The following is a 66,139-nucleotide window of genomic DNA, read 5'->3' as shown; positions in this document are numbered from 1 at the left end:
CATAAAAGGCATGGAGGGTTACAAGCTTAACAAGCTAAGAGACATAACACTTCCTCACATCCTCCTCACAGGAAGGTGGCCTTAATCATAAATCTGCTGTTATGGTATGCCCCTTCTTTAACTCTACAGCTCACCCGTATATGGCTTCACTTTAATGGTACACCGTATAAAAGCATAGGCATGCCCCTAAATGGCTGGAAGTAAACATTCTTTATCAAATAAGGAAACCAGAGTCTTCACATGGAATGTGCCTGCAGTAAACACTATAGCTATAACCTCCCCCACCATCTGATATGTAGGGGAGGAGTATAGAAACAGAAGAATATCTTTAATCATGCACTTTACAAGTTTGCAATCTTAAGCTTAAGTTTAGTGTGTTACTGTTATTCAGGGCTGGACTGGGACAAAAAATCGGCCCGGGCATTTTGACTAGAGACCGGCCCACCAGGATAAAGATTGAAAATGTGACGTCATTCAGGGGTAAAACCGCAAAGGATTCTGGGAACTTGTGGCAAGAGGTACTAGCGATAAAAAGAAACCCAAAAAATGCCAAGAAGCTGTTGTATTATTAACTGCAATAGCTGGTCGCATGACAGCCACGGGAAGCCGACGGGTAAAGAGATCGTTTTTTGTTTTTTTATCGGATTACGTTGTTGAAGAGAAATTTTTTAAGCCATGTTTCCGAAGTAAGAGCCGACAGATGGTCTGGATATACCAAATATAACGTCTCAGAACACTCCAGCTCACAGGTTAGTCTGCTCCAAGCATTCCCACAAACGTCAGAGTTTTGTAGTAGTTAATACGTCATTTTTCTTAACATAATTGGTGATATAGGTTACAAGCAAGTCTGGCGCTGAACAGAAATTGTCGCGCTATGCTCCTTTATTTATTGTGTTTATTGTGCATAAATAGTGAATTGTCCTGACACAATATTGCGTTTCGCTTCTGTTATTGCCATGGTACATTGACAAAAACATATACTTTTATTCACAGGATAAAACAGTTGTTTTGTATCACTAATTGTCCAGTGCGATTACAACATACAATATTATTGTCATTGCTACATTTCTGTAATGCTACCAGAAATTATTTCCACTACTAATTAATTACCGTTGAGCTCAAAGGTTATATTAATAAACGGTTAACGAATGTGTATCTATGACGACGATTTGTAAGACTGGTAAACTTACCTTTGTTCGTACGATAGTCTGTCGTTCTACACGGTGCATTTCAAGGTCCTGCACCCATCCGTCGGTAAACTGTACCTGGGCTTATTGCAGTGACCTGAAGTTACTAAACTTCATGAGTGTATGCACTCACTCCAAGAACCGTATAATTATAAATATGAGCGTGGTGAAAGTTGGGCAGCACGCTGACGTCTTTTGTCCCTCTGTGTGCTCGTAAGGGTCTGACCCTTTCACTCCTTTGATTTTTCCTGGTATCTTTTCTTTGTCTTTTCGTCGAGTCTGTCTTTGTACGGACCGGCATTGTTCTCCTTTTGTTTTGTACATTCCTTTTTTGTGCGGCAAAGAAAAAACAAGGTGGTATTGGAACCGGAGAATGAACGTTTTGCGGTGCTGCAAATGCTTGCATTTGATGCGGTACTTGGATTGTTTTGCCACGAGTTCCCGGCATGCAATGCGCGAAAATCACGTGATTGCTAAACAAGGGGGAGGGTGCATCCAGCCTCCTCGGCTGTAATTGGTCCAGCCCAGAGTCGATCATGACCAATTGGCCAATCCAACACCTTTCATTATATACACCCTTCCTAAAAAAAAAAAAAAAAAATCCATCGGCCCATAAAAACAAAAAATCGCCAGCGGCCTACCGGGCAAATGCCCGGTATGCCCGATGGCCAGTCCAGCTATGCTGTTATTCCTTGGAGCAACTGTAACCCACATGATTAAAGTATTCTGATTGTGATTCTGACTTTGATAGTTCACACAAATGTTCAATAACATAAAACACTTGTGACTTTTTTGACTCAAAGCTTTTTGTCAAGTACTTATTGACACTAAAGCAGGGTTTTGTGATTATGGGCAAATATGGCTGTAAGTTACAGCTTGACCGGTTGCTTGTTTGCTTGACTGAAAGGTTTTTTAATGTGGTTTTAAGGTTTTAAAGCTTTTGTGTGTGTATGTTTCATCAACCATTTCCCTTGTAAAAATGTAAGATGGTAGGGTTAACTTAAAAGTAACACTTCCTCTATGTGTTGAATATACTTCTGTATTTTATGTTTAGTCAGCCAGTTAAGAATATGATACTGATCTCATCTCACTGCTACTGTGTCTTGTGCAAAAATACGACAAACATTTTAACTGCATTTTCCTTCCTTTTTGCATTCAAAGATAACCATAGCTTTTAATGAGCATTAGTGGACAGAAAAAACAACACTGCACCACACCAGATTACACAAGTTTCTGATATGTTTATTTGTGGAACTGTAAGGATATCAGAAGTTCCTGGTAATGTAATGGTAATGAGGGTTTTATATTTAATTGAAATAAAAGCTGGAGAGTCAGAAGAGCTGATGAACATTTTACCAAGAGAAGAATATGTGCCTAAAGTTTATTTAAAAAAAAAAAAGGAAGTTCAGAGGACGGTCAGAGTAGCTATAGCAAGAAACAGCCTTTAAAACAGAAACTGATTCACAGTAATGTCAAATCCCCAGCCTCAAAACATATGAGCCAAGGCCTGGTCTCGTCTGGTTGTGCTAACTTATTTAACTGACAAACGCTGAAACTTAAATACACCTCATGTATATGTTTCAATTTTCACAAACCAAAATCAACAGTGTACAAATTAAAAATAAATTGGCTGAGGACATAGTGACCACAAACATTTGCATGCGTACGTCTAACAGCAAATATACCGTTTCCTGTTACACTTCTTTCTTTAATAAACAGGAAGAAAGGGAACTCAAAGTTACACAATTCTGTTTCGAGGATACAAATAAAAAAATCCCTCAGTTTTTCTTACAAGTGGGAGTGGTCATACAGTCAAAAACACAAGTACAAACCAAGTAGCTCCAAAATCCAAATATTAGACAGCTAGTTAGAAGTGCTCATCAATCAGATGTTTCTTTCATAGATTAAATATTAGAAATGTGGAATCAGCATTTGTTATTGAAATCTGTGTGATTATTATTTCAATAATGGACCAAAAAGAAAACTAAATTCATAATTAGCACTAACACCAACCAAAGTCACTGAATTTAGAAATGTATCTTAACTCATCATGAAATTTTAATAATCAGTATAGCAACAAGCAAAGTTTGTCACAGAATCATTGGTCTGACTGTGGAAAGCTATTCTACCACAATACTGAAATTCCTTGCAGGACTGCAGGGTATATTGCTTGCTCTCTGCTGTTCATATTTCTGAAAATGAACAGGGAGACATTGGTTTCCAACCTTGTTGCATGCCACAATCACAACCCTTTTCTTTGCACCAACTGTAATTTTACAATCCTTGTTGCTTTTTGTGGATATGACTTCATATATCAGCATTTCTGAGTTGCTGATGCACAAGTTCCCTGCATAGTTATCCGTCTTGCTTAAGCGTCGACCGTCTCTGCTGCAGATTCTGATCACGTTCTCCAGATCATTTTTATTGAGGAACGATTGCACTGTAGTTCTGCACCAGAGGTGTTCTTTTTTCAAATACCTGCGTTAATAGATCAATAATTCAGTACATATTATCACATCATGGATAGTACGCCAGTTTTCAGCTTGCTAAACAACTTCTGCTTAGTTTTCAATATTTTCTAATGTTCCCAGTGTTACAATTCCTCTAATAGGTAACAATATGCACTCATAAACACTAAGCCTCGATGTGGAGCAGGATACAGAAATCTGTTCGCTTATTTGTAACACAATTCCTCCACAACATTATTACTTTAAACCTTCTAGTTTCTAGACACATAAAATGCTGAGTTTAATGACATCACATGAAGATGCTCATAAAGCAGCACCGTGTGGTGTAGCAGCATGTAACCCTCTGGAGCCTGTAAGCTGTTACTTTAAAGGTTGTTTCCTACTGCACACAATAAAACTAAACTTTTTTGAATGATGTACTTTTAATTTACCTTTTCCAAGCATCTAGGGAATTTCTGTCAAATTCCTCTTGAAGGATGTGTCTGCTGAGAAATTCTTTATAATGACTTTTGGGGCTTTTGTCCTGACACGGTGATGAAGGCTCTGCAATCATACTGCTGCCTCCACCAATAAGGGCTACAGTGACAATGATGGTGATCAAGACAATGAATCTCATTTTATCTGCAGTGAAAAGAGAGAAGGCGACAATCTAATGAGGCTGAAAAGAAGGCAACAGGACTTGGAAGATGTTTCACCTCACTGAAGAGGCTTCTTCAGTTACATGTTTGTTCCATGATAGGGTGAGACAAGGTCTCACAGTGGCTCATTTAGTGATGCACATGATTAAAAGTGGGTCAACAACCCTCTGAAATGCACACCCCTTTACTTTTGTAATAGTCTTTATTTAAGTGTCAGTCTGTCATCGGTTAGCTGACTGCAGCTGGTCCAAAACACTGCAGCATGGTTACTAACTGAACACATGCAAGTGATTACATATGTTCCAAACTAACATCCTTACACTGACTGCCAGTCAGTTTTCGCATTAACTTTATGATTTTATGATATTATTATTATTATTATTATTATTATTATTATTATTATTATTATTATTATTATATTAGCACACTCATACCTTTTGAACTGGTCCTGCAAGATCAATGAGGTCTGTGGACCAAATGCTCCTCGCTTTCCCAAGGTCCAGATTAGTGAAGAGAGGAGTGAAGAAGCCTTTTCTGTGACTGCTCCTAAACTGTGGAACAAACTTCGCGTTCAAATCATGACTTCCTTAACATTAGACAGCTTCACAACCAACCAAATCACAACCAAATCAAGAAAAAAGTATCAAGAAAGTATGAGCCAGGAGACATTAGTCATCTTACCTTTCTTTGTTGTTGTGCTGTGGAGAACTGATAATCCTGTTGCTCTACTGTGTTAGAATTACTGCAGACGTCTTTACCCACTTCCTCTTTTTATCTTTTAGTCAACAGGAATCAAAATAGTCGAAAGGCAAAGAAAAGGAAGCAAAAACAGTGCATCATCAAAAAGTACTGCAGTGCAAATGGAGTGATTTCAGGTTATGAGTATATGAAACTGAACCTGTTTAATTTTCTCACATTACTACTGTACCAGACCTCGAGGAGACTAACTAACTGTATTATAGGCATACCAATGTGGGTGTACATATGTAGTTCACCAGTACTGGGATGCGATGTCTCTTCATGCTGGTTCTGCTGGTTTATCAAAACTCTGAAACATATCATTAGTCTGGCTGTGGAAAGCTATTCTACCACAATACTGAAAATATTTACAGGACTGTAGGGTATATTGCTTGGGGTTTGGTTCTCATATTTTTGAAAATGAACAGGGAGTTAGAGAGACAGAGACCGATGAACAGGTACAGGTGCTCTAGTCTGTTAGAATTTCTGCACTAAGATTTTCTGTCTTCCTCAGTTAGTATTTTAATTAAGACTAATAATCTTCTCCCAGATGAAAAAACACAATAAAGCTAGTCCAAAATCAAGGCAAGATTTTCTGGGTCAACAATGATGCACATTCCTGAGGTATGGAAGTCTGGTCACAGAGCACAGCATTACCAACACTGTGAGGCAAGGGCTTGGGTGTGTAGTTGGTAGAATGAAAAGTGGGATTCAGAGGAGAAGGTGATGATTTTGACTTTTTTTCTTGGTATTCGTTCGATTGAAAATTTTGTATATCATATTGTAGTGATTGATATAAAGATAATCTAAGTCATTTCTTAACATAAGGCTTGTTTTGCTAAACAAGTCTAACAAAGACGTCAAGGTGACTTCAAGAGAAATATCAAGCTGACATCGAGGTCACATCTCATGCTTGGGACAACTTTCATTTTGGAACAATTTTTCAGACATAACAAAACCTCTTCACAAATCAATATGTTATCTTGGTGGAGGGGTTTGTACAATGGTTTGCAAAAGTATTCGGCCCCCTTGAACTTTCCCACATTTTGTCACATTACAGCCACAAACATGAATCAATTTATTGGAATTCCACGTGAAAGACAAATACAAAGTGGTGTACACGTGAGAAGTGGAACGAAAATCATACATGATTCCAAACATTTTTTACAAATAAATAACTGCAAAGTGGGGTGTGCGTAAGTATTCAGGCCCTTTTGGTCTGAGTGCAGTCAGTTGCCCATAGATATTGCCTGATGAGTGCTAATGACTAAACAGAGTGCACCTGTGTGTAATCTAATATCAGGACAAATACAGCTGCTCTGTGACGGCCTCAGAGGTTGTCTAAGAGAATATTGGGAGCAACAACACCATGAAGTCCAAAGAACACACCAGACAGGTCAGGGATAAAGTTATTGAGAAATGTAAAGCAGGCTTAGGCTACAAAAAGATTTCCCAAGCCTTGAACATCCCACGGAGCACTGTTCAAGCAATCATTCAGAAATGGAAGGAGTAGTCAAGTCAAGTCAAGTCAAGTTGGCTTTATTGTCACTTCAACCATATACAGTTTAACAGTACACAGTGAGGCGAAACAACGTTCCTCCAGGAACCAAGGTGCTACATGCAACATAAATTTACAACATAAATTAACAGAAAACACTAAACTAGCTAACTAAGAGGCCTAGTTAGCTGGCTAGCAGAGACAAGACAGACTGACCTAACATAAATGACAACATAAATTAACCCTTTACAGCCGATCGGAGCGGGCACGCTCTGTTTTGCGTAACTATTTTTAAATCCCGGTAGCACTGCAACCACGTAAGCTAGCGCAAAAATTTTTTTTGCATATGAAACCGGAGGAGTTGTACTTACATCTTATGCCATCAGCTTGTCCTAGGTCACGGTTTCCTTCCACATAAAGCTTTGCAAAAACTGCATAAAAAGCGCTTGCAGGAACAAAAACATAATATTCCAGAAACACGCTTTACCGATCTGATCAGCTGTTCATAACACTTCCTATGTTAGAATAGACGTCAGCGCGAACTTTTGCATTTCCGCCATTACCTGCCCGAAACCGGAAGTGACGTCATTTTCGCGGAAATGTAGTCTTTTTTTACTATCAGGGCCTCAGGGCCTATACTCGTCTTTTTAAAAGTTATCTTTGACTTTATGACTTTCTGTGTCGTTTCTGGGATGCTTAGGACTCATATTGCACTGCTGGAAATAGTTTATTTTGATGCATATGCTGCTTTTTTGCAAATTTGCAGTATAATATTTATTTTCGTTTTTCCTGCAGTGTATAAAAATTGGTGTATTTCAAAAATAAAACTATGAAGACACTTAAAATAAATTTCCTGTGGTGGGAAACTATTTTGTGCAACTTTTTTGTATTTACAGTTTTGAGGGATAAGCCTCTTAAATTTCTCTAACTACAAATATATGTTAAAAAAGCAAAAACGATTTTCAATTTTTTTGTAGTTTATTGCACTTTTTTGCAATTTATGTAATTACTATGCACTTAATGAATACATATTATTAAAATCTGGGCTATAATGGTTGTATTGATGTATAGCAACTTGAAATGCTCCCAAAAATGGCACCACAGCAGGTAAAAATATAATATAAGCTCTGGTGGACTTGGTTCTATGGTAGGTCTTAAAGGGTTAACAAAAAAAAAAAAAAAAAAAACCTAACTGTGTATGGCACAACTGTAAACCTACCAAGACAAGGCCGTCCACCTAAACTCACAGGCCGAACAAGGAGAGCGCTGATCACACTGTAAAAAATCAAACTTGCAGTTGTTGAGCTTACAGTCATTTCTTTCACAATTCAACAATAAAAGTTCAGTTGGCCCATAAACTCAAATACATTAAGGGTTTCAACTAATCATTTAACGTTTTGGAGCAAAAGTTGGTCTCAGATGAAATTTATTGCTGGCAAAATGAATGAATTCAAGTTTTACATGAGTTGAAGCTATTGGCGCCTTTCTGTGCCTGAGTACGCATGCGCATCTCATATTTTTGGATGCTACGGGGTCTACTTTGCGCTTTTGCAAGGACTGAAAGCCACCTGGCCGTCTGCCGTAATGAGAACGTGAGGCTTTTTATACCAGGAGCTGGATAGATCGTTCATCTCAAGTTTCTAAAGGCAAGTAATGTTTCTTTTATTATATCAGACAGTATATGTTTGAACAGTCTCAATTTGTCTTTTAGAAATATCACAACTGAAGTTTTTCGTATTTTTCCGAAACTTAGCATAGCATTACTTTCTTGGCTAAGAGGCCTTGTGGCTTATGGGTATGTGTTTACTATATCATTTAAGATTCCATGTCACAAACTACGTGCCATGTCACAAAACAATGAAAATCCGACAAACTTCGCTACTAAAGAGGCGCGCTCATATCTGACAAGCCTCCGCGACACCCCCTAAGCGTATTTCATGAAGTGCAGTCTGTGGCCGCCATACCACCGAACGAAACAAAATAGGCTGGCTCACTCATGACCAACGGCAGCAACCCCCCGCCGCTATTTAAATAAAATAAAATAAAATAAAATCCGGGGCGCCTGCTGCTATGTCTTAATTTGTTCGAATCACATTTAGCCAATAAAATGTGTGCTTTAGTTTCTGTGTGAACGGGGTGGTGGAGTCCTCATGGCCAGCGAGCTCCACTAAATGAACTAAATGAAATATGAGATGTGACAATATCGTTTATATTGATATAGTCTATGTTACATTATAATTATACTCGTGGAGCCGCAAGTTTGCCTCTCTTTCGTCCACTTTTGTCTCTACGCTGTGTTACTCCGCCTCTCTCCTTCACTGAACACAACTCCCCCTCCCCCATCGCTTCACCTGCAGGCAACGACAAGATGGACACGGCAGCTATCAAAGAGGAGCTGGTCGGTAAAAAGAAAACATTTGAAGATTACTATTTTAGTGCTGTCAGCGTAAAGTTAATGCCATAACTGCATTAACGGGGCAAATCTCCGTTAACTAGTTACTGCGGATCACCGCGTGCGTGGGGCTGGGTGGCGTTAGTGAGCTAACCGGGCTAACGCGTTGACGCACGGCCTAAAATCCTTTCATCTCAAAAATCGACAGTCTGCCTTATGTATGAATTCTTGTTGTGCTTACTGACCTCGAACCAATTTTATGTGGTACACAGCTTAAAAAAATATGTCAAATGTTTTGGTACGACTTTGGTAAGCTATGAAGCTGCACTGCTTGATGGATTGTTGGAGCATTACGGCTACCGAGGAGCCTCGCAGAGTGATACGTACTCTGCTTCAACGTAATATTACCATATTATGTGTGTAAGGACCATAAATGGCACCTGTAAGAGACACGGTTACAAAGAGGATTTCAAACTCCAGGCTGTCAGTTGCGCAGTAGAACTTGGAAACAGAGCAGCTGCAAAATCTGTCTTTGTTATTATGCTCAGCATCTTTTATTTTACATTTTGACTGCACAATTGTGAGCTTTTTGTTATGCACAAAACAACATTGTTTTGGTTTATTTATGGAGCACCATTAATAAATGCACTGATAATTTAAACAGATGCTTCAGGAGTTTTATCCCACTCATACTCTCAATCCAATGTTTGTCATTCTAAGTTGTAAAACCAATCACACAAAATTATCCTTTGCTTACATAATACATCCCAGTATACTGTTGGTGCATTCCATGTAGAATACAATTTGTTAATAATAAATTAAATAAATTAAACATTTGATGTAATGTATGTTTTGTAAATTATTTGTTTTACTGTGTTTCACATGGCATTTTACAAGGCAGAATCAGCTCACTTTAGTGAGCCAAAAAAATTAGGACAGGAGAAAAAAATTCTTAAGTAATGTCAGGAAGCTGGCATTTTATTTTAAAACTAATTGCTATTTTTATTTATTTAGAGAATTAAAAGCCAACTCCAGACCACTGCTTGTCCTGATTTATGAGGGACTGATGAGGAGTTGGTAAGGAGAGGAATCAGAACAGGAGTGCCTGCCCCCCCGCCCCAAACACATTATCAGGTAATGTAACTTTGGTAATTTGAGATTAATTCAGGTTTCTTTTGAATTGTTGACACTGTCCTCTCCTCTCTTCTCATTATAGCTTTTGTATGCAGTGCCAGTTCTGCTCTTTTGTCTGTTCAAGCCAAGAAGTACTCTTAAGACATCACCAGCTACGACATAGAAGAGGATTTCATTTGCCCTGTGTTTACAGTGACTGCGTCTGTTCGTTCAGGACACGAGGGGCATTGAAGTCTCACCTCAGCAGATCACACAACAGGGCTAAGAAACCAGATAGAAGTTGTTCACATCCTGCCATCTGATGTTTTGAATCTGTTTGTTAGTGACTATCTATCAAGATAGGTTTGATATTCTGTCTGACAACACCACCTTTAAAATTGGATGAGTAACATTTGTTACAAAAATTTTTTTGTGTTTTTGGAAGGACTTTATTTGTGGCTGAATGTTGTCAGTATGTTAAAAATGGCTGATCTCAAAAGTCAACATTGTCAGTGGTGCAGTTGTGTTTGAACACAAAGTTATTTGAAAATCAACTGTGTAAACATTCATTGGTACAACAGGGAGCACCTCATGAAAACTATGAAAGATACTTTTTCTAAACTTTAGGAAATTGATTGGCAAAACAAAAAAATATGTTGTGTAAACTTTAGGAAATACGTTGCCGAAACTAAAACTAATACCTTGTGTAAACTTTAGGAAATACGTTGCAAAAACAATAAAATATGAGTTGAGAAAAAGGACAATTATTAATTTTGTCAACACAAAAACATTAGCTAAAGCAACTTATCTCCTAAACTTGAAATTATAAGTTATCCATCAGAACCTAAAAACGTAAATGCAGTCGGTTGCCTTGAGTTTTTAAGTTTTAGCAACGTTTTTTTTTTTACAGTGCAGAAATGCAGCCAAGAGGCCCATGGTGACTCTGGACAAGCTGCAGAGATCTACAGCTCAGGTGGGGGAATCTGTCCATAGGACAACTACTAGTCGTGCACTGCATAAAGTTGGCCTTTATGGAAGAGTGGCAAGAAGAAAGCCATTGCTAACAGAAAACCATAAGAAGTCCCGTTTGCAGTTTGCCACAAGCCACGTGGGGGACACAGCAAACATGTGGAAGAAGGTGCTCTGGTCAGATGAGACCAAAATGGAACTTTTTGGCCAAAATGCAAAACGCTATGTGTGGCAGAAAACTAACACTGCACATCACTCTGAACACACCATCCCCACTGTCAAATATGGTGGTGGCAGCATCATGCTCTGGGGGTGCTTCTCTTCAGCAGGGACAGGAAGCTGGTCAGAGTTGATGGGAAGATGGATGGAGCCAAATACAGGGCAATCTTGGAAGGAAACCTCTTGGAGTCTGCAAAAGACTTGAGACTGGGGCGGAGGTTCACCTTCCAGCAGCACAACGACCCTAAACATAAAGCCAGGGCAACAATGGGATGGTTTAAAACAAAACATATCCATGTGTTAGACTGGCCCAGTCAAAGTCCAGATCTAAATCCAATCGAGAATCTGTGGCAAGATCTGAAAACTGCTGTTCACAAACGCTGTCCATCTAATCTGACTGAGCTCGAGCTGTTTTGCAAAGAAGAATGGGAAAGGATTTCAGTCTCTAAATGTGCAAAGCTGGTAGAGACATACCCTAAAAGACTGGCAGCTGTAATTGCAGCAAAAGGTGATTCTACAAAGTATTGACTCAGGGGGCTGAATAACTACGCACACCCCACTTTGCAGTTATTTATTTGTAAAAAATATTTGGAATCATGTATGATTTTCGTTCCACTTCTCACGTGTACACCACTTTGTGTTGGTCTTTCACGTGGAATTCCAATAAAATTGATTTATGTTTGTGGCTGTAATGTGACAAAATGTGGAAAAGTTCAAGGGGGCCGAATACTTTTGCTGTCCACTGTATGTCCCAGGGATCCTAGAAGCAATGTTGTCTGTGGGCTTTTGCCTGGGATAGGGTTACCAGGGCTCCGCCCTGGAGCCAGGCCCAGGGAGGGTGCCCGAGAGCGAGCGTCTGGTGGACGGGCCTTAGTCCATGGGGCCCAGCTGGGCACAGCCTGAAATAGGGACATGGGGCCATCTTCCTGCAAGCCCACCACCCGGAGGAGGCACCTTAGGGGTCCGGTGCATTGCGAGCTGGGCGGCGGCCAGGTGCGGAGGTCCTGGCAGACCAATCCCCAGCTACCAAGACTGGCAATTGTGACATGGAATGTCACCTCTCTGGTGGGGAAGGAGCCTGAGTTAATGCGTGAGGTTGAGGTGAAAGGTACCGGCTTGATATAGTCAGGCTCACCTCAACGCACGCCTTGGGCTCTTGAAACAGTCTCCTGGAGAGGGGCTGGACTCTGTCTCAGTCTGGAGTTGAGGCGGCGGGCTGGGTATTCTGGTATCCCCTTGGCTTGCTGCCTGTATGTTAGGGTTTCTCCGGATCGGGGAGCGGGTCCTGACCGTCGTCTGTGCTTATGCGCTTAGTGGCAGTTCAGAGTACCCAGCCTCAAAGAGATTCTGCCTCGAAGAGATTCTGGCAAACCACCAGGCAACTCAGGAGGGGATTGAAGGTTTTTCAGGGAGTTTTCAGTACAGTAACAGTAACAGCCTCGAGAGGGCAACAAAAAACAAAACAAAACAACTTTCTTAGTCATTCATTACCAGTAAATTAGTGTGAAGGGAAACATATGACCATTTCCTAACACAAGTTGACTGCGGCCAACATCCCAAGTGTTATTTGTGTATTTGAAGAAGTACACTCTTGTACTATATGTGTACTATATGTGTGTGACATTTAAAATCTGGGTCACTGTGGCTGAAGCATAATGCAGAAAAATAGGAAGCACAGCAGACATCAGCTGGTCTTTTGCTTACCATGAAGTAGTCCACACAAATGCCCAATAACATAAAACACTTTATAACTTTTATGACTTAAACATACAAGAGAAGATTGTAACTATGTTTTTTTTTCAAGTACTTATTGCCACTAAAGTAGAGTTTTGTGATTATAAACAAATATGGATGTAAATTAAGTTTAATTAAGCAAACCAAAATCAAGACTGTGTTGCTGTGCTACACTACTTTATCTAATAAACAGGAACAAAGTTACACCATTCTGTTTTTGTGGATACAAATAAAAAAAACATCAGTTTTTATTTTGAATGATACAAGTGGGAGTGGTCTTACTATCAAAAACACAACTACAAACTAAGTAGTTCTAAAATCCAAATATTATACAGCTAGTTAGAAGTACTCATTAAACAGATGTTTCTTACACAGATTAAATACTAGAAATTTGGATGCTGCATTTGTTTTCAAACTCTCTATGATTCTTTTTTCAATAATGTATCAAAAGAAAACTAAAGAAAAATTCATTAACCCTTTATTCACCATTAGCCAGCTGACAGGCCCATTTTCCAAGCTCTGTTTAAATGACTGTAACTATCTCGTCGTTTATGCTAGGGAAAAATGTGAATGGTTTCAAAAAAAGACAAGCTGATGCTAATGCTAATGCTATCTGAACACAGAAAGAAAACTCAACTCTGCCTAGAATTTATCACGTGAGCTTTGTACTACTATAACTCATCAACTCTTTGAGCTTGAGGGAAGTGATCTAGGTGTAAACACTTTTTTATACATTATATTTAGTACAGTTCATATTTAAACTTGATGTTGTGTTACATTTTGTTCGTGTTGAATATCACTTAACTCGAAATCTGATCCTTTTTTAATTTATTTTTTCCCCACGTAAACTGTTGTTGCATTGCCATAACAATACAGTGATGTAGAATGACTGCCAGATATTGAAAGTTGAGGTTATTCTGAAAAAAAAGAATGGCAAAAGCATTCACATATAGTATGATTTAAGACCCCTTTACAGACAAAATTACCAAATAAGTTACTACTTGGTAAATAAAGGGTTAAAGCACTAACACGATGCAAAGTTGCTGAATTTAGAAATTAATCAGTGGAAAGCTATTCTACCACAATACCGAAATTCCTTGCAGGACTGCAGGGTATATTGCTTGCTCTCTGGTGTTCATATTTCTGAAAATGAACAGGGAGACATTGGTTTCCAACCTTGTCGCATGCCACAATCACAACCCTTTTCTTTGCACCAATTTTAATTTTACAATCCTTGTTCCTTTTCCTGGATGCGATGTCATATATCAGCATTTCTGAGTTGCTGATGCACAAGTTCCCTGCATAGTTATCCGTCTTGCTTAAGCGTCGCCCGTCTTTGCTGCAGATTCTGTTCACGGTCTCCAGATCACTTTTATTGAGGAACGATTGCACTGTAGTTCTGCACCAGAGGTGTTCTTTTTTCAAATACCTGCATTAATAGATCAATATTTCAGTACATAGAGATAATAATATAATAATAATAGTATTATTTGTTCTCTTATTTGTAAAACAATTCCACACACATAAAATGCTGAGTTTAATGACATCACATGAAGATGCTCATAAAGCAGCACCGTGTGGTGTAGCAGCACGTAACCCTCTGAAGCCTGTAAGCTTTTACTTTAAAGGTTGTTTCCTATTGCACACAATAAAACTAACCGTTTTTGAATTATTTACTTTTAATTTACCTTTTCCAAGCATCTAGGGAATTTCTGTCAAATTCCTCTTGAAGGATGTGTCTGCTTACAAATTCTTCATAATGACTTTTGGGACTTTTGTCCTGACACGGTGATGAAGGCCCCGCGGTCATGCTGCTGCCCCCATCAATAAGGGCTACAGTGACGATGATGGTGATCAAGACAATGAATCTCATTTTATCTGCAGTTAAAAGGAGAGAAGGCAACAGTCTTATGAGGTTGAAAAGAAGGCAACGGGACTTGGACTTGGAAGATATGTCACCCTCAGAGGCTTCTTAAGTTACAAGTTTGTCCCAAAATGCACTGTAAAATAAATCTGAAAAAATACAGTATAGTTTTTATTTTTAACATGACTTAATATTTGCATTTTATTTAATATTACAATTATTTTCTGCTATGATATCACTAGTTTAACCCTCCTATGCTTTCAACTTTTTTGATTATTTTAAATTTATGGCACCTGTAAACAGTTGTTTTTTTTATATATGTGCTTTATAAATACATTTGACTTTGACTTCAAGAAACTTAAAGACGTCCAGTTGCCTTTAATTGAAGGTACTTCCGCTGCACTGACCTGGATGACTCCGAACCTACACAGACAGAGAAGGCAATACTGATTAGCTAACATATTTTAAAAAGGATACACTCAACAAATCATTTAAAATAATGAATATGCTGTGCATTCAAATAAAAAAAAAAAACAGCATCCAGAAACAAAATCAACATATCATATACGTTTTAACATCACATTGCAATATTGTACATTAGTGTTTGGTAACTCTTATATTACTGTAGGGTAGGATCATGTGCAGAGTGCCACTAATCTGTGTTATTCCTTTAACATCTCAATACGACTCTTATATCAAGAAAAAACGTGAGTACACAAGATTGCAAAATTACACAATTTCATCTGATAAATGAAATTTCAATATCATTAACTGTATAGGAAAATACGAGCCAGGAGACAGAAAAGTCATCTTACCTTTCCTTGTTGCTGTGGAGGACTGATATCACCTGGTGCTCTGGTGGGTTAGAAGCACTGCAACATCCTTTACTTGCTTCCTCTTTTTATCTTTTAGTTATAACCAATCATCTTTCTCCAAATAACAGGAATCAAAACAGTCAAAGGCAAAGAAAAGGGAAGCATAAAAAAAGTGCATCATCAAAAAGAAGTGCAGTGCAGATGGAGTGATTTCAGGTTATGAATAAATGAACCTGAACCTGTTTGATTTTTCTCAGATTACTACTGCACCAGACCTCGAGGAGACTAACTAATAGTATTGTAGACATACCAGTGCTGACATATTTAACCAAACTAACTAAGAATAATAATAATTCATGTTTATCTTTATTAAAAAATGCACAAAAAGAGTGTAAAAAATAATCCAAACTTTCTGAGGACTATAAACATTTACAAGCATTAAATGACAAATCAGCTGGCTGGTCCCTTTTACACGAAATATGTAAACACATTTCAAGAAACTGTGGTTCAGTTTTTCAAAACTCTACAAAACACAACTGAAAAGAGTAAACCACTTTATCAAAAAAAGCACAAAAAACACTCAACAACACTCAAAATCTCATTTTCTCATCTCAAAACTGATTCCATGTCACAAATTCCAGTGTGTGCAAATATCCCATTTCTCCGTTTAGTGTAGAGTTGTTTACCTGCATAGCATTTGCAGTACTACATGTAAGTGCAACACAAATCATTCTTTAGTAAAACTCAGTAATTTCACCTGAAGTGTAGGTGTAAGTGTAAGTCTACAAAGTAAATGTTTGCTCAGATACAAAAAAATGAAACAATATTTATTTGGGAAAGGGAAATTACATCTAAACCTCATCTTATTCTCTCACTCTCTCTCTTCTTCTTTGTTGGTGTTGCTTCATCTTCTTGCCTAACACCTGCAAAAGTTATTCTTGGTCTCTTTTATATTCTGACACATGACTGTATTCTCTTTCCAACTGAGTTTGCACATGTTTGCATGTTATATGCTTTGTCTCTTTGCTTAGTTACTTTTGTGTTATTTTGGTAGTCTTTAGTCTTGCTTCCTTTGTCTCGCTTTGCCACCTGTTGCCTCTCAACCAGCTGCCTCCACTTCCTCTCATTAGTCTCGGTGTGTGCAAATGCCTCGCCTTTACGTTGTAAATATATTACATTTATACAATACAATTATATTTTGTCTACACTCTGCTCCCGTTGCTCTTGTGGACTTTTGTGATGTCTTCAGATTTTTGGATTTCCAGTCAACATTCAAAGCTCACCTTGAGTTAAGACTCTATCTTAGTGTCCTTTCACTCACTGGTCATTAAATAAAAACCACTACTGTAAATAGAAATGACCTAAAGGCTCCAAATGTAAATCCACCTCTTGTTACTTGTGGTTTTCTGGTTGTCTTGCCATTTTTAAGGAGATACTTCAAAGTTTCCCTTCAGGCATATCCTTCACTAATAACAGTTTTTATAATAATTATTAATGTAATGAGTCTTTGCTAATAATGTAAGATATGCTTACATAACCACTTCTAACACTAAGCATACGGTGCACTCTGAGGTGTAGTTAAAACAAACAAACAAACAAACCTTGTGATCTATTGATTCTGTGGTCAAATCACAAATGTCTCCGAAACACTGAGGAAAGCCACCGACTGAAACATCAGTTTCTTCCTGCTGGTATAAAAAGTATAACTGTGGATTCTGATCTCTAAATCTGAGGTGCCAACAACTGTTATGCTTCATGATTTATGTGGTTTAGGTCAGCTTTTTTAATCATACTGGCCCTGTCATTAACCCAATTTCTGCTTTGAAAATGTGTAAGAGGAGCGCTCAACTGCCATGCTGAGAGAGGAGAGTTTGGAGGGGTGAGTTACCCAGGCATGAGCAGGACACACAGCAGACCTGCTAAAACTTTTTATTTTAATTTCAATATAGTGGATGCTGATGTTGCACACATCTGAGGCAAAATGATTATAATAACACAGAGCTCAGCAGCAGCTTCTGTATTGGTCTCACAGCACTACAGTGACTAAGAACGTGGAGCTAATGTCACTGTAAGGCAGAGCTTCACGGAAAAATATAGCATTAATGTTACTAGTCTAAAATTTTCTCTTAACATTAGTGAGTGCTAAAAAGTGTCTGGCCAATTCACTTTCACAGGAAGTGTTTTCTAAACTTTGCTTGCATGGGTGAAATGAAGAAATGAAACAGATTGTAGGGTTCCTCACTGTTATTCTAAGAAAGAGTCAAGCTCCAAAAAAAAATCTGAAAAATCAGGTGGCTTTTAAAGCCTTTTGAATTCAGACATAGCTAAACCACAGTGTGCTGTAGCTTATTAACTTTTATTGCACTTAAAAATGTAGCTAATGTAAAATGTAATTTTTTTTTTTTTTTTTTGCTAATGTCAGCTGCAAACTTGCTTCTCTAAAATCCCTGCACTCCTAGGGCTGAAGGAAGAGTAAAGGAGACAATATACAGCTGGTTTCATTAAGGTTTGGATTTATTCAAACTACAAAATAAATAAAACTAAAATCTTAAACATATTTCATTCTTTTTTCATTGCAAACACAGTTAAAATATTAAAAAATATTCCCTAGATAGAAGTTTGTTTGTTTCTTGTGTGTATCTGTGTAAAACATATTTCTTATGCTGTAAATGGATTATTTAAAGTGACTCATGTAGACTACAGTTGAAAAATGTAGACATCAGTTTACAGTATCTAAACTGCCCAGTTAGACAAATTGTTTAACAGATGTGTGGAGTAACAAGGAGGGTCTGTAGAAATAAGCATCTTGTAGACTAAATGCTTGAGGTAGTGGTTAAAATCAGCTTTTCCCAAACACGGAATATAAGTATGCCATTAGAAATCATTGAGTATGCCGTGGAAGATTATCCAATTTCACCTGATTGATACTCTTAGCAAGTGGCGTGTTGTGACAGGCACAACAGTTACATTCTCATCCACCAGATCCACTTAATTGTACTGCCCTTACCACCAGCAAGATGAAGATGAAGAAGAAATACAAAAGTACAAAGTCGAGCTGCGAATATGACAACACTGCAGGGAATAGCGATTACTAAATAACTGAAAACAAAAAGCATCAATCTGGCCTGGGTCCTAGAGAGATTTCCAACCCAGATGGCCCTGGCTTTAATAGTGGAAGAAAGCAAAATAAAAAGTAAACACATGACAATACAGTTAACATTATCTTGCCTTTGGATTGTCATACACTGGAGAACCAAACTGAGCCCATTCTGCTACGCCTGGTGCGCAGGGAAGTCAAACAGTGCCACGGTTCCAAGAAAACTTAAACACCATCTCCAGACAAAACACCCATCACTTCAAGCATGAACATACTGAGACGCAGGCAGCTTTAATGAGGAAAACCACCAATAAGAGCAATAAAGCACTTAAAGCTAACAAGTTGCTGAATTGCAAAAATGCATACATGTTTGCACCAATGGAGCAGCTGCCATGCTCGGGCACACTAAAGGATTTGTAAACGGAGTGAAAGAGGAACATCTAGATGTCATTGCCATGCATTGTTTTCTGCACCCGGAAGTACTTGTTGCCAAGACTGCAGGAGGAACTTAAAGTGTTTTTCACAAATCAGAAGGACGTCAAGTTACTCTCAAGGGACCAGTGGTGTATAGAGATTGAAAATGTGACGTCACTCAGGGGTAAAACCGCAAAGAATTCCGGGAACTCGTGGCAAGAGGTACTAGCGCACGCAGGCTTTCAATTGAAATCAGTTATGCAGCGATAAAAAGAAACACAAAAAATGGCAAGAAGCTGTTGTATTATTAACTGCAATAGCCGGTCGCATGACAGCCACGGAAAGCCGACGGGTAAAGAGATCGGTTGTTATCGGATTACGTCGTTGAAGAGAAATTGTTCGAGCCATGTTTCCGAAGTAACAAAGAGGCAACTGGATTGCAGCCATTCAAAGATCAAATATAACGTCCCAGAACACTCCAGCTCACAGGTTAGTCTGCTCCAAGCATTTCCACACAGGTCAGTCTGCTGTTGTAGTTAATGCGTCACTTTTCTTAACATAATTGGTGATATAGGTTACAAGCAAGTCTGGCGCTGAACAGAAATTGTCGCGCTATGCTTGTTTGTTTATTGTGCATAAATAGTGAATTGTCCTGACACAATATTACGTTTCGCTTCTGTTATTGCCATGGTACATTGACAAAAACATATACTTTTATTCACAGGATAAAACAGTTGTTTTGTATCACTAATTGCCCAGTACGATTACAGCATACAGTATTATTGTCACTGCTACATTTCTGTGATGCTACCAGAAATTATTTCCACTACTAATTAATTACCGTTGAGCTCAAAGGTCCTATTAATAAACGGTTAACGAATGTGTATTTATGAAGACGATTTGTGAGACTGGTAAACTTATGATATGTACGATGGTCTTTACTTTCTACACGGTGCATTTCAAGGTCCTGCACCCATCCGTCGGTGAACTGTACCTGGGCTTGTTGCAGTGACCTGAAGTTACTAAACTTCACGAGTGTATGCACTCACTCCAAGAACCGTATAATTATAAATATGAGCGTGGTGAAAGTTGGGCAGCACGCTAATGTATTTTGTCCCTCTGTGTGCTCGTAAGGGTCTGACCCTTTCACTGGTTTGATTTTTTTCCCCGTATCTTTTCTTTGACTTTTCATCAAGTCTGTCTTTGTACGGACCAGCATTGTTCTCCTTCATTTTGTACATTCCTTTTTGGGGGGCAAAGAAAAAGCAAGAATTTATTGGAACCGAAGAATGAACGTTTTGCGGTGCTGCAAATGCTTGCATTTGATGCGGTACTTGGATTGTTTTGCCACGAGTTCCCGGCATGCAATGCGCGAAAGTCACGTGGTGTGTCAATCTCTATAAGACTGCTGTACCTGGCAGATATATTTGAACATCTGATTGACCTGAACACACAAATATAAGGCATAAATAACAAATTGCTCACAAGTAAAATATACGGGATTTGGTTGAAAGGTGCAGCTCTGGAAACAACATGCTTAACGTGCCAACCTGAACATGTTGACACACACCTAGATATGGTAGGGTGTCAATAGTGGTGGATTTTGTGATTTTTCTAATGTGAAATATGTGCTGTGGTTCCAAAAGGTTGGGAAACTCTGGTTTATGTGAACACAACCAATAACAAGAGAAGAATCCTTATTAAATCATCCCTTTGCACATAATCATAATTAACAGTATTTAGAGTGCATCCCCATAATATGTATACATTTGCATTGCTAGCATTGCTATATAGTGCATAAAAGAAAATTCTAAAACCCATGCCTTTATTGAACCTTCATTGATTCATGTTGTCATTATAAGAAAAGAATATGGAAACCCAGGCAATCAAATTCCCACTTTAATATATATAATGCCTATAACTGATGCATTCACTGCTCCAAAACCAGTGCATGTGATTACTACTGCTTTTCCATAGCAGATATAATCAAAGGATCGCTGTTTTTCTCATCTGGTTTCAGATGGAGACTGAAGTACGGGAGGATCTCACCACCAAACGAACACTCAGTAAATGAGTAGATGTGAGACTGAGACATCACATCATAAAAGGACACGAGACCTTCTTCATAATCTACAAACACCCCGACTTTCCGAGGTTTCACTTTAAATGAAAGGTACACGGGCGGTATTGTCCGGGTTGTGTATTTTTTGTCTCCACAATGTGCAGTAACCCAGTAACCTTTGTCAGGGGTCACTAAAAATTTCCCCTTGCGGTAAGCATCACATCTGGCCACACCCAGATCCCACCCGGTCTTGTTGCTGACTTCCACCTCCCAGTATGATTTCCCTGATTTCAGCCTGTTGAGCCCCAGGACACTTCCAAATATACCAGACCTCTGGGGAGAATTAGGATCTTTTGCTGTTTTTCCACCTTTTCTCACTTCTTTACCATTATCAGAAATTACAAGACGTGAGTGTGCAGAAGTCGGGTCCAGCTTCACGTCCACTACAGTCAAAAGAATACACTTAATTAAAAAAACTGAACCATGTGGTAAGTAGATCTATAAACATCACACATAGGTCAACACATAAAAATCACTCTTTATTCCTTTTTTTAATCAGTATTTTTGTTGAAGGGCTCCATCACACCAAAATATGGCACTAAGTATTGATGGAGTCCAATCAGACTGACCTTTCCAGACCTCACCGTAACAGAGAAGACTTACTAAATAAAGCAGGTTGCTTAGCCAGCTAGGGCTTTAATTTGTTTTATTGTTAATGTTTTTTAATGTTATTTGTCTAATATCTGTGCTAGATTTCAATTCTCACAATATTCAAATGCAACAAATTCATTTTGTTGAATTTTAGGAAAAAGATGGATGGGTTGCCCACCCAGTTCAGAAACAACAAATCTTGTGTTATATGGTTTCTCTATATCACCAGCTGTCGGGATCAACAGGATAACAAGTGAAAAATAATAAATAAATTCTGGATAATATTAAACTGATCTTTGCCATTATTTTCTAAACAAACGCAGAAAATTACATGAGAAAATAATATCCTAGATTGGGGAAGTGCATACTAAATTGTGCTTAGAAATTACTTAACTTTAGCAAAAGAACAAATTCAACTCTAGAAATTAAAAACATATTTAAAACTAAAATCAAAGGCTTTTATTCTGAAAATCAGACTTACTGTATCAAACTGATGTCTAATTTTGAAAATGTCGTTATTATTTTATAAGCATATTGGTTTTCCTTTAAATAAAATTATGAAAAAACAGGGCTTTTATTTTGAAAATCTGGCGCACTGTCATGGTCCTGGGTTATTTGACCCAGCGTTTTGTGTTTTCTATTATTGTAATATATTCTGGTTGTGGTTTCTAGCTCATTGGTTTTGGTTCGGTTCTTCTTCAGTTTAGTGTTAGTCATCCCTACCTGTGTGTTCCCTCTGTGTAAAGTCTGTTTCTTTGTATGTGTGAGTTCCTGTTTTATTTTGAAGGTCGGTGTCTCAGGTTATTGTATTCTGTTTTTATATCTGTCAGTCTCGTCAGCTCCAATTTTCCCCAGCTGTGTCTCTTCCTGTTTCTCATTCCCTGATTGCCTCTTTGTGTATATAAGCTCTGTGTTTTCTGGTGTGCGTTGCTGGTTCGTCTGTGTATTTCCCAAGTCGTTTCCCTGAATCTCCCTGCATCTCTACTTCTGGTTTGTTTCTGTTAGTTTTCCAAGTTTAGGTTTTGCTTAGTTTCCATGGTCACCCTTGTCGTATCTGTTTGTATCACCATCTGATGAATAAACTCCCTTGCATCTGAGCTGCCTGCATAAAGGGTCCTTTAATAATTTACGCACGGCTTGCCCAGCAAACTGTGACATGCACACCTGTTCCCTATTTTTACTCACTGTTAACATTGTTTTTATACTGCTGTAATTTTTTTTTTTAAATACACACCTCCAAATGTAGAAATCCTCTCGAGGTCTGTGGAAACACACATTTGAGTAAGCTGCAGTATGTCTAAAGTTAAATTAATACAAGTCACGAGAGACCAAAAGACTTACCTTTGGATGCGAGTTTTTCTATTTCCTGGCCAATTTGCTTCATCATGGCTGAAGTCGTACCTCGCAGTGTCCCGAAGAAGAGTGAAGTGTTGTCACATAAAGTTTTCCAGTTAGCAGATTCTTTCAGGCCTGTTACAGGAGAAAGCTGTGCATGTGTGCAAAGGTAAAAGTTAGCTTACAGCAGGCACGATTAAATTGAATGAATCAGAAATAACACTGAAAATGCACAGATGTTGTAAATGAAATTTTTCCTCTTTTAAGGGAATTTATGCTCCAGTAGATGGATCTCAGATCCTTGAGGTTCACCTCCAAGTCTGGGTTGTTGTCTAGGTCATCAGTGGCTTTTTTGAGCACATCAATTTCTCTTTGCAGCTTGTGGGTGAGATCTTGTGCTTCTCTTTTCACTTTCCGTCTCCTAAAGATAACAGAGAGGGCACGTGGGAATCCATTTTATTAAAACATAATGCACCAAAGGAGCACAAAGAATCCTTGCGATGTTAAAATGTTCTTCAACGATGCTGACAGACTAACTTCTATATGCCTCACAGGACCAACCTGTCGTCCACAGTCTGGCATGCTTTCTCTTTAGCATCCTCCGCAATTTTCATCACCTCTGAGAAGAAACTGTTGATCTCCAGCCATTCGGCATCCAAGCGACCCTGAATAGCCATAAGAGAGTAACGGCGTCAAAGCAATATCAAAATAAAGGATTTTCTTTTTTTTTAAAAATGTTGCGGTCTTTACATTGCAGTTTATTTCAGATGATTTGACCTCGGCCATCTTGTGGTCTCGGGAATCAATTTTCTGCCGTAAATCAGCTTTCATCTTTTCTTGTCTTTCCTTGAAAAGGGACAATGGAAAATGTTAAAATACTCAAAGTTTATACAGGTTATAAGTCTTATACTAGCAGTCATGTCAGCAGCTCTATGAGTCACTGCGTAGTTTGGATTTGCCAGTACTAGAGTCACACATTTTTCAGGTTTGTCATAAAAAAGCATTAGTTACCTGAGCCATGTCACAAATGTTAACCTCCTGGTGAAGCTAGACAAACAGCCAGTTCATTACCTAACTGTTAATGTGTTTATTTCAGGCTTTACCTCAAGTAATCTGAGGATTTGAACTCCACCTCTGTGCTTTTTCTAATGGAATTATCAGACAGGATTGTCTGTGAGGTACTACCTTGTGCTTCAGTTTTGGAGGATGAAACTCTGGTAATGAATGACTGTATATTCACTGTGTTGAAACTGCAGTACCTTTTGTCGCCTTTTAGCCTTCTCTCTCTCCCGTTCTCTCTCCCTTTCCCTCTCTAGTTCTCTCTCTCGTTCTTCTCTCTCTCTTTCTTGTCTCTCTCGTTCTTGTCTTGCTCGTTCTCTCTCTCGTTCTTGTCTCTCCCGTTCTTGTCTCTCTCGTTCTTGTCTCTCTCGTTCTTGTCTCTCCCGTTCTTGTCTCTCTCGTTCTTGTCTTGCTCGTTCTCTCTCTCGCTCTTCTCTCTCTCGTTCTTGTCTCTCTCGTTCTTGTCTTGCTCGTTCTCTCTCTCGCTCTTCTCTCTCTCGTTCTTGTCTCTCTCGTTCTTGTCTTGCTCGTTCTCTCTCTCGGTCTTGTCTCTCTTGAGCCCCTGTAAGAAAAGAAGATCAATGTTATCATGTTGTTCTTCAGAGTCTTGTTCCTGTCATGAACTAACTTAAACATCTAACTCTGCATATTACTGTGGTTGTCTGACTGGAGGATCAGACAATCCTCCAGTGATCAGTTATCAGCTATGTGTTTTTGTCTTTGTTTTTTCAGTGCAGAAACTGTAAAAACCAAGCCATAGTACATATTAAATATCGTAGGAGATGGCAAAAAAGAAATCATGTTTGATGAAACTGTAGATTTAATTGATGTAAGTTTGACAAATATGGGGCAAATATTCTAAAAAAAAGTAATTATCTAAAACATGAAAATAGATTATCACTGTAAACCAGTGAGTTTTAGTTAGATAGTCACTCCCCGACCCTGTAGCAACACAAACTGACCACTGGTAGACACATTGGTAGACTCACTATAATCCAGACTCATACACATGCCCATCGAAGGCTCTCGTCTGATTAGAGATCCCATAAAGGCCGGCATAGGATGGAAACTAGATTGCCCACTTTCAGGGATCCTCATTCCCTTTGGTGTGCAGCCCATCTTTCCCTGGTGAACTCTCAGGCCATGGTAAGTTGTGAAAGACCGGCCGCAGTGACAGAAGTGTTGCTCCATGTTGGATGAGTTGAGTATCTGTAGGGGACTGATAAGGTACAAACAAGCAGGTATAAAGACATGCACTGTCCAGAAAATGTGATCAGTAGATTTTGACTTACAGTGTATTATTTTTCGTTGTGCATTATTTTTTCAATCTTAATGGAGGAAGAATTAAATAAGTAATCTGTGATCCACCCATGAGGGCGATTCAATACAAATTCATATAATAAAAAAAAAAAAGAGCTAGAACTAAAGTTTTATGTCTTGGGGAATTTTGAGTTTTGAGGATTTTTTTTAATTACAGCTATTGTAAAATGTCTGAATTTAAATCTCTAAATCACTTATATTGTAGTCATGGAGTATTTGATGTCAATCTGGAGATGTGTGGACAGTGATTAGGCACCCTCTAGTGTTACAGATTACATGTTACAGTCTTGCACACAGAGCCAGATGAAAACAGGAATTTAAATAGGGAAAGTTCTGTTTCTGTAACATTATAGCTTCAAACAGTTTTCAGTAATAAACTAATAAATGCCTAGTAAAATAAAATTAAAAGCAACAATCAAAATAACTTGTGGTTTTATAGTAATCCAAATCAACTTGAAGTAGCTAACAGCATATTTAGACTACATTTAGCTATATAATGTTATAACACGATGTTTATTAAGCATATATGCAGAATTTGTTTTTTAATTAAGTTGAGTTACTGATTGAATCATCACAGTTCTAATACACACTATACTCACAGTGTCTGCATAATCTATTTTTAGAGTTCGACAATGGATATTATTATATTTTATTTGAGTCAACCCAAGTTCATTTCTCTACACACCTACACACATAACTCATGCATAGCTGTGCACATACCCTATACCCTGGATCAGGATCAATGATAACAACTTGCTGTTCTACAACTTGTGAAACACTAGACATGCAGTCTAAAGTTATGTATTTTAATTTACGTGACTTTAGATAACATCTAAGCAAGGCCCAAGGCACAATGATTTTTCTTTTAAACACATTCTTAAACACATATATACCACTGCAGCATGTCATTCACTTGTCTTTTCTTTTGCAGCCTGTGTTTTGTCCTGTCTTACGCTCTCTTTCTATTTTTCTTTCACTTTCTCCTCACCTCTCCAACTGGTTGAGGCACTTCTTGCCAGGCCAGGAGGACTGGTTCTGCCGGAGGTTTGTCCTGTGGAAAGGGAGCTTTTATTTCCCACCATTGCAGTAGTGCTTACAAATGGGGAATTTCTGGATTATTGAGGTTTTCTCAAGAATATCAAAGTCTTTACCTCACATTGTAAAATGAATTCTTATTTATTTATTATTAATTCTTTAGTTTATGCAGGAATAAAAGTGAGTTAACAAGCAATTAATGTGATGATTAAAAAGTTGCTGATTTACTCGATATTTCTTTGTTCTGTTTTATGAGTGAAACTTGAATCAATGATTAAAATCCTAGGAAATGTTGTCTTAAATGAAACTCCAAGTTTTCATGTGTTAAGATGCATCACAGATTTATTTTTTTTAAATTCAATCTAGTGTCAAATGCTTGAATTTTAATCTCTAAGTCACTTATATTTTACTAACGGAAAAATAAACCTGGATGTTTTTATAATTTGTTATATAATATATATATATATATATATATATATATATATATATATATATATATATATATATATATATATATATATTTTTTTTTTTTTTTTTTTTTTTTTTAAAGAACAAACAAAAACCAAATATTAAATTAAAGACGCTTAAACACACTTATCTGCCCAGCAGCCTACCTGTGCTCCTGACAGCGGTGCTCCACTGTGTGACCTGTCACCTGTTGTTGCATCTTTTTAATGCATTGTCAGTTTTTCAGTTTCATTTCAGTCAAACCCGAAACTTTTCCACCAATGCACAAAGGTGGAGCTACAATACATTTCTCTGATATACTTCTGTGTTTTGGAAACACCATTAAAAGTAAAGCTGTAATACAGAAAAAACTGACCATCTTTATTAAAACTTTTAAAAGTGACATACAAATAGTAGCAGTGAATATACATTTTGTTTCCTCAAATTTTACTCTACTTGTACTTAAAAGAAGTAAAAATATCACAATTCAAAACTTATCCAAATCCAATGCAACCTGTTAGATGACATCAGTCAAAGCGCACGATCTGATATCGTCATGTTGGTGTTGTTCCCAGATCAACATAGTAAATGTTGTTCCAGGATCAAAATTGCAAGTGACCAATCAGAATGTCATAATTTTGCGACTTTGGAAAAAATCGCCGTAAAACAAGAAACTGTACTTAAGCTGCGAGAAACCACCTCTGTCCGCCGATCAATGGACCCTGACCCTAACCCTTTAATAAACGCTAAGCAGAATTGATATTGTCCTTGCAACATTGGAATTTCATAAATGCACGAATGGCTTGGCGCGCCAAAGAATAACGTCACAACAATGTGATTGGTCACTTGCAATGTTGATCCCGAAACAACATTTACTATGTTGTTCCAGGAACAACACCAGCATGACGATATCAGATCATCCAGTCAAAGCTATTCAATGGTCACTAAAAATATCTGACAGATTTAGTCAGCCACTCTGTGGAATCTGAAGCTGAATTCCTTTTTGTCACATGAATGGAAGTCATCAAACACGCAAGGCTTGGTGTGCAGACACTCCTTATTTTTTGAGCGTGACAGGAGGTTCATATTCTCTGGTCCAAATAAACGTTGAACACAAAAGTGTGCTGTGTGTAACACTGTGTGAAAATGGTCTCTGAGAACAGACTGGACATTAAGATGCACACTGAAATAGCAGTAGAGTTCCCGAACAAAGTAAAGTGAAGTAAGACTTAACAAACAAACAGCAATTGTTAGAAATGAGTCTGAACTGTGATATTGTAGAGTGACACAAAACTTCCACATTAAAACTAAAATGAAATAAATCAAACCTACGACGCCACAATAGAACAAAACATAGCAAATGTTTAAACTGAGAAAATGTACCATACCAAGACAAATATTGGCTCATTTTAAGTTTGATGACACGAACAAGCCTCAGAAAAGTAGGGACAGGGCCGTGTTTACCACTGTGTAGCATCCTGTCCTCCTTTAACAACAGTCTGTAAATGTGTGGGACTGAGAAAATATGATATAAATATGATATAGGATTCTAGCTGCTCAAGAGTCCTCGGTCTTCGTTGTTGCATTTATTGTTTCATGATGCTCCAAACCTTTTTAGGAGGTAAAAGGTCTGGACTGCATGCATGTCGGTTCAGAACTCAGACTTCTACTCTATGGTGCTGGTGTAGCTTATGTGTAAGTTCGATGAGGAAGATCTGGAGTCTACATCTGTCTGCTTTCCCAGGTGTTGACAACTAATCTAAGCTTAAAGTCACTTTCACTTTCCAACGCTGTCAAGCTAATTGTGACATCACCGATCTAGTCCAATCATGTTTCTGCCAGCCTTCTTCAGCCCAGTCAGCCTTCACTCCGCGTACTTTAAATCTCACTTTGACATGACATCTGACATTCTCCCTTGCAGATGCCTTCATGCAACCCAGCTCTTCTTCATCACTGCCTCTCCCTCATCACTCAGGCTTCATCCAAGCCTCCATAAAAATCCCTTCATGCTCTAAAATATTTCTAAATTGAGCCCCATAATATCTTATACTGAACTGGAGATTGTTATTCATGCTTTTATTTCATCACGACTGGACTATTGCAATTCACTGTTTAAATGTCTAAACAAAAGTTCCCTGGAGCGTCTGCAGACTGTCCAAAATGCTGCAGCAAGGCTTCTGACGAAAACATCGAAATACTCACATATAACACCGCTGCTTATACAGTTACACTGGCTCCCTGTCGAATTCAGAGTCCACTTTAAGATTCTGGTTCTCACATTTAAGGCTCTTTAAGAACAAGCACCATCATACATCATTGAACTCTTACAGCCCTATGCCCCTAGTAGGTCTCTGAGGTCTTGTGGTCAGGGCCTACTTGTTATTAAGTATACGAGACTGAAAACTAGGGGTGATCGAGCTTTTGCTACTGTGGCCGCCAGACTGTGGAATTCTCTTCCTCAGAACTTAAGATCTGCTGATTCACTGATTACTTTTAAAAAACAGCTAAAAACACATCTTTTTAAAATTGCATTTTGTTAACTTTTGACTGTATTTTGTCTTTTTAATCTGTGCCTATACCTTGTAAAGCACTTTGTGATCTCTTATCTAGAAATGTGCTATATAAATAAAATTTTACTTACTTACTTACTTAAAACCTGTATATACCTTCCCACATTAATAGTGCCTTTCGACATGTGTAAACTGCCAGTTCTAATTCTCTGAAAGATTTGATATTATGATATACTCTAGATGGCGAGATAACTGATTTGGCCAACAACTTTGTGATGGTCTCCACCTGTAGCTGTTATAAATAATCTGTATATGTACAGTTATATACTGTATAATGTTAAAACCATATAGCCAGTGCCTCACACAGGAAACCAGGCACGCACCCTCAACATTCAATAGTCTTTACAGGAAACAAAAAACAATGACAACAACACCATAATTTTTTCTTCCCATGAGTAACATGTGAGATAGGAGAGGAAGGAGTGTTAATACTAGTAGCCAGTAAGTATTGTGTGTATATGACAGTTAGTTATAAGATTTGAGTCTTTAATAATTCCACTTCAAGAAAAGGATTTGCTGTTTCACTCTTAGAGTTTTACAGGTAGAAGACTAGAAAAGTGAAGAGAGTAACAATAGCTTAGTGGAACTTAAAGAACATATTTCATTTTTCTTTAAAAACTACGATGTGTTATCTAAAAACTAAATGTAATTACTGTCTAGTCACAGGGATTGAGAAAATTGACAATAAAATAAAATAAATGATCACTGGCTATGGTTAAGACTGCAAGTACATTACCAAACATACAGGGAGTGCAGAATTATTTGGCAAGTTGTATTTTTGAGGAATACTTTTGTTATTGAACAACAACCATGTTCTCAATGAACCAAAAAACTCATTAATATCAAAGCTGAATGTTTTTGGAAGTAGTTTTTAGTTTGTTTTTAGTTTTAGCTATTTTAGGGGGATATCTGTGTGTGCAGGTGACTATTACTGTGCATAATTATTAGGCAACTTAACAAAAAATAAATATATACCCATTTCAATTATTTATTTTTACCAGTGAAACCAATATAACATCTCCACATTCACAAATATACATATCTGACATTCAAAAACAAAACAAAAACAAATCAGTGACCAATATAGCCACCTTTCTTTGCAAGGACACTCAAAAGCCTGCCATCCATGGATTCTGTCAGTGTTTTGATCTGTTCACCATCAACATTGCGTGCAGCAGCAACCACAGCCTCACAGACACTGTTCAGAGAGGTGTACTGTTTTCCCTCCTTGTAAATCTCACATTTGATGATGGACCACAGGTTCTCAATGGGGTTCAGATCAGGTGAACAAGGAGGCCATGTCATTAGTTTTTCTTCTTTTATATCCTTTCTTGCCAGCCATGCTGTGGAGTACTTGGACGCGTGTGATGGAGCATTGTCCTGCATGAAAATCATGTTTTTCTTGAAGGATGCAGACTTCTTCCTGTACCACTGCTTGAAGAAGGTGTCTTCCAGAAACTGGCAGTAGGACTGGGAGTTGAGCTTGACTCCATCCTCAACCCGAAAAGGCCCCACAAGCTCATCTTTGATGATACCAGCCCAAACCAGTACTCCACCTCCACCTTGCTGGCGTCTGAGTCGGACTGGAGCTCTCTGCCCTTTACCAATCCAGCCACGGGCCCATCCATCTGGCCCATCAAGACTCACTCTCATTTCATCAGTCCATAAAACCTTAGAAAAACCAGTCTTGAGATATTTCTTGGCCCAGTCTTGACGTTTCAGCTTGTGTGTCTTGTTCAGTGGTGGTCGTCTTTCAGCCTTTCTTACCTTGGCCATGTCTCTGAGTATTGCACACCTTGTGCTTTTGGGCACTCCAGTGATGTTGCAGCTCTGAAATATGGCCAAACTGGTGGCAAGTGGCATCTTGGCAGCTGTACGCTTGACTTTTCTCAGTTCATGGGCAGTTATTTTGCGCCTTGGTTTTTCCACATGCTTCTTGCGACCCTGTTGACTATTTTGAATGAAACGCTTGATTGTTCGATGATCACGCTTCAGAATGTCAGGGGTTAAGACATTTGTTCACAAGTAAGAGAAATAAGACACTGCAGACCGACTCAGAGAGTTTTAAGACATGCGCACGGGTGTGTGCCTCTCTGCAAAATCTCACACCTCGAGCACAGGCTGCTTGCTTTATTTATAGGCAAAAATGGGTTACATACCACTTCCTCTTTTAACGGAAAGGGGAGAGCTCAGGCATTGTCTTAGCTATCTAACTTCTGCACACAAACTGAAAAATAACGACACAGCAGTATTCATGCTTATCTGACATCACAGACACTGAAGTAAAGAATGCATCGTATATCATGTCTTGTCAAACATCTCAAACACTGAAGTAAGGAATGCATTGTGTTTTGTTTAACAATAGGCTTGGTTATGTGAAAATATATGAACACTTGATTATAAGGCACACTTGATTATATTGCATAATAAAAATCCTCTTACACAGAAGCTTTGCAATTTTGAGACTGCTGCATCCCTCTGCAAGATATCTCACTATTTTTTCTACTTTTCTGAGCCTGTCAAGTCCTTCTTTTGACCCATTTTGCCAAAGGAAAGGACGTTGCCTAATAATTATGCACACCTGATATAGGGTGTTGATGTCATTAGACCACACCCCTTCTCATTACAGAGATGCACATCACCTAATATGCTTAATTGGTAGTAGGCTTTCGAGCCTATACAGCTTGGAGTAAGACAACATGCATGAAGAGGATGATGTGGACAAAATACTCATTTGCCTAATAATTCTGCACTCCCTGTATAACAATTTATACTTTTTAACATAACCCGACCCCGTCAATATCTGTATCTCTCACAAAAGCTTAAAATGAAAACTATGTTTATATGGTCTTATTTATGATGGTATCATGATGAGTTTTCATGTATTTTTCTCTTTGTATAGCTGCAAATAAACTGTAGCTGAAAGTGTATTTAGAAGAAATGTAACTGTTCCTTTTACATGTGGATTACATTTAGGGACCAGTTGATCAAATCCATAATTCCTCATTTAGGTTTTAGAGAACAGACTGTGAGAGAGTGTTCCAGGGAAAAGTAATACAAAGACCACGAGACTAGCAAAGGACATAAGAGGCTAAGCAGGGCAGCTAAGGGAGAGGGGGAGGGGGAGAGGACAAAAGTGCGACCGCCTTTGTCAAGAGCAAGAGACAAGCAATGTTGAATATTATTACACAGGAAATAAACAACTCAAACGCAAACATTTTTCTTGTAAAACAAAGGGGGGCCCAGCAAAAAAAAAAAAAAGTTTGGGAACCGCTGATCTAAGTGCATGATGATAATGCTTGACATGTGACACTCAGAGGTTTAGGCTTCAAATTTCCTCATGATGTATACAAAGGAAATCATTCAAATTTTATCAGGCACAGATGAGTGGGTCTCTTCTGCTCTATCCTGGACTGTAAGGACATTTTTAATTGCAAGTTGGAGACTGATCACTTGGATAATGCCAAGAGTTCTCAGGTCAATGAAGCAGTTTTTGTCATAGTACGGCTGTGTGCCGGCAGGAATAGGGCTTTGGAGTTGACGTCACGCCGCAATGCATTGTGGGAGCGCAGCACCATTTTCGGGGTCTACGAATCAAAAAAACACACTGTGTTGGAACGACGATTACAAGAAAGATGCTTAAAAGCAGCTCAAAAGAGAGTGAACTGTATAGAGACCGATTGCGTCCAGAGGCAAAGCGGCGGTACTTGCAGAAAATAGCGTGCATTGGAAATGTGGACCCGTATGACATACGGCCGTGGAGTAGAAACCCCGAACACCTAGCGCTACTGACGTAGCCTGACATATTTTCGTACCTTGTCTGTGGAGTCAGAGCGTACAAGTTGTCATTCAAACAAAGGTAAGTCAGCTCGAGTACTGCGTGTGAAATGCGTTTGATTTCCCTGCAAACATTCACATTAGTGCAGCATAAATTCATTCATGAGGGGAAATTACAGTGAGAACATGTGGAGGCTGTTAGATGTGACATTGTCCTGAAGGATTTAGTTATTCTCTATGGTTAAAGAAATTGCACTAATTTATTCATATTTATTATAAATAATCCTAATTACACATCTTGCTTCCATATTTGTATCCTGTGTCACTAAAAATACATTTTATTTTAATTTTATACTTTGATCAATGACCTGCAGAATCTCCTTATCATATTAAGTGATTCATAATTGTCACTTTATGCTTTCTCCATCTCTACAGTGATGACATCCTTGCATTACATACTTTAGGTTCATTTTCTGCAGGCAGGTTTCTGACAGAACAGGCAGATTTGGACTATAACATGCAGCGTTCTATAGATGGACACATAAAGAAATGAAAAATGACATGTATGTGCTAACTTTCTAAACACTTTGTTACATTTATGATAAAGTAGATCAAACACATTTGTGTCGGCCTTGGCTCATAGTTCTTGTCTTTAAATGAACTTTGTCTGTGTGTGTTTCAGGTGCTGCACTCTAAGACTGAATGAACCAGCATTGCAGCCATGGGTCACTGTGAGCATCACAGGGAAGGTTGAAGCCGCCCGCTGCACCTGTATGGCCGGAGTCGCAGAGACCTGCATCCACGTCACTGCTCTTCTGTTTAATGTAGAAGCAACAGTGTTGATCTGTGGCACAAGGACTGTTACAGATGAACCTGCATACTGGGTTTTGCTGGGTAATATGACCAAGATACAGCCATAAGATAGACCATAAGCCATAAGATAGACTTCTCCTCTTCAGCTGCCTAAAAAAGGCTCTTGTTCAAAACATAGACAGACCATCTGTAGTGACAGGTAAAAGGAGCCGTCCTCAAAAAAGAAATCCCACCTGCTACTTTGGAGGCATTGTCACCACTATTGGATACTGTGCTGGTACACAGTAAAGCTGTGGGTTGTGGGAATGACCCATAATGTTTTATCTAGGGGTCTAGATTTATGCCTGTAGTGCACTGCTGTGTAAATAATTTGCATTTACTGAATATGTACTGACTGAGTCCCACTGTTCAAATGTTGAATAAAGAAACAAACTTTTTTTATTAAAACCACTTTATAGAACATCACATCTGTTACAGTGTAGAATCCATGTCATTTATAGTTTACAAATGACAAAATGTTCACACAAAATCATGTGTTTACATGATATCACCCACTACTAACATTACTTTATTTACTGTATCTTTTGAAAAAATAACAGCACAAGACTTAAGAACATTTAACAGGAGAAGGTTTCATTCTTCCCTGGTTTTACTACCACACTGTTCAACAAACGCAGCAAACCTTCACCATCTTATCCAGAAGGGTCACCTCTTCACCCTCACATGGAAGAAGTAATCTGATTGGCATGGTGGTATGTTTGAAGCAGGTCCCTTGTGTAGGGCTGGAACCCAGTCCCGATGTTTCATCCATTTCATCGGCTGGTTTGCTGCAATAATGCCAAATAATTAGCATCTCTATAAATAGAAGGTAGTTCTGCAAAATCACTCAGTAGGATGTTTGTTCTAATTTGCTACGACCTCAGAGCGCATAGAAAATAAAACTAATAGGTTATAAAGAGTGATATGAACATATTTAGAACTTACCGGAATGAAAATGTCTGGAGCACCAACAGATATTTGGAGATGGAAGAGAACTGCACGTCAGCTCGTCTCACAGCTGCTATCCAGGCTAGACGCCTTCGTTTGGTAACATCGATACACGAGCTGCTCATGTTGCTTCCAGGTTGGGAAAGAATGAAAAGATAAACCATTTTCAAGCTTATTCTCTTGCCGGTCGTGTGATCGAACATTGCAGCCGACCACACAGCAAGAACGAACCATGGCTGTTGTGTGTGCCTTCGCTCCCTTTTCACCTGCGCTAGACCCCCAAAATGGCGGATTGGGCCAAAATCCTTCCCACGCCCACCCCCGTGACATCACGCTCCAAAGCCCTATTGGAACCAAACGCAAACTCAGTGGAGACAGGACTGAACTCAAAATGGCAGCTTTTATTGCTGAACACAAAAACTCTACAAAATCTAAACTGGGAAGACTCTAACAAAACACACAGGGAGCTACAGGTAGTGATGTGACGTTCTGTATCGAGGCTTCGAAGCTTGTGTCGAGTAATGGAGGGGGCGTTTCCGCGATGTGCGTATCGAGGCTTGCTTCATTTATGGGAGGAGCTGAAAATGATGACGTCCGAAGCCTCGCTGCCCGGCTGTACCACGTGACTGGTTCATGAAGTGGTTCGAACTTTGCCGCGAGCTATGACAGCGATATAAACCCCTCAGACTTCATTCAAAAATGTGGGTGTTTGATGGAGAGTTGCAGTTAGTGAGAGTTTGGAGACAGTTTGGAGGTTTATGAGAGTGAGGAGAGAAAGTCAGGAGAGAATGGAGCCAGCTAAGAAGAGGAGGATGTCCTCCCCTGTGTGGGAACATTTTGATCTTATTCCTCCTGTGGAGACTAGTAGTCGAACATATGCCATTTTATGACCAGTAGTCAAGGTAGTAGATTAGCTTAACAGCTGTAAGCCATATATAATCCTATAGCTTTGATGGTGTGCTGTGTATGTAGTTTAGTCTTTATTTTACTCTTGAATAAAGAAACATAACCATTTTGTAGTTCATTAGATAAAGTGTGCATCACTCTGTATCCTTGATCAGGCTGTGAATGTCTTACACTGTTTTCTTTAAATGCTTTATTGCTGAATCATGTGAAGAAGGTTGTGAGCAGGAGACTTGATGTCTGTGGAGAAAGAGATAAAACCACATTCCTTACCCCCCTTCTTACTTTCACACAGAAAGACAGGGAGGCAAGGTCAGGAGCCGGCCTCGCTAAGAATTAGAAAAACATGTGAAGATGCAGCTTTTATGACAAGGAGGGGGGCTGTTACTAGCTATAAAAGCCTGTGAAAGTTGTCACCATTTTGAGACATGTTGCTGACCCTCTGCAGACATCTCTCCGGTCCGGACGTTGTAATGCTCTGATTGTTGGATTGTATGGAAATAAAGAATTGTTGATTGAGCATTTATACACCGAGTATTGTCCTTCCTTCAGCCCAAAGATTAAAAGAACTGCATGTTTTCAACACTCCCAACAAGGTATGTTAATTTCTACAGAAGATGTATTTTCATAATACTGATGGTGCAATACAATTTATGTTAAGCGGCTTTACTTTTGTACAAGGTGAAGTGTTTGCTATGTGCCAGGGAGCTGGGATATAACAACAACACCTCATCCATGCTTAGGCACTACAGAGCTTTGCATGAGAATAAGAGGAACACCGATTGTGGAGCAAGACCAGGTGAGCCATCAAATGCAATGATAATATAGCATGCAGTAATGTTACTAAATGATATAACAATATTATACAGCTGTAATAAGTTACGTGTGTGATATTTATATTTGTGCTTTGTCTTTATTGTCTTTCCTCAGGAGAACAATCTCAAATGGATGAAGACCTGGTTACACTGAAAAAAGTCTAACATGCAGTCATTCATTCAATCTAATAAGTGCCATTCAAAACAGAATAAAATCATTGATTTGATTGTGAAACCCTTTCTTTTTGCATTTTAAAATACCACTTTTGATTTGGATGAAACTAAATATCTGTACAAAGGACACAACGCAAAGTTTTTGATTTCTCTCAAAACATATATTTCTTTTCATGTTGAACAGATAATATCTTTAATTTGAGTCAAAGTGATTTGCAATTGAACACGCCCACCAGAAATAGACCGGGACCCATTTTTATTCTGCATGGCTGCTGGAAACATCGTGTCACATCTTTGATTAATTTCATCTGAAAATAAACGTAAGTAAAGCCAAGTGTGTTACAAAAGCTTTTATAATTTGTATTGCCAAAATTGCAGAAAATAACCCCATTTAAGCTGGGTCGACAGCCACCCCTAATTTTTGCATGATTGTAGCTGCTAGCTACAAGCTAGCTAGCTATCCGGCGCGACGTTAGAACTGGTTACCAGAAACCGACCATCACAGTCAGGAATGCAAGTTAGGCAAAAAGCCGTTTTTTACCAGTATACTAACTAGCTAGCGTTACCACGATGCATCGGTGGTGGATACAGCTAGCTAGCATAAGTTCATAGTTCATAACATTCATAGTATAACTCCGTGCTCCGCTTCGTTTGAATTTTTCTGGTGAGCGCGCGGTTTCTAGACACAAGCTTGTGTTTGTGCGCGCACGTTTGTCTCTGTCTCTCTTCATATAAATATCTGTGTGTTATGTGTGTGTACACCGAGCGCAAAAGATAATTATTAATGTGCATGATTTAGAGACAGAAATAACACGCCAGCATATAAGATCAATGACATAAGACTAATTCCTTCAATTGACTTTCAGGCGCGGCTCGGAAAAATGTGCATTTTCTGAAGAAATTTTAATTTTAACAGCATTAAATTGACCCTATGCCAAACTTAGTTGCTAATGGCTGGTCTGTAGACTGTTTGGTAAACCTAAATCAAATTATAGTACTAGCTTTTTATAAGGATGTGTATGTCATGTTACGTATTTCTTGGTTTTTCTATGTTATGTGTTTTATAGAGAAGTAACATTATTCTTTTTTTTCTGTATGCTTTCAGAACCACAGATCGCTCCATCCATTCCATGGCTGAAGCATACATTTTCATTTAATCTGAACAGGTATCATTTTGCATTTACACTGCACATCCTTTTTAAACATTTCATAATAATCTAGACCCTCCATCATTATCCTCTCATTCACCTTGCTGATGTGTTGAGGACTTGATAAAAGAATACATGGTATGTCCATATCTGTTCTGTCTCTACATGAGATGCAGTCTCTTGATGTAAATTTGACAACTCTGCTATTAAATGCAATGATTAATGTAGGACAGCAACGATTAATCAACTCATCAAGTTAATATCTTAGGGTTCTGTATTGTTTTCTTTTTTTTCTTGGGCTTTGTGGAACATTTATGAAAATTTTCCACCATTGATTTAATTTAATGATTATGCAATTCACAATCTGATTAGTCAAATAATTGTTCTAATAGTCTGTGACCAAACAACTATCAAAATAGTAGTTTATTATGGTCAAAGATTTATCAGGTGTGCCAGACTTCAGTTCTTCACTTGTACATTTTGTTCCATATTTTACCTCAAGATATCCCAGAAAGATGAAGCTGAGGAAGAGCTGCAGAGTAACCACCATGGCACTCTTCATCTTCAGGGACAACTCAAGCCTCCTACATCAGCGTCGAGACATCGGGATAATCATTGATGGTGTGGAAGTCCTGAATGAGTTGCCTTCTGTGGCAGCTGGAGTGGCAATGGTCTTTGGACTCTGTTATGCTCTTAAAATGGAATATCCACGAGGATTCAGGTTCACCTTTGAGGCTCTTCAAAAGATTATGATGGAGCTTGACTTTAACAAGATGACCTCTAAGATTCGCAAACTTAATTGTGAACTTAACACTGCACAGTAGTGTGTTTGCATGCATGTGTGGATGTGTATGTGCACATGCATGTGCATGTGTGCTTGGTTATTTTCTTGGTTGGCCTGCAGTGGTATTCTACATTCAAAAATTATAAGAACACCCATTTGAAAGGGAGATTTAAGTTGATTTCATTGATACATGTGTAGATTTTTTTTTACATTGTACAGGCACAGTGCACATATAAACATTTTTGAGTACTTGCAAATTGGTTTAAAAAGAGTTTTTATAATGGTTTTATGCCAGTTTTAGACAGGTTGCAGGTTTTATACTGGTTTTCAAAAGGTTGCAGGTTTTATACTGGTTTTCAAAAGGTTGCAGGTTTTATAAAACAAACATTTCTCTAATCATTTCTGCCGTAGCACTAAATCTGTATATTACTAATCCTCTCTATTGATTATAGTTAAAATGGTTTGGAACAATAAATAATTTTGAAATAATTGGTTGGCCAACTGTCTTGTTTTTTATAGGAAATGCAGAGCATTTTTGAACTGAAATAAAATGAAATGTAAAAAATATAGTTTGAATATATGTAAACCAATTACCTGGCTTCAACACAAACATATTAGTTCATGTTAATTTGGTTCGATGTGAATACATTAGGTTGGTTAAATTTCAATATATTAGCTTGGTTCAATAATTAAAATATGGTTCTATGTAAAAAAAATCAATTTGGATCAATGCAAAATTTAAAGTTTCAGTCAAGTCTAGTAATATTGTTTATATCAACATAAAAGTATCAGGTCAAATCAAGTGACTCAATTTGGATTCTCTGAAGCCAAATATTTTGGATGTGACAATTGGACATCATTTTTTTTTTAATTTGAATAGGGTTATTCTTTTTACAGTGTAGCATGGTGACTGAGGACTCCCAGCCATTTAGCATTGTGGAGGACAAAGGATTCAAAAGATTTGTTAAATCATTAAATCGTAGCTATGTTCTCCCCACTAAAAAGGCCATAAAAGCAGTGAAAATTTAGTTTTTACTGAATAAAATGTGGGCAGGACTGACGCCTCAGTGTGTAGCTGTCCATACCTCAACGTTACAAAAGCACAACTACTGTCCACACCCCAACCACACCTCACCTCACAGTAAATGATCATTTCCATTTTAAGCATTTCCAAATGATCATTTTCCATACTGCCAGTATAAATATACACAGTATACTGCCATCACTACAATATACATGCTTTACACACTCCTTTTGTTGTTGGCATTTACAGGCTGTGTGCAAAAGGCCACACTCTTCAAATTCATGCAAACTAATATTTTTCCGTCCAGTAGGTGTCTTACTAGAGCAAATGAAGCTTTGCGCTGGGGTGAACCAATTGGATGAAAAGCTTCAGTGCTTCATGAAGCTTCATCTACCCATCACTAGCTACAGGTAGAAACACACAGCATGAGGGACGACGCGACACTGACTCAGAGAAACACAGGGTTTACATACACTGGGGAGTAACGAGGGGAATGAGACACAGAAGGAGAGCACAGCTGGAGGAAATCAGAACTGACGAGACAAGGAAGCGTAACCTGAACACATTCACATAAGACACGGCAACACGTTCTCACTCCCAACTCGTCAAACGTGTGACGCATGCTCAGGCTCCCTCTGCTGCACTTATGGACGCGCAGGGTACCCCCCTCGCGTCGGGAATTGACGTGAAGGGTCCTCCGATTGAAGAGATTGCCGCGGAAGAGCCTTTTGTCCGTATATTTATATATTTCCGAAATCACATTGTAGTGACGTATACAGAACACAATAAATTATATAATGTAAACAACTACCTGAAAAACAGGTAGAACGATACTTTTGTATGGTTTATTGCATTTACGGAGGGAGTGATGTATGCTGGGTAATGGCACAGCTAGCTACTGGGTGACTTTATTCACCCGCTTCGGCTGTTATCAGTCCATACAATGGGCGTTATTAGCACAAATCAGTCCCATAGATATGGGCCATCTCCTGCTAGATTGTTCAGAAGGTTGTTCTCATCCATCCAGATGGAGGATCACTAACAGGAGCGTGGAAGACTCCAGAATCCACTCTGGCTGGAATCCGGTGGATATGCAGTGTTTACAGGTAAGACCATTTAAACGGACAGCATTTATAGAATGACTATTAAAAGTCAGCGAGTGTCAGTAATGTTAATGTGGTTATGTTAGTAATACACCGAGTGCTAATATAACAGCTTTAAGATGCATTTGTAGATATTATTACGTGTTTTACCGTCTTTATGGTGCTAGCTTAAAGTTACGGTGTAAACGTTAGCTTATATTGGAGTAAAGCTGTTACTGGTTAAACGATGTTAGCACAGAAATATTAGCTTCTGTCATGACTGATGAAGTTACTAGTTAATAAAGTTTCCAGTAAAGTGTTTAATCACAGCCACAGACTGACAGCAAATATCTCGATTAGCTTCAGTGCATCTATAATAAATATGTGCAAGTTTCAGTGCTTCGTTTAAACTGTATGATACTTATACTGACCCAGGGTCAGTGTAAAATACAATCCCAGCTGTGTGAACAAAGCCTGGCTCCTTTAATCCTGCATGACAAACCTCAGGATGCAGGTTTATTGAGCCTCTTTCCTGCTGGCACACCTGTCACACCTGAGAGTCACTAGAAACTTACAGTGACGTGGACATCATGCAAAGACTGCCAGACTGTAATACTGCAAATGATCAGTGACTCAGGTTAACACTAAACTTTAAACGGTACCTCTGTGTCTCTGTGTGCTGAACATTTAGGATTGAGTCAGGCTGCATTGACTGTGGGACTTCAATGTGTTAAAAGCAGGTTGAAGACAGCTCAGAAACATTTGAAGATTAAAATTCAGCATTATGGCTGCTGGTGGTTTGTAAAGCCTCTACTCAGCTGTATTTTTGTTACTAACTTATGTTTGTTTCATTTCATTCATTCTCCACATGATGTTCATTTACAGAAATGTTTCACAGGAACTGATTCCTCCCAAAGGTTGAACTAGTGTGTTTCCATAGATTACCTCTGTATGAATGTACTTCTTAAATGAAGGCAAGTGTTTGTCCTTTTTTGTTCCTCAGGTACAGTACGTGATATCAAGGGCAGGCGGTCAACACTGGGGGAAGACAAGAAGCAGACGTACTTCCAAGAGGGAGCTGCAGTGAGGTCAGAGGTCAGAATCTGAAACGGCTCAGGTTTATATTTTAGAGGTTATAAAAAATCAAAATGTATTTATAAAGAAACCTTTAAATAATAGTCATAATTATGATTATTATAAGAAATATCAAACATTTAAGTGGATTTTCTGTTACACATATTGCTGGCAGCCTGTCTTTGTCCTGTATCAGCTGGGATAGGCTTCATCCTCCCGCAACCCTGAATTGGATACATTGTATTCCAATTATGTAATCTGATCATTTACAAACTCAAGGTATCTAATCAAAATGTAAGTAATAATTCTAAAATGGGAAAGCAGAAATAAGTGTGACATGAATGTAAATGTGTGAGCTGACATAGAGGACAGCTACATGCAGTCTGAAAAACCTTTGTTGTCAAGTTTGCAGGTCTATCAGCACGAGACATTCTTACATAGAAGATAATTAAAGTCTCTAACTCAGTGAAGCATTATTGGTCCCGTCTGTTTGGATAAATATAGTAAGTTGATGTATGTCCATTTATTGACACATTTTCTTAAGTGCTTATCCAGTTCAGGATCACAGTGGAGCTGCAGCTGGATATGTTCACTAAATAAACCTTACAAAAGTTAACAATAAACCTGCATCTCTGTTCGTTGTTGTCCACAGGATGAGAAAATCAAGCTGGAAGACTGTGGAACATGTTAATAAATGTTTGTGTGTTTATGCCTGTGTCTTTCACAGGAGGAAGGTAATAGTTCCTGGTGAATCAAAGCAGAACCATAAAGGTTACTGGACTGCATGATGGCCTTACCCCTGAGCAGTCATCCTGTTAAAGGAGGAACCAGTTAGAAGCTGTTTTCAAAGTAGCTGAGCAGATTTCATCTCAAATAAGCGATTAACTGTTCGTTTGTTCTGCCACTTAAAGAGCATTTAAGGACGTCGTTTGAGTGTCCAGTTGAATTAATTCTACTGGCTCTCATGGTCATTTGTTATTATAGACATATTTTTCATGTTCATCCAGCTATTTAGTAAATTCTATCTATTTAGTAATATCCGTCAGCTATAAAATGTAATATAAATATCTAAATATCTCCTGTCCTTTATGTTTTAAGGATGTAAGTCTGTTATCGTGTTACATTAGCATTCCTCACATATCAATGAGATGCTGTACAGTACAATCCTACTGATGCAGCAGAGGGATAACGACGGCTATTCAACATCGTTACACGACACATTCGAGCTGCATGATGCAGACAAAGTGACTAAATCATCTTTTTGTGGTTTATTGTCTTCAAACCAGCAGACAAAGCCGATTGCAGAAGATGTCAGAGAAGAACTTCAGGCCGTGGACTGAAAAGGTATTTTTTTTCTTGTTATCAAAGACATTTGGAGTGACGGCTTCTACAACTGGTTGTGCTAAAGTAAAGCTTACAGTCTAAGAAACCACAGTGTTGATATTCAGCACAAAGAGAAAAGCTCACTTGTTTGAATTTATTTACAATCATAGTTTTATAAATTCTGACTGTAAACAGCTTTTACAGCTCTGATATTGTTTGACACTCGATATCAGGTGATAGTGTTTAATTTAAAGGTTTCTGTGTACCAATGAGCCATTTACACTGATCAGTGTCAGTTTAACTGTAACACATTCATTATTTAGATTCAACAAAGAAATAACTGAATGTAAAAATGGCAGCCCACAGGCAGGTTTATAGAGATACATGCATGCACTATGAAATTTATGTATCCCAGATAATTGTTATTCATCTAGTCATGGCAGACCTACCTCTTCCTCCCCAGTTAACTGCAACCCAAAAGAACTAGTGGGGCTATTTACACACTCACAACCAGTGTGGGGTAAAAAGAGCCACCAAAAAGCTGTCAGCCACAGATGTGCTAGAAGAGTTAGAAACTCTACTTATGGAGAAACTTTCTAAGTCTAACAGAGGACAGGTACTCCTGCCCAAATAACATGATATAACCCCACATACAGCCCAGCCATAAAATGAACCAAGTCATTTAGTTAAAGACAGCATGGGACCAAATGCATGTAACCAGCCTGCACCAACCTGGCATTTCTTCCTCCTGAATTAAATGAATGAATGGATGAAAGTTAAATGACTACAAACCTAAAGCCACTGGTTCCCACACTGGAGCTCCCTGACACTGTGTGTTAACCGTATTTAGCTTGTATCAACAGTTGTAACAAGCTAAGCCACTCGAGACACTGCATTGAATGATTGTTCCTGTCTTAATGATTTCAGCTGACTGGTTTCAGTTCAGATGTTCTGCTTTTTCCTTTCAGTAGATCAAAGCAGCTCGTGCTCCTTCTGCTTCCAATTTAGAAGAAGAAGGCGAAGGCTTCAGCGAAGTGGCGTTCATGGTCTCAGTGAACAGTCACGGTCACACACTGCATGTGGTTTTAAAAGCAACATGTCTGTTCACCACAACAATGGAGATGTGTAATATTAGTGCAGCTACGGTTTGTTCTTGAACATCAGTTCTGTTTTCTACTTTGATCACTTAGACCAAAAAGTGTTGTTTTCAGATTCTTTCTTTTACATCTATAAACCACCTGTTCATTTTTTTTATTACAGTTAGTTTCACATAAATGTTAGTGTTTCCTTTTATGATCTTTTAATGCTTACACTACACTGTACACATTAGAGACATTTCTGTTACCTGTTTCTGTTGACTCAGAGTTGTGAAATGTTCTTTTATTTGATGCACAATATGAAGCTCATAATTTTCTTACAAATAAAACTCTAATGACAAACATGAACAGCTGTGCTTATTTCTGAGACATGAGTTTTTGAATGTGTTCATATTTAGACAGTGTGCATCTGTATGCTGAAACTGTAATGGTGAACCTGAGGTGATGGTCAACAGAAGGCAAATATATATCAATATAAAACAATATTGAAGTAATGTCTTTACCCTCTGCAGCGTGTGCACGCTGTGCACACGATCACCTTATTTACTGTAGTAAACGTGCACCGCTAGCTCACGTGACTGACTGTCTCCATGTTTACATCGTATATTATTAGCTATGTAAACAGCTTCCAAAGATACCGCCATAGCTCTCTGCAGCTGTAACACTTTCACACTTTGCAAATCATTTCATGTTTTTGATAGTTATGAAGACAGAATATGTTTTTAAGGTCATGCTAGGCGGTTGCTATGGTGGTTGCTGTGGACTTGGGTGGACCGCGTCCGATTCCTGTTATTAGCTGTCCGCCGCAGGGAGGCTGCGTTCCATTTACAAGTAGTGACAGTCTGCCGCAACTCGAACTCAAACCCTGCTTTGTTCTTTAATTATAGGCCTTTTATAGCCGTTCATGACACGCACACACACACATAAAGCATTTTGCCTCACCATGAGAATGCAACTTTACCTAACCTAACCTTAAAGTGTCTGATATAGGATAGAAAAATGAAGCAACCAGAGATTTAATGATGAAGACTCTGGGTTCTGTAGTTCACGTTTTACAGTCCTGAATGACTCTTTGCATATGATTTATTGAAGAGGACTTTAGAATGCACTTTACAGTTAGACTGTTGCTGTTTCATTTTTTACATTGTTGCCGTGTTATGTCATGAATAAGGTTCACCTGCTGGGGGTTTGATGGATCAGCTGGACAATACAGTCGAAGACAGACTTCATTCATCATATGCAAGAATCCTAGTTGGATTTTTGTTGTCACTCGTGTTTTTGAACCAAATATTGAAAACAATTCTGACAGACTGGATACCTGGTCAGGTGTACATTACCTTTTACTCAAGCATCCCAGGACAGAGCCCTGCCCCACCATGAGCCTGGGTGGATACGTGGTTATTAATATAAAAGGACCGATACTGAATATGAATATTGCATGAAAATTGAATTATAATACAAATTAGTAATAAGGGTTTCTCTGCGCCCTTATCTACCCCATACTCAAAGAGCTGCGGGCAGAGAGGGTGACAGGCGAGGATGGCACTGAAGAGAAGATGCTCGGTTTCTGGAGCCTCCTGGTCCTGTCAGTATTAGTAGGATGCATCTGCTGTGTCTTCTCGTGGATGCTCACCTACCTTGACTCGTTCCAGCCTGGTATGGATTTCCCAACACTGGGGACAGTGGCCCACGTCAGAGACGTTTAATATTGATTACATATGTCTGAATTGCTAACCCTAACCCTAGCTCAACAGACCACAATGCCCTGGACTGTCAGTATTATTACATGCTGTGAACATAAGTACCTTTGATCACAGTTTATGTTGTAAAAGAGAAGGAATATTGAAAGAAAGATCAACATTGTGATATTATTTCTTCCGAACTGACCAGAAACATGCTTGTCAGACTCTCACAGCAAAGGATCAGACTCACTGTGCATGACAGCTCAGGCCAATGATGTCTGTTATTGTCAGTTGTTTAGTGCTTCTGTACAGTGAGGGTCACCGTCTCTATTTCAGAATAATTAATATGCGGAAAACACTAAAAGTTGATTATCTTCCAATATTCTAGCATAATTAAAAAACTTTGACTTTGTAAGTATATATTATTAGTCCTAATGCCAGTATGAGTCTTCATAACTCCTGCTTTGAAATATTGAACTTTAAAATTTACCTGATGAAAGATCATTTACAGTGGCACTCTGTCAGGATCATTCTGACTGTAAGATCACTGTATTAATCTGAATCCTTCTGAAATGTGCTGTGAATGAATGCTGATGCAACTCACTGTGGGAAAGCTGTTAATAAAATGAATCTGTGACACATGCAACACATTCACAGAGGAAGAGGACACAAAGGGAGGACACGCAGAGGCTGTGTTGAAGTCAGAAATCCAAATCTTTATTAAAAAACATGCGGCAGTTACAAACAGGAAGACAAGCAGTCCATCAAACAGTCTACAGCAGGGGTGTCAAACTCAAATACACAGTGGGCCAAAATTCAAAACTGGAACAAAGTCGCGGGATAACGTTAATATTTATTGAAAAAAAATCTTCCTCCAGATATAAGAATGAATCTTTTGTTATGGACTCAAACAAGTTTTGCTGAAAAACTGAATATGGAACAAGCAAAGCCTAATACTAAACAATATATATATTAGCTGTATAATACCAGTAGGCCAGCTCTGATAGTAATTTGGTATGGCTTCACGGGCCAAATGTAATTAGGCTGCGGGCCAAATTTGGCCCGCGGGCCAGAGTTTGACACCTATGGTCTACAGGGTCAAACATACAGAGAATTCTAACAGCAGTAAAAATAACTGGACACTGAAAAACTTAAAGCAATGTGTGACGCAATAGAAGGAAGCAGTGCAGTATATTCACTGAATTATCATCAGTTACAAAAGAGAAAAACGACGATTTCTAAGGATTATTGTCTTAAATGCAGTTAGAGTGTGGCTGGTAAAGATGGAAACATACAGAATGTAAACTGTGTGAGTTTGTGAACTTTGTTAGAACAAATGAGGTAAAAACCCAAAACATACAAAACACAGAAAGAGGCTCTCAGTATTCATTAATATTTAGAAAGAAAAATTCTGGTCGTGGATTTTTACAGTCTTAGTTCCGCTCGCTGTCATCATTATAATCATCATGATCAATGGCGAGGTCCTGAGGTGGGCGGGGCTGTCTTTGGTGATGTCACCATGAAGGAACAGCATCTGGCACGTGTTGCTGAAACATCCCAGTACACTGGTGTAGTTTCCTCTCCAGCTGTTTGGCATGTGACACTTGAACATTAAGGGAAAGAAGAAGAAGAAACAGTGTTAGGTCAGGTGACCACATGGTTTCTAAAGTAACTGACAGGAAGTAACCAGGCCGTTAGAAATGGATGGCATGTGTTTAGAGTTACTGGAGTTGGGTAACTCTACTTACCAAAAGCAGAAGCACACAGTTGAAGGATCAGATGCTGAATGTTGCAGGAACATGCTCATGTGTGGTGGTCATTCAGTGCTGCTCCGGCAGGTTAGACAGTCCAAGACTGATATGCTGCCCATCTGAGAGTTTGAAAACACACATGCAAAGATTTATTTTGTGTTACAGTCAAAGTTGGATGTTCAGTTTTGTCCTTTAAAAATGTTTGTGTATTTGAAAGCACTAACATTTAAGGATGACTTGGATCGTCTCCTTTAAAGGGGAGACAAGTGTATCCACTGATCTACGTCACTTTACCTGGATGATGACTCCTCTCCCCCTCACTCAGAAACACTCCTAATATAACCAAGCAAGTAAATAATATTGAAGATTTACTTACATCATTACAAAAACAGCAAAAACATCTCCCTTTGATTCTATTTCTCCATTCCTGCTGAACATCAGGCAACAAATATCTCAATAAATCACAGTAAAATGTAAAGCACATGTTCTCTCTGCTTTGTCTAACCTCTGCAGAGCCTCTGTCAAGAAAAACATATCTGTAAGCATAAAACAAATATACATTCATAACACGTCACTGGACAAACCTCGGTCAGCTGATTTCCTCTGTGCAGTGCAGACGAACATCAGTCAGCAAGTGACTCTGCTGGTTCTTCTGAGGAAACACCACCGTCTCTCCACACCGTCACCATCTGTCAGCAAAAACTGCCGCTCTGCTCTGCAAGCATGTAGGAAATCACATATCACACACACAGGGGTGAAGAAACATCAGAGCTCAACTTTGGATGCTTTAGATCTAAACAGATCAAAGTAGCTCTTAGTTTCAGCAATCAGACAAACAATGATACCAAACTGATTCTGTATGAATACAATATGGTATTTTCCATACAGGTGTCAAATTAATTTATTAAAACTAATGCAGATATATGTATATATATTTTTTTGATAAATTAGTTTGCTAAATTATAAGAAAATATTTTTTTTCATTTAACAATTGCAACTGAAAGAAATTAAATATTGAACAAAAATATATTGTCACATTCTGAGCATGCTCAGCACGCTGACAGACTTGAAGTTGCTACAGATTTTAAGAAGTGATAATTATAGGGAAGAAACTTCTCTTTTTCATCCGTTTAATCAAACATTTGATGCCTCAGCTGTCTCAGTCCTATAGCGTTCTGCAACTACAACTAACCCGAGGCTTGGATTTGGCTGCAGGTGCCCCTGTACATCCTTCTCAGCAGCACACATGTGGGTACCATTTAATCCCACTTCTTCCTGAGCTTTGCTTCATCACAAGACCAAAGGTGGCATCCCGTGTCACAGTCTTATCATCATCCAGAAGAAACATTTGAAGAAACATCATGGAGAAGAAACATTTACACGCCTCCTGGTTTTGTTTTCTGGTCCTGCAAAAAGACTGAGGACAACAAAGCCCAGAGAACACGAGATACACAACATCCAACATTCAGACTCAACAGCCTCCATAAATGAAGAGCACCAGGTTGGTTCAGTTATAGTAGATATAAGCATACTTCACATTACTGGGTATGAATAATAATGAGGAGGCAGAGCATGATGTCCCATCATCAGACTGTAAACAAACATCCACCAGGCTTCTTTGTTGCCAAAATTGATGATTCTCCCATCAGGGATCAGTAGCGTGTATTAACCTGTGGTACAAGCAGCAGTCACTGAAATATTACTGTTTCAGATAAGAGGACATAAAAGCCAGGGTGGGAGGGATCTCTGCAAACTGACTTACCTCTGCAAGTGTGAAGCTCAACAAAAATCTGACTCTCCAGTCACAGACAAACAAAACCTCCAGCTGGGAGATAGAAAACGCTGTCTGGGTCTGGATGTTGCTGGTCAGAGTCCCACATTAGCAGAGTGCTTCTTGGCGCCACTGACCCATGTGGACAGCGACAGTGGAGAACTGTTCTGGAAAACAGAGAAGAGAATTAAAATAACAAAAAGCCAAACAGGATTTCCACAAAGACTGTCTTGGAATCAGCAATCAAAAAAATCACTGGTTCATATTAAATATGAACAGGTTCCTTAAATGTACGCAGTTCAGATCTGATTTAATTTAATTTCCTTCACACAGCACATTCGTCCAGGCTGACAGGTAAACATAGAATTAATCTCAGGTAACATGACTCATAGTAGAGTTTCAGTAAGAAAGATTGCAGGCTCTAATATTATTACCACACAATCCAAGGACACACCAACAGCTCAGATTTGTAGAACTATTTAAACAAATGTCTTCTGAATATTCAATTCAGGTTCACAGTGGGAGGGTGGGGGGGAGGTGTCATGGAATTTTTTAAATAAAGTCTGCAACACAGACTGTGATCAAGCTTTTTATTACTGCACCAACACACATCAAACATCACGGTTCAGTCATGTCAGCGCTGCCACAGAGGTCGTGCTCCTCCTCCTTTATGCTTTCCAAGGAAGAGGGAGGAAGTTACAAACTGATCCTACCACACTTCAACGCATCAATGGTTAAGCTGTTTTGTGCCCTTGGCCTTATCAGCACCTGTAAAGGGAGTTGTTTTCTCAAACTGCTGACGCTGAAGTAAGTTCATCTAGTTTTAGAAACTTTCACTGAACAGTCTATAACAGTGTCACAACTAAGCATATGCATAAGCACTTAAATACTTTAAATGAGAATAACAGAACATTTCTATTACAGAGGCTAGAGCCTGTCCCAGTAGTCAAAGGTAGAGCACACCTGGACAGGTCACCAGTCTGTCAGAGGACTAACACAGAGACAGACATCAGAGTAACAAATCTATTTAAAATTAATGTAAGTTTGCTGCAGCTGTATGTATGAACATGTGTTTCTGTGCTCACAGTCCACCTCTCAGGAACCTGCAGTTCACTTTAAGTCTACTTTAAACAGACCTCACAAAAGGCTGATGTGGCTGGATCAGTAGTCTGATTTAAGTACGATACCTTTGGCCAGGGATTAATCTGTTGCATCGCTTCACTGCAGTCTTACGTATTTTCCCCACACCTGAATAAAAAATACTGATATATACAAATAACAGCTTCAGCTGATGCAGCCTGACTCAATCCTAGATGTTCAGCACACAGAGACACAGAGGTGCCGTTTAAAGTTTAGTGTTAACCTGAGTCACTGATCATTTGCAGTATTACAGAGTCTGGCAGTCTTTGCATGATGTCCACGTCACTGTAAGTTTCTAGCTGACTCTCAGGTGTGACAGGTGTGCCAGCAGGAAAGAGTAATAATAACCTGCATCCTGAGGTTTGTCATGCAGGATTAAAGGAGCCAGGCTTTGTTCACACAGCTAGGATTGTATTTTACACTGACCCTGGGTCAGTATAAGTATCATACAGTTTAAACGAAGCACTGAAACTTGCACATATTTATTATAGATGCACTGAAGCTAATCGAGATATTTGCTGTCAGTCTGTGGCTGCCATTAAACACTTTACTGGAAACTTTATTAACTAGTAACTTCATCAGTCATGACAGAAGCTAATATTTCTGTGCTAACATCGTTTAACCAGTAACAGCTTTCCTCCAATATAAGCTAACGTTTCAACACGTTCTCACTCCCAACTCGTCAAACGTGTGACGCATGCTCAGGCTCCCTCTGCTGCACTTATGGACGCGCAGGGTACCCCCCTCGCGTCGGGAATTGACGTGAAGGGTCCTCCGATTGAAGAGATTGCCGCGGAAGAGCCTGTTGTCCGTATATTTATATATTTCCTTCACGTCAATTCCCGACGCGAGGGGGGTACCCTGCGCGTCCATAAGTGCAGCAGAGGGAGCCTGAGCATGCATCACACGTTTGACGAGTTGGGAGTGAGAACGTGTTGGACACGGACCTTCAAAGTAAAACAGGAAGTATGACACAGAGACACGAACTTGACACGGTGGAGACAGCAACTAAGAAAAACAGAGACATCATCAGTAAGGCAGAGGACTCGATGAACCAAAAGACACAGAGGGAAACTCAAACATGCAGACACAGACTTACACAGAACAGAGGGGACACAGAGAAACATGAAGGGCAAGGGATCAAAACTAGAAACCATAGAATAACTCACACAAGTACAATAATACAAAAATCACAAAGAACTAAAAACGCTGGGTCAGAGGACCCAGGACCCTGACAGTTTTTGAGAATATGACTTTTTTTCATTAGGGTCGAAATATAAAGAATTTACTGTATAAATAAATGTACCAAGAACTCTTGTAAGGAGTGTAGACTGTTACACTTGCAACTGAGTATTTATTTATAATGACAGACAGATCATCGGTTTACAGCATGTCACTTTAAACAGATCATTATGACAAAAAGTAGTTACATGGTTTTTGTGACAGTTTACAATATAAATGATAGGTTTGTAGCATAAACCTATTCGCTGGAACGTTAAGGATAATTTAATTACACAGCAAAGCAAGACACGAGTAGGCAAAGTTCTTCATGTTTCTCGTGCACGGGAGAGAACCGGACAAACGCCGTTCCTTCGCTTGACCCCAGTTGCTCTCATCTGCTCCCCCGTAACACTGCTCTTTTATTGAGGTTACATGAATATGCATAGGTTCATTAACATATGACGTCTACATACAAACAAAGAGTACCTTGCCTGTGTGGTGTGTGTGTGTGTGTGTGGTGTGACCCCATAAAGACTTCCCTAAACCTGCTGGTCTGGAAGTCCAGCAGTTCATTTCAACAAAAGGCACTTAGACTAAAACAGATATAGCTACATTTATCCTACCATAAAACAATAAGACAAGGTACGACCTCTCCCATGCTCCCAGAGTGCTCTGGAATGCACACAAAGTTTGCAGACTATTAAGGATCAAACCTCTACCAATCTAAACTAATTATAAAACTCTAAGCATATATAAGTATATATTTCTAAGCATAAATAATAATAATAATAATAATGGATTGGATTTATATAGCGCTTTTCTAGGCACCCAAAGCGCTTTACAATACCACTATTCATTCACTCTCACATTCACACACTGGTGGAAATGACAGTCAACAATACAAATCTAACAATAAATGCTCTGGTTTGTTGGATTAGATTTTAGTATTTAGAAATATTATCATTAAGACCAGTTATAAGTGTAAGTGCACAAAGACAAAAATATTGCAAAGATAAAAAATAAACAGCAAATATGAAAACCAAAACTAACATTGTTTCTGACAACCAAAAAATGAAAGTGCAACAATGGAGTAATGAAGCAATAATGAAGGAAGTAAGTAATTATGATATCACTGAATCAGGCAGTCAAGGCAAGGCAAGGCAAGTTTATTTGTATAGCACAATTCAACAACAAGGTGATTCAAAGTGCTTTACAGAGACATTAGAAACAAAAACAAATAAAAAGCATGATTTAAAATTGATTAAAACAAGCAAATAAACTGACTAACTAATTAACTAACAAACAAACAAACAAACAAACAAACAAACAAACAAACAAACAAACAAACAAACAAACAAACAAACAAACAAAACAGTATATAAAATCAAAACAGATAAAATCAGAACAGTAGATAAAATCAGTAGTTAAATGTAAGTTTTGAAATTTAAGCTTAAAAGGAAACTATATTTACTTTACTGAATATCAGATATTGCCAATATTGTGCTGGTTACAACAATGTTTGTTTGTTTTTTTTGTTTGTTGTTTTGCTATTAGTTGAACTTTTGCCAGAAAAAAAAGAGCCAGTGACACACATCAGAAATCTTATTTAAAACAAACAAAATTGTATTTCTTATTGTCTCTCTGACTGACCCACTCATACGGTCCTCCTCTCATCATGCCCACAGCCCTGCCACAATCCTCAGTCTTTCCCTCTCTGCTCCACTTCTCATAGCAGACCAACTTGTCATTGACCCAGAACCACAGATTCAGAGTGCAGGCGTAGCGCAGGCCGAGCCAGACAAAAGGACTCGAGGCATTCTTGGCTCTCACCTCTGCCCATCTCTGTTGGTAAGGGTTAGTGATGGAGACCAGTCCCCTGTGAGACTCTCTGCAGTAATCCAAGGCCTCCTCCCAGGTCTTGTTTTCTTTGATCAGGATCAGTTTATCTGCCATAAAGAAAAAACAACACATTGAGTTGAATCTATGTGAGCTGTAATCATGAGAAACTCTAAGTGCTGTTTATTTTGTTCCAATTAAAAAAAGAAAAACTACATGAAGCTTGTGTGTTGCTCTGCCCTCAGTAGAAACCAGTATAATAACAATAATGAACTTTGTGCAGACATGTCAACAACATCCTGAAATATTTGTGTGTTTTTAAACTATTAGGAATCCAAAACAACTTCTCTCCATATTTACAGACAACAGAGACTTTAAAACGTTGGTTGAATGTACCAGTAGCTGAAAGTTATCCCACAGATATTTAAAGTCATCTGACTGTTAACTAAGTGTGTTCATGTTCATGAGATTAATTCAGCAAACATGCAGATGTAGGTGGAGGAAAAATACACAACATGTTCAGTTGGATCTTGTCAGTGATTCCAGTGATCCTCCTCTTAGAGAAAACCAGTCAGACACATGTTGATAAAAACTCACCATCATAACAGAAGAAGGGTTTTTCTTTGTCACATTCATCAGAGCTCCATTTTCCTGATCTGTTTAACAGAGTCATAGCACATGTCTTGTTGCTTTGTTCATCATTGAATAACTCCATATCCCAGTATCTGAAAGAGAAATCACTCCCATCTAACCACCTCCAGCTGTCTCTGAACAGACCCATCCACACACTCATGGTACGGCCAATGAACAGGGTCTTCATTTCTTCTCCATCTACCTGATCGAGTCCACTGGCCAAGTCAGTGTAATAGGATCTGCAGTAGTTCTGAGCCTGTGTCCAGTTCATAAATGTTGTTATCAAATACAATGTTTTACTGTCTTTCTTCATTTCTGTGAAACAAACAGACAAACACACAAAGACATCCCTCAATTATTTCTCTCCTGAAATTCTGTCTGTCTCTATCTTCTCACTTCACAATTTACCTGATTGCATTATATTTTTATATCATGATATTATAATAATATTTAATATTATTCATATCTCCTCACCATCATAGCAGATGAACCACATAGTACGGTCACATGAAACATCTACCAGCTTGTCTCTTTTCCTCACACAGTTTCCAGGCCCAGGTTCAGTTCTTCCATTCAGATTCCAGCTGCTGTCATTATGAATGTATTCCACTCCTGGCAGAGACCAATGCCACATCCTGTTTCCACCTGTGTTGTTCAGTCCAATCCAGGCTTCTCCTTGATTCTGTGTGGAGTTACGGAGTCTGCTCATGTCTGTCATGTCAAACACTTTGGCCAGGTCTGTATATTTCTCTCTGCAGTATCTCTGTGCTTCAGACCAGCTCTTGTTTTCTTCAATAAAGTGGTACTCATACAGGCGGCATGTAAAGAAGCAACACTGACCTGAAATACATAAATATGATAAACAAAAAAGTCACATTAGCAAATCAAACATATGGTTGAAACTGTCACATAAATAAGACTCTGACTGCAGTGTTGTCATTGTGCACATATGAGAAGACTGAGTGAATCTAAGCTAAAGTCCTTTATTTGCCAGTTGCATTCATACAATAGGTCCAGGTACATGGGAAATCTTATGCAGAGCTGAGAGTAACAGTCAAATAAGTACAAATACACACATACATATCAGGTATAAAACAAAGTGCCTGCAGAGGTATTATGTAAGATTTTCTTTTAAACAGAAATTAAAAAAAAAACATGTCAAGTAGTAATCACTAGTAATTAAGTAGTAATCTACAGTCATTTTATTTAAATTAAAAACAGTATATTTGATAAAACAATCCACTTACCCATCAGAATAAGCAGATACAGACTCCACTGCATCTTTGATCTGACAGATGAAAGTGATGTTTTATTGCTCAAGGAAACAAAGATTTAAACAGAACTTCTTCTTTTTTCACTTTATGTCAGGAAAGAAAAGATGGATTAAACAGAAGGCTAAATAAAGAAAAATAGTGTGAGCATTATGAACCAAAACAGAAATTAATTCATTTTTAATAATTCAGCAGCTCATGGAGAAGGTAATGAAACCATTAATGTTACTCATCTTGGAAGCTCTTGTCATTGTAAGCTCACAAGTCTTTTCAGTAAACGTCGTGCAAGATAAAAGTTTCTTTTTTTGTAACACATCACAAAATATTTTAAATGTTCTCTACACATCACCTCTGTATCACAATCATGAAATGATCTTACAGTTTTTAAACTTACATGTGATAATTTCTTCTCTATCCGACGTGTTCATGAAGACAGCTCTCAGGTAAATATTGAAACACAGTATAGAGAGCTCTTTTTGTCCTGGTCAGGATTTGAATATTAAAATAAAAGTCTGACTTTCCCTCTGAATGAATGATCCACTGATGTGAGGGATTTTTATATTCCAGTTATGAAAGATGTCATTTACATTATGAGAAAGAGAGACAGACAGATTCATCATGTGCTTGGTGATATGATGCAGGACTGTTGGATTACCAGGATAAAGTTTCTGCTTCATACAGTTGAGTCATTTTAATAAATTTGACTATTAAGGCACACTGAGTAGCTAACTCTACTTCTGCTTTCACTCATAAACAAATTCTGTGCTGTGAGTGGGATCCAAACATCATGCTCAGTGAAATGATGTCTATTTTTGCGTGAGGCATACAGACTTTAACACGTGACCATCAGGCAGTGTCATAGAGGCTGAGATCTCTCGGCTCGACTCTGGCCAGAAGTGAAGTGAAAAGATGTTGTATCTCTGTTGTGGGCAGTGCTATCCTCTATGCTGTTGCATGCTGAGGCAGCAGATTGAGGGTCAGAGATGCCAACAGACTAAATTAACTGATCCACAAGGCCAGTAAATTTGTGGGGATGGAGCTGGACTCCATTAAGGTGGTGTCTGACAGGCAGATGTTGTCCAAGATGAAGACAATGTTGGATATTACCTCCCACCCACTCCATGACACACTGGCTAGTCACAGGAGCACATTCAGTGAGAGACTGAGATTACCAAAAAGCACCACTGAACGACACAGGAAATCATTCCTGCCTGTGGCCATCTCCCTGTACAACTCCTCCATCTAACACACTGTAAACACTGCAATAGTTACACCCTGGCCACTTTCTCATTACTTTCATTGCATTACATCCTGCAACACCTCGACCGCCCGGGAACTTGTTTAAAGATGGCGCCGAGTATGGCAGCCTCGTCGCGAGCTCCCCCAAGCAACAGCTTTTTTCTCTGTTTAATTTTACTTTTCCTTCATTTTTTCGCGACTAGCACATGTCTCCTTGTGTACGACCGACAAACCTTACTGGACATAAAAGACAGTCTTTCTTATAACTTTCTGGAGTTCAAGTTTTGCAACACGGACGCTCCGTTTGCAGACCCCCCATTCATCTCACCTGAGACGCCTTTATTCTCTGGCCCTGGAGGCCGCAAACGCCGACGCAGAGGGAGAAGATCTGACGTTCTGGTTCGACTGAGAAGGCGCACTAACAGACCACCGTTACCCAGTTTATTACTGGCTAAAGTGCAGTCTCTGGAGAACAAGCTGTGCGAGCTTCGGGCACGGATCTCATTCTAGCGAGAGATGCGGGACTGCTGCGTGATCTGCCTCACAGAAACCTGGCTTTCGGACAAGGTACCGGACTCCGCAATACAACTACCGGGGTTCTCCGTGCATCGCGCGGACAGGTCACAGGATCTTACTGGGAAAAGCAGAGGCGGTGGTGTATGTTTCATGATCAACAACAGCTGGTGTGATTATGCGAACGTGCACCCGGTCAAATCCTTCTGCTCACCGGACCTGGAGTACCTGATGATTAAGTGCCGGCCATTCTGGCTACCGAGGGAATTTACAGCAGTGATTATTACGGCTGTTTACATTCCCCCACAAGCTGACACTGACCGAGCACTCAGGGAACTGTACATTGCGATCAGCAGTGAGGAAACTGCACACCCAGAGGCAGCGTTTATCACAGCCGGAGACTTTAATAAGGGAAACCTGAAGAAAGTCTCACCAAAACTCCACCAACACATCCATTTTAACACTTGTGGAGACCGGCTACTCGACCACTGCTACACCTCTTTCCGGGATGCGTACAAAGCCCTCCCCCGCGCCCCATTCGGCCAATCAGATCACCGCTCCATCCTGCTCCTGCCCACCTACAGGCAGAAGCTGAAACAGGAAGCTCCAACCCAGAGGGCGGTGCATTGTTGGATGGACCAATCGGAGTCTGCGCTGCGGGACTGTTTTGATCACACGGACTGGGAAATGTTTCACGTGGCTGCTAGGGACATTGATGAGTACACAGACTCAGTCTGTGGATTTATCAGGAAATGCGTGGAAGATGTCGTCCCATCCAGAACAGTTAAATCCTTCCCAAATCAAAAACCCTGGATTAACAGAGATGTTCGCGCGGCACGGAACACCGCCTTTGCCTCCGCGAACATATCGGACTACAAACACGCACATTACCAACTCCAGAAGACGATCAAAGCAGCCAAACGTGAGTACAGGGACAGGGTGGAGCAACAGTTTGACAACCCTCGGAGTATGTGGCAGGGACTAAACACGATCGCAGACTTTAGAGGGAAAACCAGCACACCACAGACCACGGCCTCTCTGTGTGTGGATCTAAACGTAATCTACGCTAGATTCGACACAGCGAACACCATGAGACCGGACAGTGTGCGCACCGCGGATGACGTCAGTGCGCACACTGTGTCTGAGGAGGATGTGCGGAAGTGCTTCAGGAAGGTGAACACAAGCAAAGCTACTGGTCCGGACGGGATTCCCGGCCGCGTCCTCAAGTCATGCGCGGCTCAGCTGGCTGGAGTGTTCACACACATCTTCAACCTTTCCCTCTCTCTGTCTGTAGTCCCAGCCTGCTTCAAAATGGCCACCATCGTCCCTGTACCCAAATCCTCCACCATCTTCTCATTGAACGACTGGCGACCTGTAGCCCTGACCCCCATCGTGAGCAAATGCTTCGAGAAGCTGGTCAGGGACTTCATCCGCTCTGCACTACCCGACTCACTGGACCCTCTACAGTTTGCATACCGCCACAACAGGTCCACTGATGATGCCATAGCCCTGACACTACATACTGCCCAGTCACACCTGGAGAAGAGAGACACGTATGTGAGAATGCTGTTTGTAGATTACAGCTCAGCATTCAATACCATCGTTCCCTCAAAGCTGGACAGGAAACTGCAGGATCTAGGACTGAGCAGCTCCCTCTGCAGCTGGATCCTTAGCTTCCTGTCTGACAGACGCCAGGTGGTCAGACTGGGCAGCATCACCTCATCCCCCATCACACTGAACACTGGTGCTCCACAGGGGTGTGTACTGAGCCCTCTCCTGTACTCACTCTACACCTACGACTGCACAGCCACTAACAACTCCAACATCATTGTGAAGTTTGCGGACGACACTACAGTGGTGGGTCTTATCACCAATGGTGATGAGACGGCTTACAGGGAGGAGGTCAGCGCCCTGACCCACTGGTGTCAAGACAACCATCTCACCCTCAACGTCGCAAAGACAAAGGAGTTGATAGTGGACTTCCGGAGGTGCAGAGAAGTACACACCCCCATCACCATCAACGGCGCTGCTGTGGAGAGAGTGAGCAGCTTCCGGTTCCTTGGCGTACATCTGGCTGAGGATCTTACGTGGTCAGTACACACAAACAAAACAGTGAAGAAGGCGCAGCAGCGCCTCTTCTTTCTCAGGAGACTGAAAAGACTCGGCATGAGCCCCCGCATCCTCAGGACCTTCTATCACTGTGCCATTGAGAGCATCCTCACTGGATGCATCACCACCTGGTATGGCAACAGCACCGCCTACAACTGCAAAGCTCTCCAGCGAGTAGTGCGGTGCTCTGAATGGATAATTGGAGGTGAGCTTCCCTCCCTCCAAGACATCTACAGGAAGCGGTGCCTGAGGAAAGCGGGGAGGATCATCAAGGACTCCAGTCACCCCAGCCATAAACTGTTCAGACTGCTTCCATCAGGAAGGAGGTTCTGCAGCATCCGGTCCCGTACCAGCAGACTGAGAGACAGCTTCTTCCACCAGGCCATCAGACTGCTGAACACGTCATAGACACCTCACCTTCACTACTGGAACTTCAACATTATGCACTCCACACTGTATATAAATGCCACTTGTTTTGCACATATTCAACTCTGTATATTTTATATATTTATTATTGTTTACTCTATTTAATTTGTAAAATATGTGTACACACACACACACACACACACACACACACACACGTAGGAAAATATTTAGTATACACATCCAGAAATGCATATACTATTATATATTGTACATATATTTATTAGTTTCAGATGTAGCCATTCTTGTATTTTGCTTGTTTACATTATTGTATTTGCACAACTCTGTTGCTTGTGAAGCTCGCACACAAGAATTTCACTCACATGTACTGTACCAATGTACCTGCACATGTGATGTGACAATAAAAGTGATTTGATTTGATTTGATTTTTTTATGCCAGGGTCCTGTTTGTGGACTTTATTTCGGCTTTTATCACCATCGTGCCTGAACTTCTCTCCTCCAAACTCTCCCAGCTCAGCATGTCACTGCTACCTGTCAGTGGATCACCAGCTTCCTGACAGATAGAAAGCAACAAGTGAGGCTGGGGGAGATCACCTCTGGTGGGATTTTGGCCAATGGCACGAAATACCACCATGTGGTTGCCTTGCTAGATCCACTGTCCACACGCCATGTGATGACAGTCGTCTAGGATCTCAAGGGAAATACACCGCTGTCAAGGTGCTGCAGCGTTGCTACTCCCTCTCCGATGCAGAGTGGGCCAAGAAACTCCTCTCTCTCTCAGGCCTGGGTGATGGTACCACTCTCGAGGTCACGGAGAGCATGCTGTCCTTGCTAGGAATGGATGACGGCAGATTCCTCTTCACTCAAGAATTCCTCCGACAGTTGCTGGTGCAAGCTGGTAAGCCTGGTAAGGGTACGCGTACCACACTTTAAGAAAGACTGAACTAGAACAACCAATCATCTCAAATTTTTACTTTTCCTATGAAGTATTTGTTAGTGTTCATTACAAGGCAAATGAGTCAATGTAAAGGTTTCTTTGACACAAACCGATACCAGAAGTTACTGTTGTTTTAAATCAGGGATGCCAAACTCCAGGCCTGAAGAGCCAACAAGTTTAATATGAACAACCGAATTTTTCTTCAGCAGTATCACTCAGATGTGTACAAGTGTCATAAAATAGCAGATTCACTCATTGCACTCCTTTGTATGCTTACATATAAACATAATATAAAAATAATATAAATAATATAAATATCAATGAAGAAGTTCACTCTTGTGAAGTTTTCATTGTTTACACACAATGGGTGTAAAACAATAAAACAAAATTACAGAAAAGCAGAAAAAGAAAACAAAGAGCACCAGCCACGGAGCTAAAATATGTCACTGCACTGTCAGGTATCACCTTTATTAATAATTCATTATATTTCACATCATTGATCATTAATAAAATAATCATAAATATGCAATCAATAAACAAAATATAGTTGAAGTATTTTTGCCTTGTACAGCATTCACACTGAGTTACTAAGTTTAATGTGAACAACTGTCTGTGAAGGTCCTCAGTCATCCAGGTCATGGTAGTCTAAGGAAAGACAAGCGTCTGGACTTCTTTAAGTTGGTTGAAGATGTGAACAAGTTTTTTTCAACAGTATCATGAAATAATACACACTCACGCATATGTGTACAAATGTCATAAAATAGCAAATTCACTCAGTGCACTCATTTCTACACTTTACATATAAAAATAACTTTCTTCTCTTTCTACAGGAACTAAATTCTTCTCATGACTGATGTGTGACAGAGTGATTGTGGTAGCTACAAACTTGAAGCCACTTGCGGCCCACGTCACCTCTACTTGATGTGAAGAAATATAATGCAATTTGGCCCTTGAAGTCTTTTTTTTAGTATTTATTTATTTATTGTCATTGTCGGAACAATGAAATTGCGTTTGGGGCTTCCATACAACCCAAAAAAAAAGAAAATAATAAATACCCCTTAAAACCCAAGTGTACATATTTAACCCAGTGTGACTCCAATGCAATAAGACAATCCTTAGCAATAACATGAGAACATGACACGTAATGTTCGTAGAAATTCAGACAGAGACCTGAGAAACATGACAGAGTACAACAATGCAACCCATTCAATACTATTGTACTGTGAGATATGATATCAGATATGATAGTTATCTATTTAAGAAAGAGGGGGGGGGGGGGGCAGGAGGGGGAAGAGAATAAAGATATGATGCACCAATGCAGACCAGTTCATTGCTATTAAGAAGTTGGATATGGTTATTGTCCGTGAGAGGGGGGCAGAGAGTTCAGGAGCCTCACAGCCTGTGGATACAGGCTGTTGGCCAGTCTGGATGTTCTGGCCTGTATAGACCTGTACCTTCTCCCTGAGGGCAGCAGATGGAAAAGGTGGCGCGCAGGGTGATGTTGGTCCCGCAGGATACTGTGCACCCTCCTCAGACAGCAAGTGGGGAAGAGATTTTGTTGTCGAGTGCAATGTTAAAATAAGTTCTTTAACCCTTTAAGACCTACCATAGAACCAAGTCCGCCAGAGCTTATATTATATTTTCACTGGAGCCATTTTTGGGAGCATTTCAAGTTGATATACATCAATACAACCATTATAGACCAAATCTTAATAATATGTCTGCATTAACCCTTGTATGGTGTTCGGGTCTGTGAGACCCGTTTTCAGTTTTTCTCAAAAGAAAAATTAAACAATTAATTATTTTTTCAACCTGAAATTCATTGGCTTTGGCTTATTTTCTGTGAAGAACATAAATCCGAACTAATTTTCAATGACCTCATACCGTACCTCCCCCCACGCATTTACATTACATACAAGGTGTTCGGGTCCACTGGACCCAGGTCTAATAAAAGTGTTGAAAGTGTAGGTCCTGTGTTCCCACACTCTGTCTTCCTCCTTTCTGGTGCTGCTGATAGTGTTTTCTTCCCCTCCTGCTCCCGCACAAAGTTGCAACATTGTTGAAAATTCAACCATCAACACCGTCTGCTCTGACATTCCCACATATTTTACCCTCTTTTTTGAGGGATCGAAATTTTATTTTCTCATACCCTGTCCCACCTGCAAATTAGGGGCATAATACTATAAATAAGACTTTGCCAGTGTGGTTCTTTATCACAACTGATCAAGATGGCAAAAGATTATCTGCTGTGAGGGCCTTCCAATTGATTTTGGAAGAGAGAGGGGCTTCGGATGATGATGTTGACAAAGAGGTTTCAGAATATTTCACATTTCTGAAAATTCAGAGTCTGACAGTGACTTTGAAGAAGAGGATGAGGTTGAGCACCATTTAGTAACAAAACGAAGACGAGCACCCCATCTGCTGCCAGCTCCAGGACCAGAACAAGCCCACCAGACAGCAAGTGAAGAAATATGGATGTCAATAACTGGTGAAATTGAATGGTGTTCTTGCCCAAGAAATGAGCCACCCTGCAGAGCTGTTACTGTGATAAGCCAGGGCCAACACGGCTGACAGTTACTCATGTGCAGGACATCAAGTCTTCATTTGAGCTTTTCATCCCAGATTCCATCCAGAAAATTATTCTGGATTGCAGTAATCTAGAAGGAAGGTGTGTTTTTTTAGAGAGGTGGAAGGAGATGGACCAAATTCATCTAAGAACTCCAAAGGCCTACTTTGGGGTTCTTATCCTTGCAGGAGTTTTCCGGTCCAAAGGGGAATCCACAGAATCCCTGTGGGATGCAGAAGCCGGCAAGAACCTTTCCGTGCATCAATGTCTCTGGAAAACTTCCACAAAATTTCCAGGATTATCCGTTATGATAACCGAGACGACAGACCAGCTCAACGGCAGTGAGATAAGCTAGATGCCATCAGGACAGTGTGGGATAAGTGTGTGCACCACCTCCCCCTGTTTTACAAACCTGGGCCTAATGTCCCCATTGATGAGCAGCTGATCCCATTTAGTTGTGAAACGTATTGCTTCAGGTGTAAATGTGTTGTGTCTTTCCACTCACTCCACTTGATTATAACTGATTTATTTTTTTTTATAACATTTTATAATAATAAAATAATTATAAAAACAAAAAAAAACAAAAAACGAGAAGCACATTAATTCATAAATGTGATCTAACAAAGGTAAAGGGAAAAAATTAACCATGTTTACTATTCATATGGCTTGTAATTGGGATGAAGTAAACATCTGTTGAGTAATTTAACATAAAATTGTTTGATAGTGTTAATTTGGAAAGCCAAAACTCTAGCGGGTCCACCAGACCCATGAACACTGGCTGAGTAACAAAAATATGAACACCACACAAGGGTTAAGTGCATAGTAATTACATAAATTGCAAAAAAGTGCAATAAACTACAAAAAAATTGAAAATCGTTTTTGTTTTTTTAACATATATTTCTAGTTAGAGAAATTTAAGAGGCTTATCCCTCAAAACTGTAAATACAAAAAAGTTGCACAAAATAGTTTCCCACCACAGGAAATTTATTTTGAGTGTCTTCATAGTTTTAAAAAAAACAGAATATGCATCAAAATAAACTGTTTCCAGCAGTGCAATATGAGTCCTAAGCATCCCAGAAACCACACAGAAAGTCATAAAGTCAAAGACAACTTTTAAAAACACCAGTATAGGCTCATGAGGCCCTGATAGTAAAAAACTACATTTCCGCAAAAATTACGTCACTTTCGGTTTAGCTGATCAGATCGGCAAAGCGTGTTTCTGGAATATTGTGTTTTTGTTGCTGCAAGTGCTTTTTATGCAGTTTTTGCAAAGCCATATGTGGAAGGAAACTGTGACCTAGGACAAGCTGATGGCAGACGATGTAAGTACAACTCCTCCGGTTTCATATGCAAAAAAAATTATTGCGCTACCTTACGTGGTTGCAGTGCTACCGGGATTTAAAAATAGTTAAGCAAAACAGAGCGTGCCCGCTCCGACCGGTTTTAAAAGGTTAAAACCCCCAAAATGATTTCATATATAGGCAATATGTCACAATGTTTGAAACGGACTCACATGCAGACAGTGTTGGGGAGTAATGGAATACATGTACCGCCGTTACGTATTTAAAATACAAAATATGAGTAACTGTATTCCGTTACAGTTACCATTTAAAAAGGTGGTATTCAGAATACAGTTACTTTGTTGAAATAAATGGATTACACTGCGGTACTTTCCTGTTTCATTTTGTCGCGGGTCAGGACTGTTTGGGTTTTGTTTGACAGCTACGTTCTTTCGTTCCAGGCGGCAGCGTTACGGTTGCCATGGTTACAGGGCGACGCTCTCTCTCTCTTTCTGCGACTGTGTGTTTCCTGGGTGAGAGAGCGCCTTTTCGTTGTTGTTGTTGTGCTAAGCTAACAGGCAGAATGCTACAAGCATAGCTCTAAAGAATGCAGCATCATGGGGAGTGTAGTCCGTGCTGCAGGGAGAATGCACTGCCATACACGTTATGTGTCTGTGAGCGCGAGGAGGGAGAAAAAGGGGAGTGGGAAGGTACGAGTTGTCGTCAAGGAAAAACGGGAGCTGGAAACATGTAAATATAATAATAACCACTTCAGCCAAGAAGAGTGCCTGACGAGCCCAGTTGTAAGTAAGCTATTAAGACTCGACTGTACACCGTGTTCGTGTTTCCTCCGAAAACAATAAGTTCTGTTGGAGCAGTCTTTCAACGCCTCTCTCGGTCTCTCGCAAGAAAAGTTGACCCACGCAACAAAGTAAAGCTATTTTTCGGCTACGAGCCGACAGGGACCCCGCCGTATTAGTCAGAGGTCCCTTTACTACTGTTCGGAGTCGCGGACCTTCAGTAATAGTAATAAATCACACAGCAATAGTACATTCACGTTGTTGTAAAAAGCATGATAATATATTAAGTAATCCAAAGTATTCAGAATACGTTACTGTCATTGAGTAACGTAACGGAATACATTACAGAATACATTTTGGGGCATGTATTCTGTATTCTG

At 39.4% G+C, this 66,139-nt stretch overlaps 2 protein-coding genes and 5 long non-coding RNA genes across 8 annotated transcripts; 1 reads left to right on the top strand and 6 right to left on the bottom strand.

Annotated features, from left to right (window-relative positions):
* Positions 1-2,408: 2,408 nt before the first annotated feature.
* Positions 2,409-5,114, bottom strand: LOC113019163 (uncharacterized). The gene is made up of 4 exons (XR_003271963.2): positions 4,975-5,114; positions 4,728-4,844; positions 4,087-4,276; positions 2,409-3,665 (listed from the first exon to the last, which is right to left on the bottom strand). It is a non-coding gene; the product is annotated as an uncharacterized LOC113019163 (long non-coding RNA).
* A 7,832-nt stretch (positions 5,115-12,946) lies between these two features.
* Positions 12,947-17,096, bottom strand: LOC145421383 (uncharacterized). The gene is made up of 4 exons (XR_013902724.1): positions 15,636-17,096; positions 15,228-15,243; positions 14,645-14,834; positions 12,947-14,385 (listed from the first exon to the last, which is right to left on the bottom strand). It is a non-coding gene; the product is annotated as an uncharacterized LOC145421383 (long non-coding RNA).
* A 3,933-nt stretch (positions 17,097-21,029) lies between these two features.
* On the bottom strand, positions 21,030-26,677 carry LOC113013938 (uncharacterized). The gene is made up of 9 exons (XM_026155185.2): positions 26,562-26,677; positions 25,243-25,472; positions 24,454-24,815; positions 23,945-24,040; positions 23,756-23,859; positions 23,507-23,615; positions 23,201-23,345; positions 23,094-23,120; positions 21,030-21,651 (listed from the first exon to the last, which is right to left on the bottom strand). The coding sequence occupies exons 2-9, from the start codon at positions 25,442-25,444 to the stop codon at positions 21,107-21,109; spliced, it is 1,590 nt and encodes a 529-aa protein (XP_026010970.2). The 5' UTR covers positions 25,445-25,472; positions 26,562-26,677; the 3' UTR covers positions 21,030-21,106.
* A 7,985-nt stretch (positions 26,678-34,662) lies between these two features.
* Positions 34,663-35,454, bottom strand: LOC145426085 (uncharacterized). The gene is made up of 2 exons (XR_013906845.1): positions 35,200-35,454; positions 34,663-35,042 (listed from the first exon to the last, which is right to left on the bottom strand). It is a non-coding gene; the product is annotated as an uncharacterized LOC145426085 (long non-coding RNA).
* A 1,866-nt stretch (positions 35,455-37,320) lies between these two features.
* LOC145421381 (uncharacterized) lies at positions 37,321-39,353 on the top strand. The gene is made up of 3 exons (XR_013902723.1): positions 37,321-37,414; positions 38,200-38,260; positions 38,745-39,353. It is a non-coding gene; the product is annotated as an uncharacterized LOC145421381 (long non-coding RNA).
* Positions 39,354-47,697: 8,344 nt separating this feature from the next.
* On the bottom strand, positions 47,698-50,330 carry LOC145426084 (uncharacterized). The gene is made up of 4 exons (XR_013906844.1): positions 49,822-50,330; positions 48,644-49,729; positions 48,284-48,392; positions 47,698-48,178 (listed from the first exon to the last, which is right to left on the bottom strand). It is a non-coding gene; the product is annotated as an uncharacterized LOC145426084 (long non-coding RNA).
* A 1,974-nt stretch (positions 50,331-52,304) lies between these two features.
* On the bottom strand, positions 52,305-56,471 carry LOC113019152 (C-type mannose receptor 2-like). 2 transcript variants are annotated; one of them, XM_026162698.2, is made up of 5 exons: positions 56,326-56,471; positions 55,908-55,948; positions 55,135-55,500; positions 54,625-54,975; positions 52,305-54,137 (listed from the first exon to the last, which is right to left on the bottom strand). In XM_026162698.2, exons 2-5 carry the CDS (start codon positions 55,939-55,941, stop codon positions 53,794-53,796), a joined length of 1,095 nt encoding a protein of 364 aa, XP_026018483.2. In that variant the 5' UTR covers positions 55,942-55,948; positions 56,326-56,471; the 3' UTR covers positions 52,305-53,793. The 2 variants fall into 2 exon arrangements, with proteins under 2 accessions (XP_026018483.2, XP_080147746.1); XM_080291620.1 differs by having other exon boundaries at positions 55,908-56,017; positions 56,326-56,470.
* Between the last annotated feature and the right edge of the window lie 9,668 nt (positions 56,472-66,139).

Source organism: Astatotilapia calliptera, chromosome 3 (assembly GCF_964374335.1).
Source record: "Astatotilapia calliptera chromosome 3, fAstCal68.1, whole genome shotgun sequence".
Classification (NCBI taxonomy): domain Eukaryota; kingdom Metazoa; phylum Chordata; class Actinopteri; order Cichliformes; family Cichlidae; genus Astatotilapia; species Astatotilapia calliptera.
The sequence above is the reverse complement of the archived record's forward strand: the minus strand, read 5'-3'. Positions and strand labels throughout refer to the sequence as shown.

Coding starts and splice junctions, on each gene's coding strand:
- LOC113013938 (XM_026155185.2), bottom strand. CDS start 25,444: ATGGAGCAACACTTCTGTCACTGCGGCCGGTCTTTCACAACTTACCAT. Junction 24,816..25,242: donor GTGTATGAGTCTGGATTATA/GTGAGTCTACCA, acceptor CTTTTCTTACAG/GGGCTCAAGAGAGACAAGAC. Junction 24,041..24,453: donor AGGCTAAAAGGCGACAAAAG/GTACTGCAGTTT, acceptor TCCCTTTTCAAG/GAAAGACAAGAAAAGATGAA.
- LOC113019152 (XM_026162698.2), bottom strand. CDS start 55,941: ATGCAGTGGAGTCTGTATCTGCTTATTCTGATGG. Junction 54,976..55,134: donor GTGGTTCATCTGCTATGATG/GTGAGGAGATAT, acceptor TTTGTTTCACAG/AAATGAAGAAAGACAGTAAA. Junction 54,138..54,624: donor ACCCTTCTTCTGTTATGATG/GTGAGTTTTTAT, acceptor TCTTTATGGCAG/ATAAACTGATCCTGATCAAA.